This window comes from Cynocephalus volans, chromosome 9 (genome assembly GCF_027409185.1).
Source record: "Cynocephalus volans isolate mCynVol1 chromosome 9, mCynVol1.pri, whole genome shotgun sequence".
In the NCBI taxonomy this organism is placed as follows: domain Eukaryota; kingdom Metazoa; phylum Chordata; class Mammalia; order Dermoptera; family Cynocephalidae; genus Cynocephalus; species Cynocephalus volans.
Genome location: NC_084468.1, coordinates 118,411,052 through 118,483,140, shown reverse-complemented (window position 1 = coordinate 118,483,140; position 72,089 = coordinate 118,411,052). Strand labels below are relative to the sequence as shown.

The 72,089-nt window shown below is 36.5% G+C and overlaps 1 pseudogene; it reads left to right on the top strand.

Annotated features, from left to right (window-relative positions):
- The first annotated feature begins 18,568 nt into the window (after positions 1-18,568).
- On the top strand, positions 18,569-60,723 carry LOC134385787 (multifunctional protein CAD-like; annotated as a pseudogene).
- Positions 60,724-72,089: the final 11,366 nt, after the last annotated feature.

Sequence of the window (72,089 nt, the reverse complement as noted above, 5' to 3'; positions counted from 1 at the left end):
GCTCAAAAATTTTGTAAAAGAGGTAGATCGTGTAGCGCCGTGGTTTGCTTGTTCCGGCTCCTTGACTTTGAGCTCTTGGAACAAACTAGGCAGAGACCTTGACCGCAAGTACGCGGAGGGAGACCTCCGTCAGGGCACCAAGACCATTTGGAAGTTTATTAAAAATTGCTTAGAAGATGAGGGCTGTAAACCGGTAGTGATAGTAGGGCAAAATACATTAGAGGAGGTCCAAGACAGCATGTCAGAAACTGAACGGAGTGAGAGGATGGGTACCCGCAGGAGGAGAGACGTCTCCCATAAGAAAAAGGGCCCTCCCGGTAAGTCTACGGACGAGGGAGAGATTCTAAAACAACAAAGTGACACTCCTGGCACATCTGCCGGTAAAGGAGGGATTTCAAAACCCAGACAAAAGTTGGAAGGGAAAGAAGGAGGCCTCTACCCTATGCAAGAGCTGGGGGCCTTAAAACAAGAATTAGAAGATTTAAATCTGGATGAGTCCGACTCCGATCCCCTCAGCCCTAGTGAGGAATCCGATTTGGAGGAGGAAGCTGCCAGGTACGAGGAGGAGAGATATCATCCCGACAGGCGGCGGAGACCACTCGGGGAGTGGAAATGCCGGCCGCCCCCAGTGGCCCCCACACGGCCTGCGCCTTCGGCGCCTCCTCCTTACGTGCAGTCTTCTAATCCCTTCTCATTCCTCTCTGATAAAGTGAGGAAAAAGGTTCAAGCTGCCTTCCCAGTTTTTGAGGTTGAGGGCGGAGGGAGAGTTCATGCCCCCGTCGAGTACACCCAAATTAAGGATCTAGCAGAGGCGGTTAGAAAATATGGTGTAAATGCCAATTTTACTCTAGTAATGCTAGAAAGGTTTGCTGGTGTGGCTATGACACCCGCTGACTGGCAAATGTTGGCTAAGGCAGCGCTCCCTACCATGGGTCAATACATGGAATGGAAGGCGCTATGGCATGAGGCTGCACAAGCTCAAGCCAGGGCAAACGCTGCTGCACTGACCCCCGAGCAGCGAGATTGGACCTTTGATATGTTAACAGGCCAGGGCCCATTTGCCGCTGATCAGACGGCTATCCGTTCCAACCCATTTGATGTTTGGCTGTTGTGTGGGGTAAATGGCAGCTGCACGGACCTTTCACCGTTTGCCTTTTTAAAGGGCGGTGGTTGGGGAAATGCCTCTTTTGAGTGGAATGTGACTGAGTCCTTTGAATCCACTGTGTCCATAAAACAGCTTGGAACAAATTACTCTGTCCCGCCAACACCAGTTTGCCTTTATCCTCCTTTCATGTTTATTTTAACTAATATTAGTGATGAGAGGAGTCAGATTGCTTGTGATAACTATACTTGCTTTTATGCACAGTGCTGGAATGCTACGCTGTTCAATTTGGCCATAGTTGCTCGAATGCCTAGATGGATTCCTGTCCCAGTAGAAGCTCCCAATACTATGGTCTTGTTCAGGCAGAGGAGGGATTTTGGTCTCACTGCGGCAATAGTCGCCGCCGTATCCCTGGCGGCGGGTGCAGCCACAGCTGCTGCCGTCTCCTTGACTACCACGGTACAGACTGCCACCACGTTGAATAATTTGTCCTCCGCGGTAACACAGGCCCTAGAAACACAGACTGCGCTAAACGCTCAGCTGAAGGGAGGATTAATGGTGGTTAACCAGCGGGTGGATCTTGTGCAGGAACAAATAGACGTTTTATGGCAAATTGCTCAATTGGGGTGTCAATGGAAATATTCAGGGTTATGTGTCACCAGTATCCAATATAAAAAGTATACCAAAGCTGCAAATTTGTCTAAACAATTATCCCAGCATCTTTCAACAGGTTGGACGAGAGAATTTGACAACCTGATAAACCAGCTGCGCATGGCCATTGTGTCCGTGAATTCAACAAGAGTGGATGTCTCCTTCGCAGCCGGACTGTCCTCATGGATTAAAACGGCCGTGTCCCACTTCAAGGAGTGGGCAGGAGTGATTGGGGTTGGCATGTTCTTATGTGGGGGAACTGTGCTCCTACTATGGTTGGTCTGCAGATTAAAAGCCCAGACCCAGAGAGACAGGGTAGTCATCACCCAGGCATTTCTAGCCCTGGAACAGGGGGCCAACCCTGACGTTTGGCTGTCCATGCTTAAGGATTAGCCTGCTCTGACTCCCCTTCCCCCTTCCTGTTGGCTGGCCTCCCTGAAGCTTGTTCAGAGGAGTTCGCCCTTGCTCAAACAGGTCTATGTGTAACAACAGGCTCCAGTGTGTCCAGAGACGGGCAACTTCCCCCAGACTTGAACCAACCTAAGACATGGTGCCCGGTGGTGATAGGGTCAACCTATGACGGGTAAGGTCAAAGTCTGTGGAGGGACGACCTAGGACAGGAACGCTGGCTAATTTGTCCGCGACCGCCGAGCTTGTACCAGCCGCTTTAAATGATAAAAAAGGGGGAGATGTGAGGAGCTGCCCGAAATCGCCATTACAAGATGGCGCTGATTTCCGGTGGAGGGCAGGGCTGCTCGGTAACACGCCTGGGCCGATTAGGCAGCCACCAATAAGGTAGGAGCACGTCCTAGGCGAGGAGCAGTCTCTATATAAAGGGCGCGGGTTCCCTCGCTCGGGGTCTCCATTTTTGGCAAGCTTATGCTCTCCCTCTCAAGATGCATTAAAGCTGATCTGCAGAAGGATCCTTTGTGTGCCGCGTCGTTCTTGCTGGCGAGACGGTAGCGCGGGACACACCACCACCTTGGCTGAGGACTGCCTCAGGTGGCTGCTGGCACAGGAGCACCCATGCTTTCCAACCTATGGCTCCAAAGACCTTTTGTCCGGTTACCTAGCTCATAGACCTGTGTGTGAGGGGTCTGGGGACCCAGCCTGGTGTTTGAGGGGTCTGGGGACCCAGCCTGGCATATGAAGGGTTTGTGACCCAGTCTGCAATGGGCTTGAGGGGTCTGTGAGCTCCAGACCCAGCCCTAGCTCAACAATTGGCCCAGTCTGTGCAGGATTACCAGCAGGTAAAAGAGCCCGACAACTGGCGTGGTTGTGTAGCTCTGCAATTGGTGTCACAAACAGTATTAGTAGCTCTACAATTGGCTATGTTGGCAGGATTCCAACATTAGCATAGCGTGACAGGGACGCTGACCCAGTAGGTGAAAGATCTTACAATGAGAACTACAAAAAAACTACTGAAAGATATTAAAGACACAAAAAGATGGGGAATATGAAGCCTTCAAAGTAATTGAATCAGAAAATGAAATGATAAGATTTGGATGGTTAAGATAACACTTTTTGCAGAATGGAAAATCACTTTTACCAAGACAAACCCAAAAATCATGCAGTTGAGATAATAGTCACAAAGAAAGAAAGTGGTATTGGGGAATAAAAGGCAAATATTGTCCAAAGATAATTAAAGACGTAGAATTGACAGTTCTCACTGATTGAATGGTAAAGTAAATGAATCATGATTTGTGGCATCATGAAGGGAAACATGGAGGTAGGAGCAGAGGTTGTAAAAGAGAATGAAGTATTAGTGTAACATAATTTTAGATGCCCTTGGTGAATTCATATGGAGGGTGTGATCACAAACTTCAAGCAAGAGGTCTGAGTTTGAAATGTAAATTCAGAAGATATTGGCATCCAGTGACAATTGAAGTTGTAGGAGTGGATGAGATACCCAGGGAGAGAGTGAGAAGTGAAATGTGTCAGATTCTAAGACAGATTTATGAATGACTCCAATACTAACAGCCTCGTACAAGAAGCTTCTCCTACGCAGGAGGGGAATGAGGTACAAGAAAACTCAAGAGAGCGTATGTATTGGAAGTCATGGGAAGAAGTGTTCCAAGTAAGCATGATGAGGTTCAATGAAGCAGTGGTGATAAAGGTTTAAGTGGAATGAATAAAATTCAATCAACCATTATTGCTATTTCTCTAAAGAATTTTGATTTCAAAGTACAGGAGAAAGCTAATGCTGATGATAAAGTTAGCTAATGGTTGAGGGAGGGCCTTCTTACGAAAAGATCATGGGCACTTGAACTGTAAGTGGTGATGATGATGAGCACAGGGGAGAAATAAAAAATAGAGGATAAAACAGGTATAAGACTCACCACAAGGTTTAATGCAATCTCAGCAGCAGGTATGAGAGATGGAATTGTGAGCAAAGGTGGAGGGATTGATCTTGTCACTTCATTTATTATATCATTAAATGTCTAGGTGTGCTTATGTGTCAGACTCTGTTTTAGGCATTTCAGATCTAAAAGTTAAAAAAGACAAAGAGTTTATTGATGGAAAAGGTAAATAAAAAAGTACAATTAGTAGTGAGAAAATAAAGAAGTAAAATAACAGTGAATTATAAGGGCTTAATTCTATGGAAGATAGAGCACATTAAAAAGATCAGGAACTTTGGAAATGGGTTTGCAATTTCAGATTAGCAGGGTGGTAGAAGCAGCGTAGATGAGAAGTGGTTATATTCTGGTTACATTTAGAAAGGAGGTTCGAGAAAAGAGGAAAAGGGAACATTTCTTATCTAGGAGCAAATAATTATCAAGCATGGGTGAGTAAATGGGCTAAGTAAATTTAGTATTGCAGCAATAAAGGTTCATTTGTGGTTCATGCCAGAAATTTAAATTGAGAGCAGACAGTATAATTTTATATTTTTTCTCCCAGCCACCTTCAGCTGCAGGGAGCATATTCATAGTAAACTGAAAGTTGTATTTAACCAAGTTTGTGGTTTCACTAATTAACTACTCTGTAGCAAGAGAGTAAAGTAGTCAATGTATATGTGAGGATGTGATTTCAGTGGTTGGCCATGAGTTTAAGCTGCACAAAGTGGGACGTGAGCACTTCAGATCTTCAGAGTCAGCAAAGCATTGATAGGATCAATGTGGTGGAGGCCCTAGTATCATCAAAGGCTCATTAGAGTGGGATAGTAGAAAGAGTTGTGAAAAAATAGGACAGTGTGAATAGAATGGATAAATGGCATGATGAGGTTTGCTAAGGAGGATTTCAGGCAGAGAATGGGACCTTAGATGTGAAGAGGAAGACTGCACTCACAAGAGAAAGGAAAGAGCAAAGATGAAGCGTGTTAGCATGCTTAATGTTTTGGTTGTTATCAAGCTGAGAATGAGGTAAATGATTCTGAAAATAGAGACCCACCTGTCTATGCAACATTTGTTATTGATGTGAAGGAACAGAATATAAAAGGTTTGCTAGCCATTGCCAGGAGTGTACTTGAGATCAGTGACCACAACTTGAATATAGCATCGATTTGCCTGAATATGCAACTTCCTTTCTTCAGCATTGTCTGAATGTTGACATGGCAAACTCAGATATTTACATTTTGGGTTTGCTAAGTGTGGGTGATGAAATAAGAGCTCATGCAGAAGTGCTGGATGTCCTGAGTATCCAAGTAGCCAGGGGTGTTTCCAGAGGGTGGAGACATGATGGTCTAGACATGGGTGTGGTGTGGCAGAGGGATAATAGTAAGAAACCCTGGATAAATGTGGAGTGTGAAAGAATGAGCTCTCACCCCAGAGAGAGCTTCTTAAGAGAGGCTGGAATCCAGTTAAGGCAAAGGAGTGGATGAAGGAAAAGTCACCCTAAGAAAAACCTGATGATTTAATGCAGTTTACTGATTGTGGGAGCAGGATTCCTGACAGGATGGATGTTCTGGACTGAATGTTTCCCCTCAAAATTCATATGTTAAAATCCTAACTTCCAATGTGATGATATATGAAGGCAGGGCCTTTGGGAGGTAATTAGGTCATGAGGGTGGGGCCCTCATAAATGGGATTAGTGCCCTTAAGAGGAACTAATAAGAAGAGGTCAGAGAGCTAGCACCCTCCCTTCCCATGATATGAGAAGAAGAAGTCAGCAGACTGCACCCTGAAAGGGGGCCCTCACCAGAATCCAACCATGCTGGCTGCCTGATCTCAGGCTGCAGAAGTGTGAGAAATAAGTGTAAGTTGTTTAAGCCACCCAGTCTATATTATAGAAGCCTGAACTAAGACAGTGGAGAATTTAACGGGGTGTTGAGTCAGAAAGGGCCACTTTTAGTCTCATAACTCCAACCAGGAAGAAGATCCAGATGTTAATAAGTAGAGCAATGTGTGTATCTGTTTTTCCCCTGATCACATGTGTAATTGGACAAGATGCAAGGTTCATGGCCCAATGTGGAGGGGTGGAGTGTCTGCTAGAAATAATCTATACAAAATGTCTGTGAGACTTTCTGGTGTGTGTGTGTCTGTGTCTGTGTCTGTGTATCCACACAAGTGGTGCCAGGAGAAGGAACGAACTCTTCTTTGATATATTTCCTGGCAAACAGCAAAAGTTCTATTTTTTTCAGTGAATAACAATAGGGAAACACGAAGGTGAAAACACACATTCAGGTAGTTTTGATAATTCTTAGAATGTAATATGAAGTGCCATTTATGTTTCCATTCACCCAATAAACATTTATTGAACACTTGCTATGCTCCTTAAATAGAGCTAAGCATTAAGGAGATGGGTATATTAAGTTGAATCATATGATATTGTCATTTGTAAGTAAAAAAATTGTTAAAAATTGGCAAAGCAATACAAATCAACATGATAAAATGAACAATTCCATTCACCAGGATCTCAAAGTCTAGTGTAAATTCAGAAAAGAAAACAGAAAAATAAAATATGGTATGATAAGTGTTATATTTATTAAAGGATTTTGGGATGATTTCATCCTCATATAAAATATGTTTTAATATATACAATGCATTGACACAATGGAACTAAGGTAACAGATATAAAGCATGGGCATATTAAATGAACATCTCAAATAATGCTTGGGTTATCATTGTGATGTGCTAATAGAAAACAACAACAAAAACATGGAGGATCTCTGTACAAACTATAGTGATAAATGGAGTATCCATCACCTGAGACATTTATCATTTTTTTATAATGAGAACATTTAAAATCTTCTGGCTTGTTATTTTGAAATATGCAATATATTATTAACTATAGTCACCCTATTGTGCAATGGAGTACTAGAACTTGTTCCTTTTAACCTAATTTGACTATTATGCAGTGTTTACATGTATTGAAATATCACACTGTACTCCATAAATATGTATGTACACTTATTATGTGTCAATTAAAAGTAAATAGACTTAAAAAAAACTATATGTAACCCCTACTTATTAGAAGTTCGACATCACTTGATGACCATGCTTTAATAGTTATTGATACAGGTAGAAAAAACATCCCCCCTTTTTTATTTTTTGATAAGTCTTCTATAAACTATCTCCACTCTCTAGAAGAGATGTCTCCTGGATTCTGTTTGCAACCCTTCTCTTTTTGATATGGAACAATTTTACAGATGAGTAAGAAATTTTTCATCTTATAAAATTCTGATTTTAAATGTATTTTCTCTTCAAATTAATTGCTTCATTCCACTGGTGAGGAAGCTCTATAAACAGTACAAGGTGTGGTATGGAGGAATAACTGATGTAGGAAAACTCAAAACAAAATTGTACTTAAATGAAAGCTTTAGTAAAAATGAATCCCTTCTTTCCTTGAAAACAAAACAATCTCCAGCTATTGAAAGTGAAATAACAATGGATTTTTTTTTCAAAACATTAGTCCAAAATAGAATTCCTATAAAAAATTTATTAATGATGTTTGCAGTGAGAAATAGTGAATATTATAGTTTATGAATATTGATTTCTAACCTCATCTCCCAATTAACTATGCATACACTAACTCAATTTCAAGGTAGATATTCAGATATTATAATTGAATATGATCAATATTCCATGATGGATAAATCCTAATTGCAAAACTAAATTCTATCAATAATGTGATTTCAGTGAGTATCTTGCTATACTTGATTTCACAGCACCCTGACATTTGAGAACATCATAAAATACAATTCAATGAACATGTACTGAGATTCACACAATTCAAATTAAAATCAATTATCAATTCACAGGTTTTTTGTGGTTGTTTTTGCATTTTGTTTACTTGAAACAAAATGAATTATCACAGGTAGGAAGTGCCATGAGATCAAAGCCCCTTGCAATTTTTATACATACAGATGTTATTAATTACAACAAGCGCAACAAGTCTTAAGATTCTTTCATGCGTAAAGAAAATATTCATCAATAATACCACTAATGCTGCAGCAATTATAGCTTGGTAGAGTATAAAAAAATAGGCCCCAATAATTCAAGGACAGGCTAGAGAGAGAGGAAAGTGTTATCAAAGTTATTCAGAGCAAGGTAAATCATGAAAAATCTTGTACAGGAGATTTTTTTTTTTTTAAGTAGGTGCAGAAGAAATAACATATAGCATGCTATTCACATGAGAAAGGCAATCTAGCAAGAGGAAAATAATCAGCAAAGATACAAGAAAGTGTCAGAAATGTATAATAGATTGAAAGATATTTTATTTTTGTTGCACATATAAGAAAGAAAATTCTGGAGAAAAGTCTGGTTACTAGGTTTTCAGGAGACTAGATTTTAGTTTAAAGCTAAGCTAAAGTTGGGGGAGTATATATTTTAATTAAATATAGAGAAAATTATATTTTTAAAGAAAAGATATTATATTTGTATGTTAGATCTAGTAATTTTACTTCTATTTCATCCTAATAAACAATCAGAGATCTTCACAATGCTATTAAAAATAAAAATATTTTCATCAAAATATTATTCTAATAGAAAAATTGGAAAGGAACTTAACTGTTTCCTGTATTATTAATGACTTAATGTCACCCATCCATATGAAATAGCATGCTCTCTTCAAAAATGCCATTTTTTAAAGAATATTAATCAATATGAACAGCTGCTCATAATATAAAAAAAGTAAGAATGCAGGATATAAAGATTTTTGTAGGTTACATTTATATCCATAGATTTTTCTATATATTACACCCATATATTTCTTTATATATTTTACCTACATATCAAGAAACTCAATGTCATTATACAAAAATGTTTGTGGGTAACTTTAGACAGTGAGTTAATTAATTCATAACAATTCATAAAATGTTTCAATGAATATGTATTACTTTTTGAATCAAAAGAGAAAAATACCTTTTAATTCATTTTATTTAATTACTTATTTATTTATATTTTTTTAAAGATGAGCGATAAGGGGATCTTAACCCTTCACTTGGTGTTGTCAGCACCACACTCTCCCAAGTGAGCCACGGGCCGGCCCTTAATTCATTTTTAATTCAATATTTTCCTAATACATAATCACTTTTTTAAAATGTTAGACTTTATTCAGAAATAACTAAAAACCGGAACTAAAATAATGAATTTCATAGTTATAATTCAGGGATGCATATAAAAAGTAGCTGGGAATTAACAGTCCAAAAATGAAATTGAGAGAACAAACGATTCCATTCACAATAATCTCAAAAAGAACAAAATAGGAATAAATTTAACAAAAGAAGGGTAAAACTTGTATTCTAAAAGTTATAAAATATTTTTGCAAAAGATTAAAGATCTCAACAAATAGGAAAACATTTTCACAGACTGAAAGACTTAACATTGTTAAGATGGCAATAATCCCCAAACTGACTTGCAAATTCAACGCAGTCACTCTAAGAATCCCAGTTGACTTCCTTGTAGAAATGGACATAATGATTTTAAAATTCACATGGAATTGCAAGGGACCCAGCATAGCCAAAAAAATACTGAAAAAGGAGAATAAAGTAGAAGGACTCATACTTCCCAATTTCAGAACTTATTACAAATCCTCCATAATCACGTTAGCCAATTCCCATATTAAATCCCCTCTCATCTATCTGTCTATCTATATATGGAGTTCACTCTCTGTATTTGTGGGTTCCACAGCCTCCATGGATTCAACCAAACATGGATGGAAAATATTCAGAAAAAGAATAACAAAAAAAAACACTACAATAATAAAATATAATACAAATAAAAATACTATGTACATAGCATTTACAGTTCATTGGGTATTATAAATAATCTAGAGATAATATAAAATATATGGGAGTGTGCATAATATACATGTAAATATTATGCCAGTTTATGTTAAAAACTTGACTATCTATGGGTTTTGGTATCCTCAAGGTCTTGGAACTAATCCTCCTAATAGATATTGAGGGACAGCTGTCCTATTAGGTCTGTCTCTTTGGAAAACCCTGACTAACATATATATGTTTGATCGTCTTTACATTCCAGTGATAAATCCCACTTGGTCATGGTCAATGTAATGTTGAATTAGAGTTGCTAGTATTTTAATGAGAATTTTTGCATCTATGTTAATCAGCAATATTGGGCTATAGTTTCCTTTAGTAATATTCATAGTGTCTTAGTATGGTTTTGGTATCCAGGTGATACTGACTTTATAAAATGAGTTTGGAAGTGTTTACTCTTCTACTTTTTGAAAGAATTTAAGAAGAGTTGGTATAAATTCTTTGAATGTTTGGTAGATTTCACTCATGAAGCAATCTGGTCCTGGGTTTTTCTTTTGGGGGAGAACTTTATTACTGATTCAATCTCCTTATTTTTTATTGGTCTGTTCAGGCTTTCTATTTCTTCATAATTCAGATTTGGTAGATTATATGTTTCTAGGAATTTATCCATTTCTTTTGGGTTATCCAGATTTTTGGATTGTAATTTTTCACAATAGTCCATTGTAATCCTTTTTATTTCTGAGGCATTTGTTGTTAATGTGTCCTCTTTCACTTCTGATATTATTATTATTATTATTATTATTATTATTATTATTTGAGTCTTCTCTCTCTTTTTTTTTTCCCTTAACCTATCTAAGGGTTTGTTGATTTTGTTTGTCTTTTTAAAAAATCAGCTATTAGTTTTGGTAATTTTATCGCTCGCTTTTTAAAAAAATTCTCTATTTGATTTATTTTGCTCTAATCCCTTATATTTCCTTCCTTCTGCTTACTTTGGGCTTGATTTGTTGTTTTTTCTACTTCCTTGAGGTCTAAAGTTAGATTGCTTATTTGAAATCTTTCCTCTTTTGTAATGTAGGTGTTTATCACTATAAGCTTCCTTTTTAATAATACTTCGGATGAATCCCATAGGTTTCACATATGCTGTGTTTCCATTTTCATCTGTGTTAAAATGCTTTTGATTTCTTTTCTGGCTCTATGGTTGTTCAAGAGTATATCACTTGGTTTCTACATATTGTGAATTTTCTACTTTTATTACAATTATCAATTTCAAGTTTCTCTGCATTTTGGTTGGAGAAGGTACTTTACTCGGTATTATTTTAATCCTCTTGAAGTTGTTAAGACTTGTTTTGTGACCTAACATGTGATTTATACTGGAGAATTTTGTATGTGCAAACAAGAAAAATGTGTATTCTTCTGCTGTTGGGTGGAAATTTCTATATATGTCTGTTAGGTCCATTTGGTCTACAGTGTTGAAGTCAGCTGTTTGTTTATTGACTTTTTGTCAAGATATTTTATCCATTATTATAGGTGAGGTATCAAAGTCCTGTACTGTTATTGTATTGCTGTCAATTGTCTTCAGCTCTATCAATGTTTTCTATATATATTGAGGTGCTCTAATTTTAGGTGCATATATACTTCTAATTGTAAAATTTTCCTTTTGAATTGACCCTTTCATCATTATGAACTGACTTTTTTGTCTCTAGAGACAATGGTTAGACTTAAAATCTATTTTGTCTGGTATAACAATAAGCATTCCTGCTTTCTGGTGGTTGCTATTTGCATACAATATCTTTTTTCGTACCTACACTTTCAGCCTATGTGTGTCTTTAAAACTAAATTGAGTCTCTTGTAAGCAGAATATCTATAAAACCTGTTTTTTAATTCATTCAGCCACACTCTGAGACTTTCATAATCAGATTAATCTGTTTACATTCAAGGTAAATATTAATACCTTAGCAATTATTGTTGCCATTTTGTTAATTGCTTCTTGTCTATTTTGCAGTGTTTTTATCCATCATTTTTCTCTTCTGCTGTTTTACTTTTCCTTTGTTATTAGATGATTTTTTTTAGGTAATTTGTTTTGAATCTTTTCTCCTTACCTTTCATGTAATTATTTTAGGCTTTTTCTTTGTGGTTAGTTTGAAGCTTGCATGAAATATCTTTCAGTTATTCCCTTCCACTTGAAGTTGATAACAACTTAACATAAATCACATACAAAACCAGTACAGTTTTACTCCCCACTCACACACATGTTTTGTGTTATTTCTTATTTATTTATTTATTTGTTTGTTTGTTTGTTTGTTTGTTTTTTATTAAAACAATTGATTATACATATCTGTGGGGTAGAGTACTGACTATCAATAACTGTGTGCCATATGTGATGCTCAAGTTAGGGTAATTACTATATTTATCATTACCCTTTGTATTCATTTTTTGAGGCCCTTTAACAATTTTTTGCTTACTTCCTCTCTCCCTCCATGTTTCCCTCCTCTGGTGGCCTCACTTGCATTCTTTTATGTGTACTCCCAGCAGTGGGATTGATGGATGGCATGGCAGTTCTATCTGTAGTTGTTTGAAAACCTTTATACTATTTTCCATATTGGCTGCACTAACTTACAGCTCCACCAACAGTGGAGGCAGATTCCCCTTTCCCCACATCCTCACTGGCATTTGTTAGCCTCTGTCTTTTTGATAACAGCCAGTCTAGCTGCTGTAAGATAATATCTCAGTGTGGTTTTGATTTTCATTTCCCTAATGATTAGTGATGTTGAGCATTTTTTCATATACCTATTGGCCATTTGCATGTCATCCTTTGAAAAATGTCTATTCAGCTCCTTTGCCCAGCTTTTAATTGGATTTCTTGTTTATTTCCTGTGAAGTTATTTGAATTCCTTGTATATTCTGGATATTAATCCCTTATCAGATGTGTAGTATGCAAATATTTACTCCCCTTGTGTAGGTGGTCTTTTCACTCTGTTGATTGTTTCCTTTTCTTTGCAGAATCATTTTAACTTGATATGATCCCATTTGTTTCTTTTTTCTTTTGTTGCTTCACTTTGGGGTTGTTCTTCATAAATTCTTTGCCCAGTCCTACTTCCTGAAGTGTTTTCCTTATGTTTTCTTCTAGGAGTTTTATAGTTCCAAGTTTATACTTAAGTCTTTAATTCATTTTGAGTTGATTTTGGTATATGGTGAGAGGTATGTCTTAAGTTTCATTCTTCTACACATAGATATCCAGTTTTTCCAGCACTGTTTACTGAAGAGACTATCTTTTTCCCCAGTGTACGTTCTTGTTGCCTTTGTCAAAGATCTTTTGGCTGTAAGTACCTGGGTTGGTTTCTGGATTTTCTATTCTGCTCCATTGGTCTGTGTGTCTGATTTTATGCTAGTGTGATGCTGTGTTGGTTTCTACAGCATTGGAGTACTGTCTAAAGTCTAGTGTTATGCCTCCTGTTTTATTTATTTTTTTGCACAGGATCACAGTGGCTATTCAGGGTCTTTTGTTGTTCCACATGAATTTTAGAATTGTTTTTCCTATTTCTATGAAGAATGCCATTGGTATTTTGATGGGGATTGCATTGAATCTGTAGATGGCTTTGGTAGTATAGACATTTTCACAGTGTTATTTCTTCCAATCCATGAACATGGAATATCTTTCCATCTTTTTGTGTCCTCTTTGACTTCTCTCAGCAGTGGTTTGTAGTTTTCATTGTAGAGATCTTTCATCTCTTTGGTTAAATTTATTTGTAGGTATTTTATTCTTTTGGTAGCTATGTAAATGGGCTTATTTTCTTGATTTCTTTTTTTTTTATTTGTTGTTGGTGTATAAGAATGCTACTGATTGTTGAGTATTGATTTTGTATCCTGCAACTTTATAGAATTCGTTTTTCAGCTCTAGGAGTTTTTGATAGATTTTATGGGTTTTTCTATATATAGGATCATGTCATTTGTGAACAGTGACAACTTGAATTCATCTTTTCCGATCTGGATGCTCTTTATTTCTTTCACTTGCCTGATTCCTCTGGCTAATACTTCCAATACTATGTGGAAGAGCAATGGGCATCCTTGTCTTTTTCCTGTTCTGAAAGGAAAAGATTTCAGTTTTTCACCATTCAGGATGATGTTGGTGGTGGGTTTGTCATATATGGCTTTTACTGTGTTGAGATACTTTCCTTCTATACCTAATCTATTGATGGCCTTTATCATGATGTGATGCTGAATTTTGTCAAATGCTTTTTCTATGTCTATTGAGATAATCACATGTTTTTTCTCTTTGCTTTTATTGATGAGGTATATGACATTTATTGATTTGCATATGTTGAAACATCCTTCCATCCCTGGGAATGAATCCCTCTTGATTATGGTGTATAATCTTTTTGATGTGCTGTTGTATTCTGTTTGCTAATATCTTGTTGAGGATTTTTGCTCCTAGGTTCATCAATGATATTGGCCTGTAGCTTTCTTTATTGTTGTGTATTTGTCTGTTTTTCTTTTTTTCTTTTTTCTTTTTTTTATCAGGGTGATGCTGGCCTCACAGAATGAATTTGTGAGAATGACCTCTGTGTCAATTTTCTGGAATAGTTTGAGAAGGATTGGTGTTAAAAGTGTTTGGTAGAATTCAGCATTGAAGCAGTCTGGTTCTGGGCTTTTCATCATTGGGACACTGCTGATTACTGAATCAATTTCATTGTCTGTTATTAGTCTGTCCAGGTTTTGTATTTCTTCTTGGTTCAGTCTTGGTAGTTTGTATGTGTCCAGAAATTTATCTATTTCCTCCAAGTTTTTTTTAATTTGTTGGGTTGTGGTTGTTCATAGTAGTCTCTAATAATTTTTTGAGGCTTCTTTTTCATTCTCATTTCTGCTATTGGGTCTTCTCTCTTCTTTTATTAGTTATTCTGGCCAATGGTTTGTGTATTTTGCTTATCCTCTCAAAGAAAACAACTTCATGTTTCATTGTTTTTTTGTATTGTTGTTTTGGTCTCTATTGCAATTAGTTCTGGTCTGATCTTAACTATTTCTTTCCATCTACTTGTTTTGGGATTAGATTGTTCTTGATTTTCTAGTTCTTTGAAATTTAATGTTAGGTTGTTTATTTGAAGTCTTTCTATTCTTTTGATGTAAGCATTTATTGCAATAAATTTTCATCTTAGTACTGCTTTTGCAATATCCCATAGGTTTTGCTAAGTTATATTTGTATTTCATATATTTCAAGGAATTTTGGTTTCCTGCTTTATTTTTTCTTTGGCTCACTGGTCATTCGGGACATGTTGCTTTATTTACATGATTTTGCATAGTTTCCATACTTCTGTTTATTGTCAATTTCTTATTTTATTCCATCATGGTCTGAAAATATATTTGATATGATTTCAGTCTGTTTAAATTTGTTGAGGCTTAATTTTTGACTTAACACAGGTTCTATCCTGTGGAATGAGTCGTGTGCTGAAAATAATGTATATTCTGCTGTTAGATGAAATGCTCTGCATATGTCTATCAAGTCCATTTGATCTAATGTTTTGTTTAAATACAGTATTTCGTGGCTGTTTCTTTGTAAGATGATCTGTCCAATACTGAGAGATGCATGTTAAAGTCCCCAACTTTTACTGTGTTTGGGTTTAATTCTCCCCTTAGATCCAATAACAGTTGCTTTACATATCTGGGTGCTCCAATTTTGGGTGCATAGATATTTATGATTGTTGTATCTTCTTGTTGCATTGATCCTTTTATCATTATATAATGTCCATCTTTGTCTTTTTTATACTTCTCGGTTTGAAGTCTATTTCATCTGATATAGTTATGGCAACTCTGGCACATTTTTGTTTCCATTTGCGTGAAATGTCTTTTCCATCCTTTCATTATTAATCTATGTGTGTCTTTGCAACTGAAGTGAATTTCTTGCAGGTAGCATATAGTTGGGTCTAGTTTTTTATCCATTCAGCCAGACTATATTTTTTAAGTGGGGAATTTAGTTCATTTACATTAAAGGTTGTTATTGAAAGTAATTGCCTTATTCCTGCCATTTTATTAATTTCTCTATGTTTGTTTTATATTTCTTATGTTCCTTCCTCTCCCTCTTATTGTTTATCTTCTCTGTTGAGTATTTTTTTGCAGTGATAAAATACATTTTTGTTTTTGTATGCTTTTACATTGCTGTTTAGTATGGTTTTGTTTCCATTAGAAAAACTCTGTTAAGCATTTCTTGTAAGGCAGCCCTAATGGTAAACTCTCTCAGTTTTTGTTTGTCTGAGAAAGACTTTATCTCTGCTTTATTTGTAAAGGATAATTTTGCTGAGCATAGCACAAGGGTACTTCAAAACGTTTATGGAGAAATGGAATTGAAAGATAGTACAAATCTTTCCATAAACTTTTTGAAGACCTCTCCTACTCTTGGATGGCAGTTAATCTTTTCCTTCCAGAATTTTGAATATGTCATCCCCCTGTCTCCTGGCTCATAAGGTTTATGTTTAAAAATTCATTGATAGTCTGATGAGGATTACCACATAAGTGGTGATTTTCTTTTCTCTTGTTGCTCTTCAAATTTTCTCTTTGTCAAGCAAGAAACATACATTGGGGAAAAGACTGCCTCTTCAATAAATGGTGCTGGGAAAAGTGGATATCCATATGTAAAAAAATGAAACTAGATCCATAAATCTTGCCATAAATCAAAATCAACTCAATAGGGATTAAAGAATTAAATATAAGACTTGAACTATAAAACTTTTTTTTTTATTTAAGAAACAAAATGAAGTTTATTGCTTACAGTTGGAAACTCTTAAAAGAAAACATAGGAAAAACACTTCAGGAAGCAGAACTGGGCAAAGATTTTAGGAATAAGACCAGAAATGATCAGACAACAAAAGAAAAAATAAACAAATGGGATTATATCAAATTAAAAAGATTCTGCACAGCAAAAGAAACAACTAACAGAGAGAAAAGACAACCTACAGAATGGAAGAAAATATCTGCAGACTATGCATCCAACAAGGGATTAATATTCAGAATATACAAAGACCTTAACAGTAAAAAAAAACAAATAACCCATTTGAAAAATGGGAAAAAGAGTTGAATAGACATTTCTCAAAGGAAAATATACACATAGCCAACAGTCACATGAAGAAATGCTCAACATCACTAACCATCAGGAAAATGAAAATTAAAAGTACATTGAGATATCATCACACACCGGTTAGACTGGCCATTATCAAAAAGACAGAGAATAACAAATGCTCATGAGGATGTGGAGAAAGGAGAACCCTCCTCCACTGTTGGTGGGGCTGTAGATTACAGTATAAATATTTCTCAAACAACTACAGATGGAACTGCCATACGGTCTATCAGTCCCACTGCTGGAGGTATACACAAAAGAATGGAAATCACCTGGACTCCCATGTTTATTGCAGTTCTATCTACAGTAGCCAAGAGTTGGAACCAACCTAAATGTCCATCAGTTAAAGACTGGATAAGGAAAATGTGGTATAGATGCACAACAGAATACTGCTCTGCCATAAAAAAATAATTCTGCCATTTTCAGCAACATGTTTAAACTTAGAGAAATTTATGTTAAGTAAAATAAGCCAGGTTTAGAAATAAAAATACAGCATGTCCTCCCTCATAAGTGGGAGATTAAAAAATAAATAAACAAATAAAAAAAGAAAGAAAGAAAGATACAACAATCATAATAATTCCTTGAAAGTTTCTAAAGTAGAGAATGGAACTGAGGCTACCATAGGAAGGAAAGGGGAGGGAGAGAGGGGTAAGTGAGAAATTGGTAAAGGTCTACTAAATATGATTACATTGTGTCATGCTGAATATACTGATTACCTAATCTGAGCATCATATATTGCACACAGGTATTGATGTTCAACTCTGTACCCCACAGATATGTACAATCTATTATTTCAATAAAAAAATAAAAATAAAACAAAATTCTTTCTTTGTCCTTGACTTTAGACAATTTGGTTGTAATGTGTCTCTTCAGGTTTGCTGATTCTTTTTCATGCTTGATTGAGTCTGCTATTTGAGTCCTCTTAAATTTTTTAGTGTAGTTATTGTATTTTTTAGCTGTAGAATTTCTGTTTGATTCTTTTATTTTTATTTTTTTCTCTTTGTTGAGCTACTTATTTTGTTCATGTATTGTATTTCTAATTGTTTAGTTTTCTATACACATTCTCCTACAGCTGACTGAATTTCAGGATGATGATTTTGAATTCTTTGCCAGGCAATTTGCAGATCTCAGTTTCTTTGGGGTTGGTTACTAGAAAATTATTGTGTTTATTTAGTGGCATAATATTTCTAGGTTATTTTTCTACTCTTTTCTGCACATTTGAGGGAAGAGTCATTGGAAAGGATGGAGGATTGGGTTTTCTCAGCCTTTAAGAACTGGTTTCAGTGGGAAAAAACCTTCATCTAGGGGTGGGTACAATGGTGCCAGCTGGGTGGCGTGCAGCATTTTCAGCTCCAGGGAGGGAGCAGTGAGTAGTTTCCATGAAGCAACATCCATTGAGGTTAGCGTTGGTGAAGATTATGGGAGTCCTTGGCAGTCAAGGCTATAATCATTCATGAATGGTGGCAAGCGTTATTGTGGCGTTGGGTGGTGAAGGCTGCTGAAGTTCTTCTGTTCTCCTTTTCCCTTCAGGGAGATGTTGCCTTCCAGAGGATCCAACATGAAGATGCACTTGCAGTGGCAGCAGTACGAGTATCTTATGTGTCGACACACAGAGGAGCTGTGGAGTCAGGGTTGGAAACATGGGCAAGTGTTGAGTGACCGTGTCTCTGGGGTTCAGGGCTCAGGCTCATCTGACATGGCAGTGGCACCAGTCCTTGAGATGCAGATGTGCCTGCTGTGGTGGTGGTGCCAGTATCCAGGGTGTGGGTGCATGCAGAGTGGCTACAGAGTCAGGGTCCAGGACGTGAGTATGCATGGAGTGACTGCGGCTTCATTGACTGCACTTGCACACAGTTGAGGGTAGGGAGAGGAATGGGGAAGTGTGGGACAGCCACAATAGTTATTGAGGTCCTCCACAGTGCAAGTTGCTGGTGTCTTCTGTGAAACACGCCACTGAAGACTATGGTGGCATCCATCACATGACTGATACTGGTATTCCCTGCCCTTCTCAGTTTCTAGTCATCTCCGTATGTCTTAGCTATTCCCATCTACCCAGCTATCTGTGTGGGGTGAAATTAAAAAAGGTCCTGTAGCCAGTGACCCCAAATTTGGGAAAGTGAGTTGCTCCCCCTGCTCTTCTTTTCACTGTCAGGGGAACTCTCAACCTGAGGAGTTCCCTGTCACTGATCAGCTGTAATGGTTTGGGGGATGGGATGGTGCAGGCAAAATAAAACCGTTCTTTCTATGCTTTCTGTGTAGTTTTACTTGTCTGCTATGTTGCTGTAGATTCTTAACTGGACTCCTGAGCTCTCCCAGAGCTATTTTCACTGGTAGCTGTCTAATGGTTGTTTTTGTTGTGGGAGAACGAAGGCTGGAATCCCCTACTCTGCCATCTCACTGACATCATGCCCCTACATCAGTTATTTATGCAGCTTACTTTCACGCTACAAACACATTTTACCAAACCAAAAAAACCCCAAGAGATTAAATCAGCTAATTTTCAAAGTGCCTAGCATATTATATGGATACTTAACCAAACTAAAATCACATTTAATTCAAACCACATGTGTCTAACTACCACATTGACCTGTGAAATACTTGAGGGAACATGGTATGTTTTATATATTTTTGTATTCTCAATATCTAGTTTACTACCTATCTCGTAAGAATCGGTAGATGTGTATTTGATAAACACATGTAAGAGGGACAGAAGGAAAAGTAGGAGGAAGATGAGAAAAATGTAGGGACACATATTATAAACATTATAATTTGTTCCTTTTTAAGTGACAATTGATGCACTTTTTTTTCTATGCCACTAACTTTGGCATCATTTAGGTGTAGTGGGGATAATATATTCTAGGAGATAAAACCAATACACTTTGTTTTTGATAATCCTTAGTTTGAAGTTGTTCAAATGCTTCCATATTGAGTCAGCTTCCATGAAAACACATATAGAATTAATTCTTGGTATATAAACAATACTGCTTCTACCAATTATGGCTAGCGATAGTGTTAACTCACATTAACAGAAAGAAGACGTAATCTAAGAGGCATTTTAGCTAAACAAATGGAATAAAAATAAAATTACAACTTTTTTTCTGGTAGGTCTGGGAAGGAGAGAGACAAAGAGAAGCACTGGAGTGCCAATGTCTGATGCCTGTAGTAGCTGAATTTTCAGAGGAACGGAGCAAAATTGAACATATTGAGGAAAAACCAAGAAGTGCTTGTGCCTTTCCCCTTCTCTGGAACTCTGGCTGGATTATATTATGCACAGTGGTCTCATGCAAGCACAGGGAAGCCACAGTATACTAAAAAGTGGCAGTGAACAATGGTGGGCTACAGAGGGCCTGGCCTAAATTTTCTCTTTTGAACCTTGCTTGCCCCCTTTTGGCACAAAACCAGCCAGAAATTTCTACATGATCCACAACAGAGGAAAAATTTAGCTTAATTGAGAGCCTGATGACCTAACCAGGGTTTCCATAGTGACAGATGATCTAAAATCCGTATAGGCCATGAAGAGGCAAACTAGCTGCAGACTGGATAGAAAATGCGACTAGCTTCAGAGTGGTGTACAGCACCATCAAGGGCAAAGATAGAGATCAGTCACAGGGAAGACCACTTTCCTGAATTCAATTAAAAGAAAAGACCACAGTTTCACCAGGTGCAATCTTTATCATTTGACATAGTTGCAGGCCAGACCAACCAGGCTACAGCAGGTATCAGAAATTATCCAGATAGCAGACTGATCTGAGGATGTTCTCTTTCCCATTTTCTGCCACAGATACTGGAACCCTGTTTTATATCTCTCAGATCATAAAAGGACTACAGGGAAGGGAAGGAGACCTGATACAGAGTGAATGCTTTTGAAAGACTGAATTACCCAAATGAGGCTGCCTTAAATAAGAGATGTTGCTAATTTATATTTTTATAAATTCTCAGTTGACCTCTACTCCACCACCTGACTACAGTCTGGATTGGAAGATCAGGAGGCAAAACTAACACAATTACAGAAAATACAGGAGGTTCCTTGCATAAATTTGTGACTCTGCTATGTATGTCATACTTTGACAATATTTTTGTATTTTGAAACTCTACCTAAACCAAAGTTATCTCTTTTCTTATTAATCTGTTTTCAATCCTCCAAAAAGTCTTTATCATCTTTTGTACCCTGTCACATGCCTTGTACAACTCAATTTACAATTATTGAGTTGGGCACTGTTATGAAATGAATTGCATACCCCTGAAAGATTTTAAAGTTCTAATCCATCAGTACTGGTGAATTTTACCTCATTTGGAAATAGAGTCTTTTGTAGATGATCAAGTTAAGATAAGATCATTAGTATGGGTCCTAATCCACCATGGCAGTGTCCTTTTTAAAAAAGCAATATATGAACCCAGTGAGACTGCTGTGTGAAGAGTTATGTTGCCACAAACCAGAGAACTAGCAGAAGCAAGGTGAGAGCCTGGATAGATCCTCCCCTAGCACCTTCAGAGGGAGCACAGCCCTGAGGATACCTTAGTCTCAGACTTCTAGCCTCCAGAACTCTGAGAAAATAAATTTCTGTTGTTTAAGCCACTCAATGTGTGGCACATTTTTATGTCAGCCCCCAGAAAAATAATATAGATGCTGTGCTAAGCAGTATCAGTGTATTCAAAGAAACTGGGGTTATAAAATAAATGCATGAGGGAAGTTTTACCTTTGTTTATTTTCAGTAATAGTGTTAGTTTTATATTATTTACTATTAATATTATTTGATTATAATGATAGCTATTATTATGTTTTCTTTTTATGATAAATATAGTTGACAATACACATAGGCATGAATTAAACCAACAAATATAGTGATGAGTGTTGAAGGCACCCTGTACTTTCCTTATCTTAACACTGGTCAAATCATATTTAGTGATTACTTTAATGCCTACTTTCTCTTGTGTATCATAAGGCTATTGCATATATTCTCTACTACAATTTTTCAATGCTGTAGTAGTTTCCTGTGGTTCCTATAACAAATTACCAGAAACGTGATGGCTTAGAAAAACAGAAGTTTATTTTCTCAGTTCTGGAAGCTAGATGTCTGAAATCAAGGTGTCAGAGGCCTGTGCTCCTCCCAAAGGCTCCTGAGAACAATCCATCCTTGCTGCTTCTGGCTTCTGGCAGCTCCGGACATTCTTCAGCCTATATTAGCATAACTCCAATCTCTGCTGCCTCCTACTTCATTTGGTCTTTTCTGCCCTCTTTTTCTCTTCTCTCTGTGTCTTCTCTTCTTCTTATAAGGACGATTGTTATTGAATCTAGAGCTTGCCGGGTTTATCTAGGGTAGTTCCATGGGTACAAATTTTAGGGTATCCTGCAGTTCATTTTTTTTTTTCCTGAGATGAAGTGATACCTGTAATGTCAGGTAATAATATGTACAAGTTTATAGGACTGTGGAATATGCTGTAATCTGAGGTGAGAAGAAGAAACACAAATTAAACTAGAATAGAATTGGTTAGAATTAGATATTTTAGCCAAATCATTTAGAATATGTTGTCTTGATCTATGACATATTACATTTTATGCTATGAGAAAAATTTTCCAGCTACTATTTAAACCTAGCCTTTCATTCCTCACTCCATAACACCCCCGCCTCCTGTCACTTGAATTGTGTCTGGCTTGGCTTGCCGTCAGGAGAGAAAATCAGGCAGCAGCATGAGGCTCTGCTGGGACTGCCAGAGAGAGAAATAGTGATGAGAGTGTCAGAAACTTTCATTTTCTTCTTTAGAGTAATGTGATCGAGGGCTTTTCACCTAGAAAATATATAATACAAGCATAAGAAACAACACAACACGAAATAGTCTCAAAATTTGTTTAGTAAGAAGTGATACAGCAGTAAACTTCAGAGTTGTTGAAAAATACCTTTTTGAAAAAACCAAACATAAAGTTGATAAAAAATGATTTTGGAGATCAATAATTCATAACTACTGCATTGACTGTCTTGTGTCTTATAGTAATGACAAGAAATGTAAATACAGTTACCTCGATATAAGAGTAAATGTGTGACTTCTAAAATTTTAATCCTCTTTATCAGTGTCTTGATTTGTCTCCTCTAAAATTTTCTTTTTAATTCTCTATATTGCTCTTGTAAACACATATTTTTGATCATTGAAATGTGTACTAGTTTATTTTGTTATGTAAGTTGACTTAAACCATAGTAGTAGAAGAAGCTTTCAAAATTATCTTATATGGTAGTTGTGTTCATCTTGAAAATGAAGATTCTTTTGTTACTCTGCTATTAAAGGTAATAAATGGAAACAATATGTATCAATTTTCAATAGAAATGCTTAAAGTGGCAATCTGAAAAATATAGTAAAAAACTGGAGAAGTAATTAATAATTAAGTATATAGAAAGATAATATATTTAAATATATAGAATAAGATCTTAATTAATGTTATTTCCAGAGGCATGTCATTTAGATGACTATATGGAGTTGTCACAGCTCAAATAAAAATATGCCCAAAGCAACCATTTTCTGAAAGTCATGTTTCAGTGTCAACTAGAGCTGAATGTCTGATGTTGTGACATCACTTCAGGCAATCTCTCACGAAGGACTGTAATAACATGGCAGCTTTGTGCAGTCCTGAATCCCTGTAGGAAAGTCAGGTGTCAGGATGATATGCATGCTCGTACAACCAGGAAGTCAGATTACTCTCATGTCCAAGCTTACCCATACTAGAAAATATTACGCTAAAAATTCAGTGCAAAACTGTAAAATGAGTAAGGCATATTTTAGGAAAAGTAATTTGATAGCTACTTTTCTTACAGACTTCTCCCAAATCATTTCATGTTTAACTGTATTACATTGTGAGAGCCAAACAACATGCAGAGAACAATCTAATTCTCCCAGGTAGCTATTAAATAATACAAACAAAAAAGAAAACGCTCATCATCTTTGCCAATATCCTCTAGGAAAAAAGGTCATGTGTGCCCCACTAGAAATATGAATGTAATCTCTGTCAAATGCACCTAAAATAATTCACTCATTTAAATAAAACTAAAAACAAGCAAACAAAAAATGTGCTCAATAGTAGAATATAAATAACAAGTACTGACCAAAATCCCAAGGAAAGAAAACAAACACGGAGCAAACCTAAATCTTTTTTCTTCTTTTTTTCCCTTTAAGAACACAGCAAGGCATTTAAATTTGCTTAGCCAAGACATTGAGACTTAATTCTTTCTGTCATTTCATTTCTCTCATTTATTCTGCCTGCCCCGGGGCTTTTTTTCCCTTCTATGTTCTACAAAAAAGTAAAATTAAATATAAGATTTGTTTCCTCATACATAAAGAAAAATATACATGGACACATTTACTCATTTCCAACTATTTTCTAATTTTTTGCCCTTCCCCCAGTTATGCCCATAATGCATATGCATTGTTTGATAGTTTGCATATTTTTAGTCTTATCTTTCCTCTAGCACCTCCACCACAATCTCTGTGGTGACCACCAGTTCATGGTATGTACAAAATGCAGCAATGTTATCCTTACCATGGAGGATACTGCTATTATATTTCATCCCCAAAATTCACAGCACATGCCCACAGAGAGCTTTCTTGCTCTCAGGTTCCAGCTTTTGATGTCTGCAACTGTCATTCAGGAAATTGATCTGTAATACCACCAACCCGGATGTTGCCAATAATTGCCTACATGCATCTGAGAATGTCGTGCTGAACCTCATCTTCCTTTGCCCTCTAGTCTGCTTCTCCTTTGTGTTACAGCAGTATTTGCCTTAGAACCTGCTTCCTTTTACAGAACATCTCCGTGATGATAGTTAGTATTTACTTTGTCAGTGTTAGTAATTAGTTAGTTGATTTTGAAAGCATTTCAAACAGCCTTTTTTGTGTATATTCAAGTAATATCTCATCCTGCTTAAAGTTATTTTAGAATACTACTCAATGAGAGAGCTTCCTGAACATGGTGGTGAAAAGCTCAGGTGCATAAGTTGTATTTTGTATTATAGTATATACTCGTATAGTGTTTTTAATGCCCACAGGCAAAAACTTCCCCAAACTCCCCTGGGGTGAAAGCACCTGAAAAAGTTTAAATTATTCAAGGAGCACTTTCTGCATGCTGGAAAGGAACTGGGAAATTTCTAAATCTAAAAAAAGTCTAAAATCCTTTCTGAGAATTTTGTATCTTCTCTCTTAAATAAATTATTCTCTAAGCTCTCATGGATTTTTATTCTATAGTTCCCTTTCCACTTCCTTTGAAGACAAAGTTAAAGTATTATATGCATCTGTATTAATTAACTCCCAGACCAAATATTTGTAAACTGATGCATTATATAGAGAGTAGCCAATTGACCATATGCAATGAGTAGTTGTCCATATGCATTGTCATGTAACAATTTTCCCAATATAACAGGAAATTAATGTTTACTTTATTGATTTTTAATATGTATAACAGGCTATAGGTAAATAGCAGAAAAAAAATAAAGCAAAAAAGAAAAAGCTTAAATGATCAATTTTTGCACTGTAACCAGGATGCCTTGATTTATTTTGATTTATATCTATACATCTTTATCTATGTCTATCTATCTATCTAATATGCCTGTTATGCTGCATAATTACCCTGAAATGTCCATGTCCTAATACCCATCACCTGTGAATATATTAGTTCACATGGCAAAAGAACTTTGCAGATGTAAATGAATTAAGGACTTTGATTATCCTACATTAAGTGGATTATGGTCCTACCTCATTTTTTTGTGCTTTATGTTATTGTGCTTCACAAATATTGCACTTTTACAGAAGGTTTGTGGCAACTCTGCATTGACTGAGTTTACTGGTGCCATATTTTGAATAGCATATGCTCACTTTGTGTCTCTGTGTCATTTTTTGTTAATTCTCTCAATATTTCAAACATTTTTATTATGATGATATCTGTTATGGTGATCTGTTATCATTGATCTCTGATGTTACTATTGTAAAGATTTTGAGGCATCATGAACCATGCCAACATAAGGCAGCAGACTTATTAAATGTGGAGTATGTTCTGACCACTCCACTGACCAGCCGTTCCCTCACCTTTCTCCCTTTGCTTGGACCTTCCTATTCTCTTAGACAATAACAATAAATGAAACAATACTGAAAGTAGGCCAATTAATAACCCTACAATGGCCTCTAATTGTTCAAGTAAAAGGAAGAGTTGCAGATCAAACCAGCCACAACATTCCCATAAGCCATTGCCTAATCCAGAGCAAGGTATTAACTTTCTTCAATTCTACGATGGATGAGAGAAGTGAAAAAGTGCAGAAGAAAAATTTGAAGCTAGCATAGGTTGTTTCACAAAGTTTAAGGAATGAAGCCATCTCATATACAAGTGCAATAGGAAGCAGCAAGTTCTGATGTAGAAGCAGCTGCAAGTGTTCCAGAAGATCTAGCTAAGATAATTGATGAAGGTTGCTACATTGAACAACAGATTTTCAATGTAAATGCCATTTAGCACTTTCATAGCTAAAGAGAAGTCAACGCTTGTCTTCACAAGACAGGCTTGCTCTCTTGCTAGGGGCTAACATAGCTGGTTACTTTAAGTTGAATGCTCATTTACCATTCAAAAAGTCTATGGACCTTAAGAATTATGCTAAATCTACTCTGCTTGTACTCTGTAAATGAAATAACAAAGCCCAAATGACAACACATCTGTTTACAGCAAAGTTTACTGAATATTAAGCCCAATGTTGAGACCTGCTGCTCATAAAAGGAGATTGCTTTCAGAATATTAGTGCTCATTGAAGATGCACCTGGTGACACAGGAACTCTGATGGAGATGTACAAGGAGAATAAGGTTGTTTTCATGCCCGCTTCCTTTATGAAGCCTTTGGATAAAGGAGTATTTGGTCTTTCAAGTCTTACGATTTAAGAAATGTATTTTGTAAGGCTATAGCTAAAACAGGTAGCAATTTCTCTGGTGGACCTTGACAAAGTAAATTGAAAATCTTCTAGAAAAGACTCAGTATTCTAGATGCCACTAGGAACATTTGTGATTCGTGGGAAGAGATCAAAATATTAACAGGAGTTGGAAGGAGTTGATTCTAACCCTCCTGGATGATTTTGAGGGATTCAAGACTTCAGTGGAGGAAATAACTGAAGATGTGATGGATACAGCAAGAGAACTAGAATTAGAAGTGGACCCTGTTGATGTGACAAAAATTGGTGCAATATCACGATAAAATTTACACAGATGAGTAGTGCTTCTTATGGATGAGCAAAGAAATCAGATTCTAGATATGGAAACTGCTTCTGGTGAAGATTCTGTGAATATTGTTGAAACAACAGAAAAGATTTTAGAATATTGCATAAACTTAGTTGATAAAGCAGTGGCAGATTTGAAAAGACTGTCTCTAATTTTGAAAAAAAAAGTTCTACTGTGGGTAAAATGCTATCAAGCAGAATCACATGCTACAGAAAAATCTTTTATGAAAGGTAGAGTCAGTTGATGCAGCAAACTTCTCTGTCGTCTCATTTTAAGATATTGTTACAGCCATCCCAACCTTCAACAACCACTAACCTGGATCAGTCAGCAACCATCATCATTGAGGAAAGACTCTCCACCAGCAGAAAGATTACAGATTACTAAAGGTCAGATGATCATTAGCATTTTTTAGCAATAAAGTATTTTTATATTAAGGTATGTACATTTTCTTTTAGACATAATGCTACTTCACCATTAATGGATAAAAATATAGTGTAAATATAACTTTGTTTACACTGGAATACCAAAAAAATTGTGTGACTAGCTTTATTGTGATATTTGCTTTATGGTGGTGGTCTGGAACTGAACCTGAAATATCTCTGAGCTATCTGTGCCTGGAGGGGCCCTTTGTAACACAATCGTCCTTATATGAGGGAGGAATGAGAGTAAATCATGGAAGGATGTCATAATGGAAGCAGAGTCAGAATGAATTTTGAAGATGTTATGCTGCTGTCTTTGAAGATGGAAGACAGGCCACATGCCAAGGAGTGCAGGCAGCCTCTAGCAGCTAAAAACTGCAAAGAAATGAATTCTCTCCACAGCCTCAAGGGGAAACGCATCCCTGAAGACTCATTGTAGATTTCTGACCAGAAGAAATTTAAGATAACACATTTGTGTTGTGTTGAGCCATTATGTTTATACTACTTCTTTACAGCAGCAATAGGTAACTACATATGTGAACATATAAATATCTGTGTGTATAGATAGATATATGCATGTATGTGTGTATCTTCACAGAGTATGCAAAGACAAAAATGGTAAAGTAATCCTTGCAAAGATTTGCAGGCTTTCTCCCTGCCATTTGGACTTTAGATGATCTGGGTGGCCCAAGAATTCTCAAGCATTAAAATTGGTTTAAGGGGGCAAAGACTGGCAAATTCTATTGTACCAAATAGAATTTAATAAAATTACTATCTGAAGGAAGATATATTAAAACAATCATTTAATTATCCCAAAAAATGTTTTTCTAAGTACAAAGTCTAACAAAGACAGTGATAATCAGAAACATAAGGAAACACCCTTGAATAATGTCAATAGAGAAACAAGTTACAAGAACAATAAACCCTTCTTACCTTTAAACTTATTCTGATGTTGACATTGTTATGTAACTATATTCACAATAATCAATTATTACAAAAACACATTGTTACAATGTTTTATTCCCCAAGAGTTTTTTTTCTTTTTTCCCCAAATTATGTTTTCCATTCTTTAGATCTCTCATTAGATTCAACTTTCAATATATTTTATTCAATATATATGGTATTTTTAAAGATATTTAAATAAGTTATTTTCAGAACTTAAGCAGGAGCAAAAATGACTTTCAGATATTCTCAAATATGAATAATACTCCTAGTTCAGTTAAAATTTTGTACACAGACTTTTCCTCCTCTAGACTTTGTAAATACAAGTGCTCTTCAAAAAGTTAATGGAAAATGCATATTTTGAAAAATATATGCACAGATTTTACTTTTTTTGCACAAAATAAACTCATACTAACTTGTTATAACATGTCTGAACAGGGTCTTGTTACATATATGAAGAATAATAAAACAACAGTTTGAAAAGAGTCCCTATCAGAGCAACAAGAATTTTGCAAAAATTGAACAAAGTACAAACATCAAATTTATGGTGAAGCTTGGATGGAAGAATGGTGAAATCATTGATGCTTTACAAAAAGATGATGAGGATAATGCCCCAAAGAAATCAGCAGTTTATAAATGGATAGCTCATTTTAAGACATTATGAGGCAATGTTGAAGATGAAGCCCATAGCAGCAGACATCCACATCAATTTGTTAGGAAAAAAATTAATCTTGTTTATTCCCTAATTGAAAACGACCAACAATTAATAGCAGAAACAATAGCCAACAATAGACATCTCCACTGGTTCTGCTTACACAATTCTGATTTAAAAATTACAGTTGAACCAACTTGCTGCTCATTAGATGCCAAAACTGTTCTAACTATATCAGCTGCATGTAAGACCAGAGCTTTCAAAGAAAATTTTAACCAAGTGAGATCAAGATAGTGAAGCATTTTTTCAAAGATTTGTAACAGATGAAATGTAACATTACCAGTACAGTCCTGAAGACAAAGTGCAATCAAACCCATGGCTACCAAGAGGTGGAAGTGGTCCAGTCAAAGCCAAAGCAGACTGGTCAAGAGCAAAACTCATGGCAACAGCTTTTTGAAATACTGAAGATATTTCATCTATTGACTTTCTGCAGGGCCAAGAATGATAACTGCTTATTATGAGAGTGTTTTGAGAAAGTTAGGCGAAACTTTAGCAGAAAAATGCCCGGGAAAGCTTCACCAAAGAGTTCTTCTCCACCCTGTCAATGTTCCTACTCATTCTTCTCTTCAAACAAGGGCAATTTTGCAAGAGTTTTGATGGGAAATCATTAGGCATCCACCTACTAGTTCTGATTTGGATCATTTGGATCCTTCTGACTTCTTTTTGTTTCCTAATTTTAAAAAGGCTTTAAAGAGCACCCATTTTTCTTCAGTTAAAAGTGTAAAAAAGACTGCATTGACATGGTTAAATACCCAGTACCCTCAGTTTTCTAGGGATGGAGTAAACGGCTGGTATCATCACTAATAAAAGTATCTCAAACCTGATGGAGCTTATGTTGAGAGATAAAGTATGTATATTTATATTTTTTAATTCCATTTTTTCCATAGATTTTTTGAAGTCACCTCATATTGTTCTATAGTATGCTTTTATTTGAATTTGAGAAGAGAAAGTTTGATATTTTGCATTGCCCTTTGTTAGATACTCTGCTTCTGTGCCTGGATTTATCTGTGTTTTTTGTCTCTTTTTTTTTAACTTTAAAAACCTTTACTAAGATATGACTACACATTTTTTAATGGAATACAGGTTGTGTTCATATATTTATGTATAAAATACTTTTTCTTAGAAATGGCAGAGCCCTTCCATCACATGGTTCAGACTTAGACTCAATATTGCATTCTTAAGGAGAGCTTCCCCAAGTATATTATCTAAAAGTGCAAACCAACCTTCTCCGCTTCCAGCATTTTCTTTATTTGTTTTATTTTTCTGGTTAGCATTTATTACCTTTTAATACATGATTTACTAATTTATTATGTTTACTTTTACTAGAATTTAAGCTCCACAGGGGTAAGGAACTTAATCTATTTTACTCATTGGCATATTTTAGCATCTAAGATATTTGCTGAATAAGTGAATACATGAATGGATGGTTTTGTGAATTTCCTTATTATTTTTATATGTACATTAAAATACTCCCAAGTGGCCTTTTCATCGGAAATATTACACTTTATCTTGGAGATTTTCTGTCCATCTATAAATAGTTCTGTTTGAGGATTTGGAATACATGCAGAGATTTGGGGGCCCTTGTTCTAATATTTCATTTCAATCAAAGAGGCCAAAATAATGTTTACATTGACTAAGTTGTACTTTGTTAATTCAGGTATCCATTAACCTGTAGATGATTAGGAAGTGAGTCAGAACTGAAATTAGTCTGCCAGATTTTTAATGTCTTTGTTATTTTTATGTTATCTACCAATTAATTTACACTGTTAGTTATTTGCCTGTCTCAGGTGTCCTTGTCCAAAATTAGCTAAGTTCTGCTTCAGTTCCTTCTTGTGTAGCTGCCCAAGTGAACTAAGTGCTTGGAGCAAATTTCCCCTGAATTCACCATTGTGTAGCCTTTAGGTTCTGATGAGTTCTTAAAGATCATACTGGAATTCATCTATAATCTATAATTACTTTGTGACCTGCCTAATTGGTTTCTCAAGAGGGCTTTTGTTACTATACTTTAAGTTTTGTTACAAACACAGGTTTTTGCATTGAGATTAAAATATAATTTTTTTCAAATAATAAATATCTCAACATTCATAGCATGTGGTTTCTCAGCATTTGCTAGTTAGTATGGAAATTTTTCTTGTTTGTTATTTAAGCCCTAATCGTAATTACAATAGACATCCTAGAGCTGCATGTGCTCATGTCAGAGGTAATGAGAAGCAAATGGGACTTTCCTTTCACTGAGTACACAAGTGTATGAAATTGTCTATTTCAGCTTAAATACTTTAAATACACAACCCTAGCCTGAAACATTATATCAGACCACGTCTACATAGGATGGCAGTCAGTTTTTGTTTAGTTAATTCGTAATATATCTTCAGAGTTGTTTTTATTACTTTTCAAACCATATTGGGTTTTCATCTTTTTTAAATCTGGTAACACTCAACCACATTCCCCATTTTATCAAATAATTCAGCTTTACTTGCTAATTCTTGAGAATGAGAATCTGGTGTTAAAACATATTTACTTTTATCTTTTGCAGACATATAATCTTGTTATTTGTATGTGTTTTCTCATGTCTGAGAACACAGTTTTCTAAATTCTGACTATGGCTAATATTTTCTTCTATTCCTATTAGAGATTCAATCATAACATTATTTTGCTCAGAAATATTAAATGTTGAATCAAAATAGCTGATCATAAGTCCACATGCTTCCTATGTGATTTTATACAAGCCACTTACTGTCTTTGAACTTCAGCCCTCTTATGTGTAAAATCTACTGTTTCAACCTGATATCAAAGCTACATTCAGACACTTCATGTGGCTGCCCTGTCACTTATCCACTTATCTTCTTCTTTTTTTTTTTTTTTCCTTGTTGAATGGAATTAAGCTAAAAATGAAAGTCTCTTTACTCTGTGACGAAAGGATTATGGAAGGTTTTTAAATTAATCTTGACATTAATGTAAATGAGTAAAAAGTAAAAGAGGGGTTTTCAGATAAGAATGTTTAAAAAAATTACAAAAGGGAAGATTCATAAACATGGAAAAACAAAAAGATATATACAAAGATTTATGTGAACTCTGGAGAGTAATGGGAGGAAGGAAGTAGCATAGAATGGACAGGGAATTGTTAAAAAAATACCAACACAAATAGTTATTTTGTGTGTATTTATTGTTATTGGATGATTAAGCAAGAACATGCTCCTTCTAGGTGTTTTTTTGTTAATAGATGACTGAGAAAGCACATTTTTTAGGTGTTTCTTTCTCATGAATATAATATCTTCAAGCTTGAGACTTAAATCTTAAGGGAAACTGACCATAAAAATATATGGCTACACACAAATCTGCATGCACACACACATGCATACACATCTAAAACTAAAACAATTATAGGAAAAGTTGGGTACCATAATGACTTGCCTGGCTCTGTGCCCCAATAATCTTCCACTCTTGCAGCTGAGATAAAAACAAAACAAAATAAGACAAAACAAAAAACTCTCACCTACAACCTTGACCTCTAGGCCAAACTCTGCCATCAGTCCACTTTCTAGGATTTTATTTGCCTTGGGCTACCAGTTTGGTGGTTCAATAAAAAGGCAGCCTTGTGATTGGTTTTATTCTCTCTCATCTTGAATCTTAACTCATAAAATCGTATGTTGTGAATAGGCTGCTGTGCTAGGACTATATGTCAAGTTAGCAAACACCTACTTGATGTGAAAAAAAGCTATAAAATTAAAAAATCACATATGCTCACCTTAAAAAAAATAAACTAGTTGTCTCATATGTAGAATCTTCTGCTTTCTCCCTATTATCAATTTATATGAAAAGAGTAAATAAAAAAGAATATCAAAATAGCATTTATGGTGCCGTAATTTTCATTCTTGAAGTATCTTTTGTGAACAGGGAATTATGGATGTATAGTCCCACTTAAAAAAAAAAAAAAAAAGTGTTTTGCCCAGCTCAAAACCTGGATTCACAATAAAAGTCACATGTCCCACTTCTAATTATTTTTAATTAGATTCTGTCTTCTGTGATATATTTAAATAAACATTGGAATTACACAGTTAGGTTTTCTCTTTGTTCTGAATCATTAATAGTAAAACACAGACTGATTTCTTTCTAGTCATACTCAGTTAATATTATTAGCACCCATCCACCTGTGGAAACTTAGAAAAATGCAGATCTGCCTTTTTTTTATTGGGGGGGAGCAGGGGGAGTATGGTTGTCACTACCAGCATTTAGTGGCATTTATTGGATGGGGTTCAGGGAAGCTAAACAACCTACAAACTGTGTAGAACATCATTCATCAACAAGAACTGCTTCCCCAACTTCCTTAATTTTCAAATTTCCCTTAATTTTCTTAATTAAGATGAAGACCCCTATGGCCAAAATCAATCTACGGTATATTAAATGTTGCATTACATGCTGAATAATTAAAATTGAAGAATATGGCACCCTGGGTAACATCTTCAAAGGACTCAGACAAATTTTTGAAATTCAGAAACTTAGGGAATAACTAAGGGAACATAGATCATAGGCATAACATGTATTTTGAAATAGAAAATGTGAAGTGTGATTATGTTCTTTTAATACTAGGTTACATAGCTCTTCAATCTAAATTGGTTGAACACATTTTTTGTTCTTAAGTACTTATTGTTTAAAGAGTTTAAAATCAGAAAAAAAGGTTCTGTTTTGTCCTATAAATTGAGGGGGTTGGACCCACCAGATCTAATGTCTACCAACTCTAAGATCCTAAGCTGTTAACTTTACTTAGCAGTGGCCAATAGTGAAACTTAAAAAATAGAGAAGGGTATGATAAATATTGTTCTAAAGTGAGAAAAGCAAGCATTAGGGAAATTTAGAGGCGTAAATTGAATATTTTATCCTTTGTATTCTTTTTACTGCCTCCATAACTATTTATATTGCAATTAAACTATAAGTTCATTGTGAGCAATTTCTATAAATGTTAATGTTTCCTTTCTTGAATACAATCAGTAAATGTATTTAATAAATATTGTCAAAATAACAACATTATTTATGAAACAGTCACTTCAGTAAGTTTTTACTTTGAGAGAAAGATCTTTAGAAACATTTCATACAATACCCTTAACCACTTGGTGTTCTTTCTTTACAAAGAAGTCTTTTCCTAGTACGGTAACAAGTTTGGTTCTCACATAGAATGGCATTTTTTTTTCTTAGAAATACATTTTTAAAAGTTGTACCCATAGCAGAAATATTATACTTGCATGTATCCCTTGAAAACAGCAACTTTCACTCTCATGTACTCTGCGGTATCACAGCTGTTTTGTACATAAGCTCCAATCCTTGTTTAAAAAATAAATCTCTTTTAGCAATATATGAGTTAAAGGAAATAAAAGAATAATTACCTGGTATGATAGGCAGAATGGTCCCTCAAAAATGTCCATGCCTTAATCCATGGAACATGTGAATACATTACATAGCAAAAGAGAGTTTCTATATGTAATTTTGTTTATAGACCTTAAAGTAGGGAGATTATTCTGGATTATCTAGGTGGCTCCAATCTAATCACATGAGCCTTTAAAATCAAAGAACTTTTTCTAACTGGAGATAGAAAAGATGGAACAGAGGAAGTCAGAGGTACCAAGAATGAGAAAGATTTGATCAGACTTTCTTGGTTCTCAGATGTGGGGTCATGTTTACAAGGACCAGAGAGATGCCTCTAAGTGTTAATTGTGGCCCAACTTGCAGCCAGAAAGAAAACAATGACCCTTATCCTATGCTACATTAGATTTGGCCAACAACCTGAGTAAACTGGGAAGAAACTTATCTTTTATTTATCTTTTCATACCTCCTGAAAAGAACACAGACCAGCTCACACCTTAAGTTCAGCCTTGTGAGACTCTAAGCATAGGACTCAGTTGAACGACACTGTACCCACACATCTTACCTGGAGAAACTGTCAGATAATAAATTCATATCATTTTAAGCTGCTCAACTCATGTAGTTTCTTGTGGCAGAATAGGAAATTAATACACCTAGTGAAGCAATATCCAAGACATTCTTTTATTCTTTTTAGATCAAAGTATAATCTACTGAAAAAAATTGTGGCTTAATATCATTTATATGCCCAATATTGTATTACTTAGAAATTAAAAGGAAGAACTATAATTTACCTTCTTTCTTCATAAGGAGCTTACCATATGACCAGAGAACATAACTATATTAGTTTCCTACATAACTATAATGTTTTTCTTTTACTAAAATTTTAAACATTGTGGTGCTGATATAAAGACTTTTGTTATAAGACAGTTGTGAATTTTAAATGAGCTCATAAATGTAAAGTGCATAGCACAATGTTTGATCCATGATAAACATTATGGAAGTGTTAGCTATTATTGTAATTATGAGGCCAACATTTGATGATAAAAGAATGATCATTGTAAACTATATTGTTTGGAATAAAGTTTAAGTGAACTAGGACTTGAAATGAGTCCTGGAGAAATGATGAGAGGTCTGCTAAGCCAACGGGAGGAAAAGAGAGTGCTCCAGGTTTTGAAAATGTATGAGATAATGTGTGGGGAAATAAGTACCACCATCACAGTTCATTGAAAGCATGTCAACCTGAATAAGGTGACTCCCATTGGAGCTGGGCATGGGCAGTCTCTTAAGTGATGAAAACCATGACGACCTTCATTTTAGATTAGTTTCACTTTCTATGAAAATCTCAACAGAGGAAAAGTATATAGCCATCATTCTTATCCCACGTTTTTTGAGGTTTGAAATTCAGCTGTCCCCAGACCTAGGATGTAATAGCTTAGAAAAGCTGCAGTCTTTCTCGGCTGCCTTTGTCTCCTTGGTATTAACCACAAGCAGTAATGTTGACAGCAAGTACTAGATCATTCTGTGAGTCTCAAATGACCTCACTTCTTATGCCTATCCCACTTCCACCCATCTCGTTTTTATGAGTTGTTTTCCTTTGCAAGGGATGGAAACCCAGTTAAAAGTAACTAATGCAACACCACCACAACAAAATTGTTGGCTTATCTTAATTGAAAAGTTCAGGGGTTCAGGCACAGCAGCATCCAGTTTTTAAATCAATGAACTTAAGAATCTGTCTTTTTTTTTTCATTTGCCCATTCTGCTCTCCTCTGCATTGGAACAATTCTGTCAGATTTCTATCTTAAGGTTAGAGAGATAACCTCTAGCATTAGAAAGCTTAAATAATGTTTAAGCTTGTGATCTCAAAAAGGTGGAAAATCTCTTGATTCAATTAATATTAATCAGTGTAAAAAGATTTTGATTGGCTCATTTAGGGTTGCATGTCTAGCGTCAGTTCATGACGCTAGACATGAGACCCTAATGAGCCACTCCTTTGCTTCCCCTGCCCCCCATCAGTAGCCCCTTACATGTGCTTGGGTCATCCTAAATTACTAGTTGAACAGAGAACAGGGTTTATTATCTTTGGAATTATTTTATCTTCATTTTTCATATATTAATACTATTTTATAATTATCACAATTAGGAGTCCTTAGAAGGGCCCTGAGTGGGGAAAAACAAAACAAAACAAAACACATAGTGTTTTTATTGTGCTCTCACTCAGCAACAACAGGGAAGACTTCTGTGACCAAATGTGTAGTGGTTTCTGCTATGGACACCAACTGGGCATCCTCCAGTTTAATTTGGATGTTGTCTACCTTGATCCATAATTTCAGGTCCCACAGGTTGAGGGCTTAGTCCTATAAGACTGCCCCCACTGCAGATGCCAGTAAGCCCCAAGCTGTTTTACTTGTCCTTCTGACCAACTGGCTATAAATCAGGGTTTTCACAGACTCTTTCTTGGGTTTATTAATTGGCTAGAGCATCTGAAAGAACTTAGGGAAACACTTACTCATGTTTACTGGTTTGTTATAAAGAGCATTCCTAAGGACACATATGAAAACATGCATAGGGTGAGGTATAAAGAAAGGGACGTGGAGCATCTATGCCCTCCTTGGGCCCATCACCCTCCAGGAACTTCCACGTGTTCAGCTCTTCAGAAGCTCTTCAAACCCTGTTTTCTTGGGTTTGAATGGAAGCTTCATTACATAGGCATGACTGAAGCATGGACAATCATGTATAAATGTGATTGGACAAAATAGGCATGATGTAACACTGACTGGATAGAGATACCTTTTAAGGCCTATTTGTTCAGGTTATTCTTGATCTCTCTGAGCAGCATTTCTTCTATCCAGATATGGTGCAGGGCCCCTCCCAAAATGAGGGTCTGATTTCCTTATACATGTGTATATATATATATATAAGGGCCTGTGAATATATAATGTCACAGGACTTTATATTAAGCAGGCAGGATTCTAAAAAGGTGTGTATGGTAGGAAGAAATTGCCATGGTTTTGGATGCAAAATAATAATGAAAGTGAAGAGAAAATATAAAATACCAAAATATTATAAAGAAAAACACAAAGAAAAAATTAATTTAACAAATGGATTCAAGTACTTCCTCTGTACTCTCGGTGCAAAGGTTATGACCTTAAATGCCTCTGCCCCCTATTCCATTAAGAAGAGAGAAACACTGTGAAAGCAAGCCAGTGAATATATAGGAAAGATATCGAAACCTGGAAAAGAGGATAGTGACTGTGCTCAGCTACAAAAGTACATTTGCATCAAAATGTTCTTAATCCTACAGGCATATAATTGGTATTCTATTTTCCAAAAGTGTTTACCTAGGCTGAAATTATGATAGCAAAAATTCAATTTTAAGTCTGGGTTAACTTTTTCTCAATTATTTGCCTTTTAATTTTAAGTTGAAAAGGTGAATATCAAGAAAGAAAACTTTCTTTCACTATAATGAAGAGGGTTGGAGGGGGCACATTCTGAAGTCAGACCATACCCACTTTCATCTTCAATTAGACTTACAGGCTTTTTCTAATTTCCTCCAAAGTGCCTGCATATAGTAGGTGCTAAACCACATCTGCTGAATGGAAGCAAATGATTATATGTTCCATTGGTGTAACTCAAATAATAGCTGACATTTGGTATATCCTAAAAATGTTGTATGTGAATCCTACTTCCGTGTAAATATCCCAAGTGCAATTAATGCCACTCACTGGTATACTGGTGCCATTTTATATAAATGTAGTTCCAGAAACTCATTGCTCAGTTTGCCCTTTAATGTCAGGTAAATCACAGTATTACTGAGAAAATACCTTAGATGAAAGAAAGCCAAAACATTCAAGTCAATTAATTCATGAACATCAGTAGCCAGTGGTTGGCAAGTCTCTAATGTATTTTAAAATGTGACAGATGAAGTAAAAAGACTCTGGTTTGGAAAGTTGTATGTGTGAAGCATTAGCTCAAAGAAGCACAGATTTTGACTGAAGTACCAATTTTGTAATACTTTTAAAAACTCCATTCTGCAGTATTAGGAAGATAAATGAACAAAGAAATACAAATGAAGGGGAAATATAAATTAAGAAAAAAAATCTGATAAGTAAAGAATTAAACTTCACTGTTGTAATATTTTTAGATTCTGTTTTATGTGCATTAAAGTAGACATGTAGTTGTATTATTCATCAAAAAGTGAAAGGGACTAAATTCAAATTAAGTCATAATGCTCCTTGTTGGGTTCATGTTTTAAAAGTTCAATTCAACAACAAAATTGAATGGATATTTGCTATAAATAAAGGGACAGTGTTTTTATTCAAACCCATGTGTTAAGGTCCATTTCAATACCACAAATTCTCTGTTTTGAATAAAGAAAATTTAAGACAAAGCTTATGTTACTTTACTGATTTCTCATTTAATAATAATATTGTCTATGCATTTCAAATACAAATGCAAATATTGCATAGTTGTATTTAGAAGTTACATCTTTAAAATAAGAATATATAATATAATTTGAATGTTTTCATGTAAAATTAACTCTGTGTAATATCAAAATACCTTTAGTATTTATAGTGATAGTTATCCTCTGTGTTATATTGCAGGTAGATTATCAAAACTAGAAACATTGAATCCCCAGGGTGAGATGGGAGAAGGAAAGGGTTGATGTGACTTACAGTACTGGTTCATGTGAGCAGAACAGACTTTCAGAATATGATGTTTACATATCACTGATAATGAGAGGGAAAAAAGCCAGGAAACATGGCCAATGGCTCCCATAAGATCATCATAAAGTGATCTTAGTGAAGTATCATATTGAAAATTCTGTGATCAGTGATGGTCAAAACTAGTTACAAAAGTGTGTTAGGACTGGTTAATAAAGAGAAGCATGAAAGCACGATGGGTGGTCTCATGAGCTCTTGAATCAGACTATATAATTTCAGATCCTAGATTCGCCAATTAGCACTGTGACTATAAATAAAATAATCAACTTCCCTGATTCCCAGTTTCCTTTTTCCTACAATGATGATAGTAGAATTATCTTCTGTGAGACTTCTGAGAAGATCAAGTGACATAGGATAGGTAAAGACCTGGCTCATACTGAGCACTCAATAAATAATGGCTTCATTTTTACTATTATGATCATTACCTTCATCATCATCATCAAAAATTCTTGCAAGAGATTTGGATTTGACAAGGATTTTATCCACAATGAAGATATTTATTCTGGTATTGTTTCAAATGGAATAGAAGAAATCTGCAAAGTGGGAGCACACCATAGCATCAACATTTAAGGTATCAAATAAGATGGACAGTTTCATATTCAACCTAACTATTCATGTTTTTCACATCCTTCCTAACTTTCTCTACAAATTTTTTGGAAGGAATTTTGGCTATGGGTGCGTGGACACGTCAAGAAAGAAAAGAAAATATAAAAATATTTAACAGGGTACTTGTGAAGATGGAGCACAATAGAATTTGATTCATATATTTCCTTTCTATAGCCCTATCAGGTCCCTTCTTCTCCTCTAAAAAGTAGAATGGAGTGATTTTCATGTCAGTGGAGTTCATGACTGAACGGCATTGAATATATGCAGCTAGCAAAAGCAAAGCCATTTGACTGGTTAATCAAATTCTGGTATTTTTCTAGGTTCAAGGCTTAAAATTTTTAATTTTCCATATTGTTAAATGTCTCTTTGGTTTCACAAACCTAGCAGGTCCGTACAAGGGTCCTGGCTAGAGACAATGGTGGTGTTTCAAGAAAGCTTAACATTTAACATGATTTTAAAATTTTTGAAAGCTTTTAGAACACTGTTTAAACAGCCTATATACAATTTACTGATGGAAGGCATTTAGTTGTATTTATACCAACCTTAATTTAAAACTTGAACACCAACACTCAGTTCTATATTTTTTTGTTTTGCATAAAAGAAAAAAAAAAGACTTTTGGAACAAACTGGAACAGAGATTAATCCCATGTGTATGTGTTTTAGGAGTAAATCTCCCCTTTGATGGACCTTTCAATAGGCAATACTCCGTTATAAATCTAATTGTTTGAACATAATATAAAAGGCCTTTTACCTCTCTTCAAGCAGCTTATATTAATATAACTTACAGTTATTTAATAATAGCTTCAAGTCTCTTAGAATTTTATTTGCTTTATTTTTATTACCCAAATCAATAAGGTGCCTTTTTTTTTTTTTTGTCCTTTTTCGTGACTGGTAGGGGGATTGCAACCCCTGGCTTGGTGTCGTCCGCACCGCACTCAGCCAGTGAGCGCACTGGCCATCTCTATATAGGATCCGAACCCACAGGGGGGGCGCTGCTGTGCTCCCAGTGCCGCACTCTCCTGAGTGAGCCATGGGGTCGGCCCTAAGGTGCCTTTTTAAAAAGACATTATCCACTTTTTTTTTTTTCTAGAATACAAAGAGGCTTTGAATTAGCTATACAAGGGATTCTTCACATTTTCTTCCTCTCCTCATCAAGTTTATTTCTGTGTATTTTCTATTCTTTGTCTTCTACATAATTTCAATAAATGTTAAGATATTGAATTAAATCCTCCTTCCCTAAAATGTGATAACACACACACATACACACTCTTATACACACACACACAAACAGTAAATGTCAAAAGCAAAATAAAATTAAAAACTGCCAGAAAGCCAATAATTGCAGAATAAGATAACCAATCTTATAACTTCTCAGTTATAAACTGAAGAGTTAGCAGTGAAAGATACAGGGACCCCTTCTACATATGCACATACTCACATACCTACACACTTGCCTGACACAGAGGAACAGACCAAATCTTGAGTATTTTGCTACATGATAGCAAGATGAATGCTGGGAATTCAAGCATACATCTTCACAGTGCCAATTCCATTGGGAGAAGAAAACATTCTTCCTTATCATTCCTGATGAAAGTTCCAGCGTAGCTTAATTGTATCGATTTGCTTCACTCAACAACCCTAACCTAAGTCTTATGATCACTCTTGGAGTCAAGTGATGGGGAAAGGCCACTCACAGTACATGGACCCAGAGCGTAGATGAAGAAGTTCTTGGGGATACTGCATATGTCATAGAGTTTTGTGCCCTGAATACCCAGAGTGATTTCTATTTACTTTAACTCTGATGTAAATGGTATACCCTGAAATTGAACAATGCAGTGGGCTTTGTGATTCACCAAGGGTGCTCTCACCAGACCACAAACAAACAAATAAATAAAAGAATACTGGACTGGACAGCATTATTCTTTTCACTACAGTGTCTTATACTAACAACCTTAGTGATTTTTTTGTTGTTGTTGTTAACATCTGATGATATTGACAACTTCTTTATCATGATGAGGAAACAGGAAAAAAAAACCCTATATTTATATAATTAGACATAATATAATAGTTGTAAGTATTTCTTGAAAAAAATCACCATCAGCTTAGCGGCTGAAGAAATTTTATACAAGGTAGTAGTGACCAGTATCTCAGAGCTCATCTGCTCTACCTTTCATATTTTTTAGATGGAGAAATAGAATCCCAAAAGAATAAATCTGGACCCAACTTCCAGATAATTTTATTTTCATTCACAATTTTAGTTAAAAAGAGAAGAGTAGGGGGAAAAGGATATTAAAGGTTGATTTCTTGGACAAGCAACTTTCTCAAGTTTATTAATAATATTGCAATAAGCTTAGGTAAAATGGGTTTGGGACTAATTAAATCTGTTGTATTATCAAAATCAAGCACAGAACACCAATACTAGTTACTCAATCAAGCACAGAACACCAATACTAGTTACTAGTTACTAAAGTCTCAGTGGGATGGCAGCTCTTTTGGACAGATACTAAGCAGCAAATTGAGCTAACAATAATTTTCTTGCATCTTGTTGGGGGAATGATGATTTAACAAATAAAAGTGCCTAGCAGAATGCTTAGTACAGATTGATCCTAGATAATTGTTATTTTCAATTTGTGGTATAGAATGTTTACGTTTTATCTCAACTTTTGATGTGGTATTTTAGAGATAGAAAAGCTAAATGAATGTCATGTGTCAGAAAAGAAATATATATTACTTGGACCTAATATAATATTCAATATAAAATGTTTAGCTGAAATAATGTTTTATATTTACTCTCAGTGAATACATTTTTGCTTTAAATTGTGGTACATTAAATAGATTTGGGTTTTTTGTTATTCAATCTTATATATATATACATATATGATGCACGCAGTTTATAAATTTAACACTTTCAGTGCGGTAAGTAATTACAGTGGAGTAAAACTAAGATTCATATATATCCTAGTTTGGTAAGTTATTCCAGTAAGCAGTCCTAGATATTTATTTACATCTAGTGCTTGGGAAGAAGTGACCTTTTAGAAAATGTTTACATTTGGGCATCAGGGAAAATCCTGGGAACTAGACGGTTTGCGATGTTGCTTCCCAAATCATATTTCAAATAATTACCTAAGCTTATCCCTTAAAGAAAGGTTCTTCCAGTTGAAGCTGACAGGACTAATTCCACTAATTTTCCATGGAGAGGATAGAAATCTGTAGCTATATAGAGACTCTTCTCTCAGATGAACTCATGGACAATAGAAGTCAATAAGATGGACTAAAGCAAAGGAATGTACAGGGAACATTTATGCATAGTAACAACTCAGTGCCCTCAGAAAGGAAGTAACTTGGGAGCAAAAATAATCTTTGTATATAGGTGTGTACAAAGATCTAGAAAATTTGATTTATTTTGCAGATCTTCCCTTATTTAACTTAATATATTTTAATGTGATTTCATTTTTATTCAAAAGTTAGTAAGACTTGGATATTTTTTAGTAATAACACCATTTAAAACAACAACAAAATATGCAAATGACCCTATAGACCTTTCTGTTGAGAAGATAAATGATACTAAGTATTAAGAAATCTTGACTTTCTTCCATTTATGAGTGCTGTGGGTCAACAGTGTCTCCCAAAAAGTTCATGTGTTGGAGAATTGATCCCTACCGTAACAGTGTTAAGTGATTATGATACTTGAAAGGTGGGCTCTTTGAGATGTAATTAGATCTCAAGAACTATGCCCTCATGAATGGATTACTCTACTCATGGAACAGTGAGTTACCATCTGTGTGGACTGGTGGCTTTGTAATGAGAACATGAGAAAGCTTTTGGGATTCTGGCCATGTGATACCCTGGTTGCCACGAGAACCTGTAGGGAATTACCACACAGAAGAAAGCCTTCACCAGATGCACCCACTGGATTGTGGACTTCTCTGCCTCCAAACTGTAAGAAATGAATTTCATTTATTTACAAATTAGCCAGTTTTAGGTATTCTGTTATAAGCAATGGAAATGGACTAAAACAATGAGGTTGCTTTAATGCATGTTCCCTGGGTGACTACTGATTAATGAGTCTTTGATGGCTATGTTTGTGTTTGTTTTTGTTTTTTTCTGTCTTGACTTGCACTGCTAGTGATGTTTGATAGCCCAAGGTAAATAGTGCTGCTCAACTATCCACAGTTAAAAAATTTGTAAAGTAGAAAATTGTCAGCACCACGCTCACCCAGTGAGCAAACCGGCCATCCCTATATGGGATCCGAACCCGCGGCCTCGGCGCTCCCAGCGCCACACTCTCCCGAGTGAGCCACGGGCTTGGCCCGTAAAGTAGAAAATTGATTAAAAGCTTGCTGACTATCAGACACATGTTAGACAGTGATTTAATAGTAAAGAAGGCTGGCATTTTATTTATTTATTTTTTCTTCACAGTTTGGTTGAGAAGAAAGACACCGTGGTAGTAATTTTAAATATGAAGAATATTACAAAAAGGAATTTGCTGGATACTGTAGGAGAATGTAAAAGAACAGTTTGGAGTTTCAGTGAAGTAATTTCTGTGTAAGTGAAAATACAGGAAAACCTAGAAAATAAAAAAGAGTGGGTTGGATGGAAAATGGTAGTTCAGGCAAACAGAACAGTATACTTGAAGATTTGAGACAAGAGCATGGCTTATTCAAGATGCTGTTAGAAATCAGCAGAGTTAAAACACACAGAGCAAGTGGATACAAGAAGATGAAATTTATGAAAAAGGCAAGATATAAATTATAGTGATGTTTGCAAGGTAAAAGTTGCTTCGTTCTATCACAGCTTAAATAGAAGCCATTGAAGACAATGGAGCAAGAGAATAAATTTATAGATTTGCTTTTTCAAAAAAGATCTAATAGATTTGATTTAAACAATGTCAATTTAACGATGCACCAAAAATGCCACAGTACTTAAACCAGTAACTGAGATTAACTTTAATATTTGAAACCTCATTGTTTGTGTAGTAGGTACAAGGGAACCTAAATGTGTCAACTAATAAGACTTTAGTACTTACCAAAAATATCTATATTTTTCCAGGTATTTTTCAGATTTTAAGACACTCAGTTTAAGCATTCAGTAAACTATCATATTAAACACTCCAAGAGCCAGATTATTACCAGCTTCAATTGCAGGACAGAAGTGGAAGCATGGTGACCTAGTTTCTTTCTTGCTTCTCATCCCCATTTGATCTTTGTATGGATGCCCTGTCTGCTGCAGAAATAGGGAATAGGGGAGGGAGAAGAAAATAATGGCAAAGAGAAAATCTGCCTAGATAGTACAAACACACACCAGTCACAAGTTTTCAGGTCTTTCCTTTGTTGGCTGTCCATATTTTGTTCATCTAAGTCTGCCTTGCCATTGGCTTCCCGAGTGCTTTTGGCATCCAAATGCTGTCTCATTCATGAGATGTTTATTGGTTTTCAGGCTTCCCCACAACACCACCCCCTGTCCAGCTCTCTAATTTGAAAGGACCTACCAAGGTGAAAATGCCATTTGTACCATGCTTTTATGACTTTCTGTCTATCTTATGACCTTTTACTGCAGATAGTTTAGAGTTGCTCACCTCCTGTGACCCTCTGAGAAACATATACACCCTTGCTACACCAAAGGGTGGAACTCACAGTTGCTGCACTCTGGACTTCATCATTTCTTTTCTTCATCATATATGCCCATATTGCAACAGACCCATCAGCAGTGTGAAGACTCATCAATGGTCTGTGAATTTTTTTGAAGTTAGGGGTAAAAGTAAATGGAAAAGTGATGGGTGCCTTTGATCCCACCAACCCTTTACAGGAAGGAAGGAGGAAAATTACTAATGCCTGATGTAATGTTCTTGAGATAGCAATTCCCTGCTCTTCCTTCCTGAAGAAGCCAACAAATAAATATGGTTTAGTAGAAAAGTTGATGTGGATTATATGGATCTGGCACCAGAAATAGGACCATATGGAGCATGGTGCCTTTCTTTGCAGTTTTGAATTATTTTTACAATATAGCTATACTTTCTGCAGTTCTTCTGACAAGAATAGTGGGAAGGGTGTCTCTGTCACATTCCCACACATATCCCTCTGGTTAGAGTGAGAATGGGTGACAAGGTGAAAAGAAAAAATGCTGTGAGACCCATAGAGAGGCAATGGCAATAATCCGGGGTAGAAAAAAGGATAGCTTCAAATATAGTCATAACACTGAAAACAGAGAAAAGTGCATAGATTCAGGAAAAGAGAGAGAAAGAAAGAATTGAGAGTGCATGGTGATTTATTTTATGTGAAAAGTAAAGGAGAGGAAAGATGTAAACTCTTATGAATATTGTTTGATAAACTGGGTGAGTGAATGAGAATGTGATGTTTAGATTATAAACCATTGGAAAATGTGAAGTCATTAGGACTTGAGGTTTGATTAGAAATGGAAATTAAGGGAAAGAAATATGAAAGTGGTGCTTATGAACTCCCCTTTAAGTAATGTACACAAAGAAGGAAGACAGCAATGGGTTGGAACTTTATGATGAATGAATTCTGGCTTTAGGTTTGGAGAGAACTAGAAAGAAGAGAGCAGAGCCAATAGGTAGGAGCTGGTTGATGGTACAGAAGAAAAAGACAGTAATGCATAGGCAAAGGTCAGCTTGTGGGAATAGGTGAAGGGGTTGGTCTTAAATAGGTTTTGGTCTTAGTACCTAAGAGTTTATGACTGGAGTGTTTTTAGATAAATCTGAAAACCTGGAAATGAGAAAGGGAAAAGCAAGAATGAGAAAGAATGATCTGTATCTCCATGCAATAGGATGCAAGATCTAATTGGGCAGCAGTTGCTTATTTCTCAGTCCAGTAGTAAACACATATTTGTTCAATTACTAATTCATTGATTGCGCAGTATCAGTGTTAAAAATTATGTTAGGAAGAAGGGATAAAACTTTGAACAGGATACAATAGATCTCTGATCTCAAGCAACCTACAATGTATTGCAATATTACAAAGTTATCCTTTCTAAGTGTCTGTAGTTTAGCACTTAGGAACACAGGGTTTGGAGTGAAAAACCTGGTTTTGAACCCTAGCTCTATTGCTTATGAAATTTGTGACTTGGGAATTTACATACTTCCTTTCTCTGCTTCAGAGTGTTTTTTATTTTTTTAATAAAATGGTGTCTTTTTCAGTATATGAAACTGAGTTTCAGTGACTCAGATCACTTATTAAGACTCTTCTTTATTATTATTATTATTAGAATACAAACTGTATGAGAACAGGAATCATGTTTTTTACAAATTTCTATGTTTCTCCTTTCTGGAATACAATTTGTAACACATAGTAATTGCTTAAAATTTTGGTTAAATAAATATTGTTGATAAATTAATAAAGCCGTCTATCTCTAAATAAGGTTATAAAACTTTGAGCTAAGCAAGATCATTGATATAAGCATCATATTTCACAGAGTCTCTAAAATGCCCATGTACATTATACAATCTGTGCCTTGGGTATTTCTTGACAGTAATATGCTGATAAAAGATAATTTTGGGAATCATTGATAAAATGTGTGATAAATAAAATAGTTAGTGAAAAAATAGATACCATTTTCTGTTTGGGACTAGAAAAAGAAATCTAGGGAAAAACATATAAAATATATTTAAAATAATCATTATACTGAAAATGTATGCATATATTTATTAACCTGTCTCCTATAAAATTTAGTAAAAAATATGTTTGCTATTAATTTTATATAACAATTAATTATAGGAGTATACTTTTATTTATTTATTTATTTATTTATTTTTATTTATTTATTTTTTTAAATTTTATTTTGTCGATATACATTGTGGCTGATTATTGCTCCCCATCACCAAAACCTCCCTCCCTTCTCCCTCCCCCCTCCCCCCCAACAATGTCCTTTCTGTTTGCTTGTCCTATCAACTTCAAGTAATTGTGGTTGTTATATCTTCTTCCCCCCTCCCCCGGTTTTGTGTGTGTGTGTGTGTGTGTGTGTGTGTGTGTGTGTGTGAATTTATATATTAATTTTTAGCTCCCACCAATAAGTGAGAACATGTGGTATTTCTCTTTCTGTGCCTGACTTGATTCACTTAATATAATTCTCTCAAGGTCCATCCATGTTGTTGCAAATGGCAGTATTTCATTCGTTTTTATAGCTGAGTAGTATTCCATTGTGTAGATGTACCACATTTTCCGTATCCACTCATCCGATGATGGGCATTTGGGCTGGTTCCAACTCTTGGCTATTGTAAAGAGGGCTGCGATGAACATTGGGAAACAGGTATACCTTCGACTTGATGATTTCCATTCCTCTGGGTATATTCCCAACAGTGGGATAGCTGGGTCGTATGGTAGATCTATCTGCAATTGTTTGAGGAACCTCCATACCATTTTCCATAGAGGCTGCACCATTTTGCAGTCCCACCAACAATGTATGAGAGTTCCTTTTTCTCCGCAGCCTCGCCAGCATTTATCGTTCATAGTCTTTTGGATTTTAGCCATCCTAACTGGGGTTAGATGGTATCTCAATGTGGTTTTGATTTGCATTTCCCGGGGGAGTATACTTTTATTGAGGACAACTTATTTAAGAAGGTAAAAAAAGAGACATTCATTCAACCAGTAGGATGGAAGTCAGAATACTATAAAAAATGTATATTAATATGAGACAGAGAAACATCCTTATTATTCTACTTTAATTCAAAGAAATCTAAATACATTATTCAGTGATTTACTTTAAAAGGCAAAGCAAATGTGAGTTAAATGAATTTAATATTTTGAAGAGCTAAATTCTTGGGCTCTGGGATACTGAAAAGAATAGAAGTCTGAGAAATGTCCTAAGAGATAAATACATTTTAAACTAAGAATGGAGAGGGAGGTTAGGTTGCGGTAGGAGGCAGATAGAGAAAGAAAGAGACAATTTTAATGTTGACAGGCTTTATATAACCTGAATGTAGGAACTATATTAGGCTCTCAGAGCTATTAGAAAAATTGGATGGGGCACAGGCTTTGGAAAATTATCTTAGCATGTGTAAGTGCAGCAGTTTTCCCCTTATAATTCTACAAAAAGAGAAATGGTCAGGAGGTAGCAGGGATTATACTTTAATTTAGAAAGCATTTGTGGGAGGAATTTTTAGGAGACTTAAAACTAGTTATCTTATTTTCTGAGATAGAAACTTGGATATTAGACATTAAGAATTCCAACTTCATGAGGAAAGCTTTAGTGTTGCAGTAATTAGATTTCTCTTCTAAAACAGTGTTGTATTCCCTAACCTGGTAATTTTCTTCATAATGAATGACTATTGAAGGTTGTCAGACTCATTCTTTTCAGAAGACAAATATTTTTCTATGTAAAAATAAATAATTTTCTGAATTTAAAACATCTTGTGCATCACAGAATGGCATTTTATCAAGCACCCAATTTGTATATTGAATAAAGAATGAGGTCACTTCAACCCCATACTTACTACAAATCGAGGAATGAACATGCCCGCTCTTCTGTTTTCCCTACAAGCACTCATAATATCTCACAGATCCACAGTAACTTTCCTCTTCTGGCCAATTCTTTCTCTTCTGTTGCAGGAAGAAAACCACACACACACACACACACACACACACACACACACACACACACACACACACACACACACACACACACAAAGAAGCAAAATATCTTTTTTTTCCATTTGTTTAAAAGAGATAAGTAATAAAACATTCTGGAAAAATCAGAAATGATTGCCTTTGCTCATTTTTTACCAAATTTGGGACAAATTAACTGAGTATAGCTAGAAATCATATGTTAACTGTTTTATGTAATAAATTAGTAAACCTAATAACTATGCAAATAAAAATAACTACCATTATTAATAATGATAGTAATAAAGCAATAATTAAGAATTGTCTACATAACAGGAATTAATAATTGGATTATTTACTTCTCTTAAATTACTTTAATTTTAACAACAATGATATGAGGGATATTTTATTAATACTCATAGTACAAATGAGAAAACTGAGATTCAGAGAAGGGAAGTAAAATATTTAAGGTCACATATTTGGTAAGAGGCACAGCTGGGAAGAAGTCAGACTGACCTCAAAGCTTGTATTCTTAAACTTGATACTGGAAAAAGCATTTTAATTCCATTTTTGCAATTAAAAAAATGCAATGTAGATCATATATTTAAGTAGTTGTTTAATTTTGGAAGTTACAATTTACTTACTTTAAATGCAAGTACTTATATAAATGTAAACTTTTCTCATGAACAACCTACTCCTCTGTGGGGGAATGGTATTTTCTATAATTGTTTTATTATTATTTTATTACATGTAACCAAAAATGTCTCCAAAGAATATTTCATAAAACAAAAGAAGAATACAAATTTCTCCTTCAAATTTAGTGCACCTGGAAGAGAATTACTTTAGTTTTAGAATAATGGTTTTGTTTCTGCTTTCTCTGCATACAGGTTTCACAAATTCAGAATTTATTTGATCTTGACTAAAGAAATCAATACATTTTAACTATTAAATGAATAAAATGAATGTTTCATTAGTCTTTGTTCTGAAATTTTTAATTTTTATTAGGTTGAAAGTTAAAGCAAATATCCAATTCAACACCAAATTCTTGGCAGCCACAGACCAACCCAGGTCCAAAGCGCACCCATAAACATCTTTACCAAAAAACAAGCAAGCAAGAAAAACAAAACCTTTCATGTTTGCACGTGAAGGAGAGATTTTCAAAATGTTAAAAGGACCACAGGATCCCCTAGAGAGAAAAAGGGAGAGTTAGAAAGAAACAACAGATTAAGGAAAATACGGCCTCTGGTCACACCAAAAGCATGCACCCTGCTGAGGAAAGGGTGGTAGCCAGCGCTTATTCCTTGTGGGATCAGTTTTACATACATATTCAGCAGTCTTGGAGGAATGCTATGAATATTTTTGAGGGAAGTCATGAACATGCACAATGAACAAACATGTACATATAACACACATCGCATATTTTAAATTGGAGTGAAGATTTAGTACTAAAATGAGGTGAAATTTGGCCCATGACATCAGAGAGCAACTATGTAGCACAAAAGTGAGTTACTGCGCAGTCTCCAAAGACTGGCTGAAGCTGGTTTTGATGTGGTCCTTCTTATCAGAAGAAGAAAGTGTATGGAGCGGGCCCCAAGGAATGGCAAGGGGCGCCGTGTTAGGCACCAGGTGTCCTGCAAAGACTGGTGCGTAGGGATTTTCCAGCCATAGCTGATTAGGTCTTATCTTCTGAAGCTGTCTTCTACTTAGTTACAAGAAAGAAAAGCCCCATAACAGTAACATATATTTGCAAGCACGGAATACATGTCTGCACCCTCCATCCCACCATGGCCATTTGGTTCTGCTTAGCAATTTGAATATTTCTTTAAACCACAGAGAGTCCACCTTTGTCTGTCTTTTCGAGTATATTTTAGAACAGTTCTCTAATCCTCACTATGAAATGTCTCATCCTCTGTACTATGAGAACAATGTCAGAACAAGGTGCCACTTGGGACATCTCTGCACTATGGAGAGGACACTATTCTTTTCTCAAATCTACTAATTTCTGTGATAGAAAATGCTGGTATCATTTTAAACCTCAATATTTTCCACACATGAAGAGTCAGTAACTGGGCAGGTTGAAGACAATACCTCATATAAAATTAATAATACGTAACAGAACTGGGGAAATTGTGGCATACTTTAGCTTAGTAAAATAATCTATGCCAAGAGATAAGCAATGTTTTGTTTAATTTCTCAACAGATAATGTTCTCATTCATAATAACGTTTGCTTATGAATCATACTCTGAACTATAAATTGGCTGGGGCAAAAAGTAAAGAAAATTAATTTCATTCAGAACTTTGTTGTTATGCCATTGTGATTGTCATTTCATATCCATGACCTATTTATCTTCACCACTCAGCCTTAGGAAATCTCAAATTCAATGCTTAGAAACTTTAGGTAAATTTCCCAATTAACCAAAAAAAAAAAAAAAAAAAAAGAGTAGACAAACCAACTGTAGAACTATTCCACATTCTTTCCACCCCATCAGCTGCCTTGATAATGGTCATTGCTTTTTGATCACTTAGTATCAATTAGGAACAGACTCTGAGTGCTTTACATAAGACTCCTTACATTAATGATGCAAGGCAGGTATTACCCTCTTTGTTATTGGAGAGGAAATTAAGGCTCAACATGTTTAAATAATATATATCTTACTAGAAAGTAAGCCCCTCAAAGAGTTCATCTGTGTATTTGTTCTGCCAACGTGGCATTTCCAGTGCCTAGAACCATGTATGGCATATAAGTGGTATTCAATAAGCAACTGAATGAATGAATGAACAAATAAACTGGCCTAACCTTTGAAAATTTGTCTTCGATTCCAAATCAATTGTTTTTATCATGTAAGATAAACACTTTTTCTTTTATGTGTATTTAAAAAAATATATTTTTATTTATGTAAGATTGCTAAATATCCTAGACAAAAGTTTAAGTTGTTCTGAATGCTTCAGAAACCTCTGTTCCAGTTAAGGGAAATAGCTCCAGGCAGTTAGTTCCTAATGCCCAGGTCCTCAGCATATGCATCTTATGGCTCCATTTCCTTGACCAGATCTGAAGAGATCTGAAACAAAGGTACAATTTATATCTTGGTCCAAGGTATTTGAGATACATGGGCAATACAGTTCTGTCTAACAGACCACATTAAAATGATTGTTGGCCGAGAAACACAAGCAATAGCGAGGATCAGAAATTCCCTCTGGGAATTGCTCACAGCAGAAGGAGCTGTTTCTCCTTAAACCGTGTGCCTTCTTGGGACAGCCAGAAATTTTGGTCATTGGGAGATATAGGGTCCACTGCTGGCCTAACCGAACATCCCTAGCCTTGTTCCTTTTGGTGGGCGAGCAAATGGCCCGGGATTCCTCTTTCCCTCTGGTCCCTGTTGGAAGGAGATGGGGGAAGAGAGCCATGAAGAGAGGTGAGCACAGCCGCTGGCCCCCAACCAGCCCGTTAAAGGACACTCAGACGTGGCGGGGGTTCTGTCGAGCAGTTCCGTTTATTATCACACAAGCACTTGCTTTTATAGGCAGATGGGGAGGGGAGGTTTTAACATAATCCTATCAGCTTAAAGGTCAAGAGCATGCATCCTGTCTCAATGCCTAGCTATTGCAACCATGCAGTGTTCACGAGCACGGTGGCCAATAAGGGCTAAGGCAAGGTTCCCGCAGACACCCCCACCCTACTTCCTCAGGGCGCCGTCTTAGGAATCCACTTGTAATGTCACGTAAGGTGGCGTTAGTTTTTAAGGCCCGACAATTCCCCCTTTTTGTTTTAATAAGGCAGCTGGAGGCGACTAACCTTCCCAGCCTCGCCTCCATTCCCTCTGGTGGCTGTGCCTGTCTTAGGTTGTTTCCCTCTGGAAATCTTACCCGTCATTGACTATCCAGCCAATCCTTACAGATTGGTGTTGATTTTTTAAAGGGCCATATTGACCCAAGGGCTGTCAGGGCTTTCATTATAGGCCACCTCCTCTACCACCTGGGTGAGCATTACGAAAGAAGTGGTGTTGCGCCTCATAAGGGACACAACCTGGCGAATGGCGTAAGGCCCCAAGATAAAAATGGCTAGGGAGCCCGGCAGGGAGGACAGCAGGGTGGTGAGCCATGGGGAACTTAAAAGCCAGCTTTGGAACCAATTACTATTAGCTTCGCGCTCTTTTTTTTTCGCTTTTCTAGCCCTTCTCTAAGCTTAGCTAGGGAATCTTTGACCACTCCAGAGTGGTTGGCCTAGAAGCAGCACTCTTCTTTGAGGGCAGTGCATAATCCTCCTTGCTGTAAGAACAACAGGTCTAGTCCACATTGATTCTGTAAAACAACTTCAAAAAGTGATGTTAGCGATTTTTTTTTTTTAAAATGTGATACAGACACCTCCAAGTGTCCAAGATCTATGTCCACTGCCTCCCTAAGGGAAGCTACCTGTTGATGTGCCAAGGCTATTCCGGCGGTCCCGGTACCCGCTCCAATAACTCGCAAGAGGGAGCTGATGGCCACCGCAGCTGCCCTTGTGGCCTGCCTGTTTCAGGTCCGCTTATTTCGGGTTTTGGGGGAGGTGAGATTTGCCACAGTGCTGCAAAAGGGTTTGTTGGCACCTACGCAGGAACCATTGCCAAGGACCCACGGGAAGGTGAGTCAGGGGTTGGTGGCATTGGGCAATGCTATTGCTTGATTTTTCTCTGCCTGCACATGGCACTCTTCTTTAAGGAAGGCGCAGATCTTGATAAACAAGTTTGGGGGGAGGACAGCCTTACAGAGCATTTCCCACGGGCTGCAGATGGCTGGGGGTTCCCAGAGAGCCGTAAGAGGAAAAACCTGTGGCTCTGCTAGGGATGTTTTTCTAGCCTCCTCCACTTCTTCAGGTGCTGCTTTCTCTCCTTCAGCTAAACTTTGGTGGTGTGAGTATGCCGGGAGAGGAGGGTACATGGTAGGGGCATAGGTATCACTCAATGGCTCAGGGCCTTACATTGGCAGCTTCGTTTCCTTCTTTCTCTCCTCATCAAACTGCGCCTAATCCCTTTCTGCCCCTTCCTGATGCTCGGGATGAAAGCAAAGCTTTAGGGCAGAGATGGTTAGGTAGAACCCTAAGGGCGGGTCTAGCCCATGACTAATCTCGTTCTTTTTGGCCAGAATCTGAACCTGGTCCCAAGTCTCATACGAGAACAAGTTAGACGAAGGTGCCCAAGGGGCCACCTTCACCACATGACGCCAGGCATTGGTGGCCGTGGAGTCAGATATTTCTAGGCCTCTGCTTTTTAACATGTACTTTAGAGCCTTGCAGGCTATCTCGTCACTCTTTCCACACACACCTCCCATGTTGCCCCACGAGGAAGGGACAAAGGGAGCAACAGGGCAGAGAAGTGCAAGGACTTTCCCCTGTTATGGTACTCACCTGACATGCAGGTGGATTACTTCACGGCGACTACCGTGGGTGCGGGGGCCACTCCGCTGGTTGATCACGCTTCGTGGACCTTCTTTCAGGACCGAGCAGCTGGGGGCCTCACTCCCTCACCTTTCACCCACGAGTTTTAAAAACGCCTCACACGGGGCACCACTCTGTTGGGTCTGCCGCCAGCCAACCTGAACAGCCCTAGCCTCGTTCTTTGGTGGGTGAGCAAATGGCCAGGATTACTCTTTCCCTCCTGTCCCCTTTGGAAGGAGACGGGGAAGAGAGCCATGAAGAGAGGTGAGCACACCACCAGCCCCAAACAGCCTGGTTAAAGGACACTCAGACGTGGCGGGGGTTCTGTCGAGCAGTTCCGTTTATTATCACACAAGCACTTGCTTTTAAAGGCAAATGGGGAAGGGAGGTTTTTTACATAATCCTATCAGCTTAAAGGTTACAAGAGCATGCATCTTGTCTCAATGCCTAGCTATTGCAATCACGCAGTGTTCACGAGCACGGTGGCCAATAAGGGCTAAGGCAAGGTTCCCACAGACACTCCCACCCTACTTCCTCCTGGCGCGTCTTAGGAATCCACTTGTAATGTCACTTAAGGTGGCGTTAGTTTTTAAGGCCCGACAGGGAGATACAAAGACCAAACCCGTAGCCTTAGTTGGGGATAACTTTTGGGTTTTTTTTTTTAATATATCCATATACAATATAGTTGATTTTCATGTCCCTTTACCAATTTCTCTTTCCTACCTCCCTCTCCTGCTCCCTCCCATCAACATCATATCTGTTCACTTGTCTTAACAAGTTCAAGGACTTGTTGCGATTGTTGCGTCTTCTTCCCCACCCCCCACCATTTATTTGTTTGTATAGTTATTTATTTATTTATTTATTTATTTTTGGCTCCCACAAATCAGTGAGAACATGTGGTAGTTGGGGATAACTTTGAAGGGCTGTTCCAAATACAGTGCGCCCTTTCAGCTGCTCCCTATGCCCATTCTGTTCCCATCCTTCCTTACAGCTGTTGCTGCCAAGAGCACTCCCACCTCTCTTGCATACAATTTCCATCTCAATGTCTGTTTCCTGTGGAATCCAACCTGCTAAATCAGAATCTTTTGAGGGAGGTGAGAATGCATATTTTCATAAAGTTCTTCTACTGATTATAATGTAAGCAGTCTGAAGTAGCCATTTCCCTAAGCAATCTTGCATTTGAAATGAAGATTACAAGCTAGAAAAAGCAAGTGATAAATGAAGTGGTATGAAAGATGGATACATACAAAAAGGCAGGGATGAAATTTGATACTGAACTATGCTAAAAATAAAACTATGCTACAAGGGGTAGGAGAAAATCAGAAATTGCTACGAACTTTATTTTCCAAGTTTGCATAAAGCCAGCTTCGATCAAGAAGCTATACTTGTGACTGGTTATTGCCATCATGTAGAAAATGACGGAAGATAAGTTTTTTAATCATCTCCCAAATCTGACCAGTTGATGGAGGCTGGGTCAAAAAGTATCCTGGGGCTAATTCTGCAGATATTTGGAAAAAGTGCATGGCTGATTAGTGTCTTCTTTCATGGATGGAAGAAAAGAGTAGGTATTAAAAAAGAGATGCATAATTTCTCATCTAGAAAGTAATAATAAAAGTATTAGTAAATCTCAATCATCTTTTTGATTTTCTTTAATAAATCCATACTTTATAGCATACTAGAAACATTTAACTTCAGCAGAGTATATTCATTGTATAGATTACTGGACATTTATCATTGCAGAACAGACAATCTTTTACTCATTGATGTCTTTAGTTTGTAACAAATGACAATGTCTCTGTGACATCTAGACATGCATGTTTAGACCAGCGTATCAATAAGGCTATCATTAAAGAGGAGGATAGATAAATTTCACACCATAAAGCAGTAAGATAAACTAGAGAAGACTAAATTCATTTAACATTACCAGATTCAATGAGGTTGTCATTCAGAAATCACCTTGTTTACTAATTATAACTTCTAAAAGTAGGTTTTTAGGCCCAGAAGTTTTATATTCATGAAGAAATCTAAAAGTTCAAACAGCATAACCAAATTACATTGCAAGCCAAATAAAGATACATATCTTATTTATTTTTCACTGTTGGAATTTTCAATGAGTCTATATCTGAAACCTGGTGCAAATAGGTAGGCAAGGGAAGTTTAAATTACAAAGCAGAAAAATAAAAAGGTTTCTTTTTATTGGATTTTCATTTTGAATGTATAATCTGTGTATTCACCTGCAGGTATTCATTCCCTTAGCTGGCATTCTGGAAACCAGATGTATTAAAGAAAATTCAGATAATATACACAGAAGATAACTGTTTAAGGTTTTTGATCTCAGTAGTTGTATTTGGTTTATGTATTTTTCCTTTTTGATCATATTATACGTGCTTTAATAGATGAGATAGGTTATAGTTGCAGTCTCTGGAAACTTTTGTAAACTGCTGAGCATATATAGAATTAGGATTCACCAGTATAATAAATTAGCCATTTCTATCTCATGCTCAAGCATGCGTAAAGTTTTTATCTTGTTTTAAAAGTTCAGATAAGCAGAGAAAAAATGGTGACAGGAATATTTTAAAAAAGAGAGATCAAAAGGTGACATTTTATAAATGTATCCTCTTCTTTGCTTTGACGATATTAAAGCCTTTCTAGAGCTTTTTACGTGACTGCAGAATGGCAGATGGCATGTTCTGCAGAAAGGCCAGTGGTGATATAAATATAGCCCAAACTTGGACAGAAAAGTATTTTAGCTTATATCTTTTTTTCTGGAAAACTGCCTATAACATCATACCAACAAATGCTATAGCCTATAATCCCATATAACATATTCTTTGGATTAATGGCTTTTATTCTCTAGTTTTACTTCACATTTAAAATAAGATGTCAACTAGGTTATTTAATTTCAAAGTCCTACCTCTAGATTATGTGATGAAGGCATTTATAAGGATCAGATTGCCAGAAAATTAATATATTAATTATTTTTATAAAGAACCCAATCTTTCTGTCTACTTAAACATCTCTAAAATGCTAGGCTCTGGCTGGCTTTGGGAAGAGCTGTTGGGAGGCCTACCTCAAGGCTTAGCACTGACTTTAAGATCCTCAAGAAGAACATCCTGCTGACGATTGGCAGCCATAAGAGCAAAAGTGAGCTGCTCCCAACCATGCGACTGCTGGAGAGCCAGGGTATAGCCTCTATGCCAGTCTGGGCATAGCTGACTTCTACACTAAGCACAGCATCAAGTTAACTTTGAGGAGGCTGTGTGTGGTGAGTGCCCACCACAGTGAAGCATCTTGGAGCAGCTGGCTGAGAGTCACTTTGAGCTAGTGATTAAACTGTCAGTGAGAGAAGTTGAGGGCTGGCGTCTCTTTTCCTTCCTCACTGAGTTTCTACTGCACCTGATGCTTAGCCTCTGACTTCTCTGTGTTCCTCATCATCGATATCAAGTACATCAAACTCTTTGTGGAGGCCCTGGGCCAGACTGGACCAGCCCTGCCTCTGAAGGTACACATTGACTGTATGACCTCCCAGAAGCTTGTGGACTACCTGGACCGATTGACATCCATGTGTACTTATAGTAACCAGGGGGACATACCAGGAGGACTTTCCTTCAGGCATTGCTGCTGCTTTGGCTGGAGGTGTCACCATGGTGTGTGCCATCTGGCTCCCCATCATCAGTGCCCCTGCTTTGTCCCTAGCCTAGAAGCTTGCAATGGCTGGCACCCAACTGTGACTTTGCCTTCTCCCTTGTGGTCTCATCAGAAAATGCAGGAACCCTGGGCACTATGGCTGGGTCTGCAGCAGGGCTGAAGCTCTACTTCAATGAGAACTTTTCTGAACTGCACCTGTACAGTGTGGCCCAGTGGATGGAGAACTTCGAGATGTGGCCAGCCCACCTCCCCATTATAGCCCACAAAGAGCAACAGAGTGTCAGCCCCGTCCTCAGTGGCTCAGCTGACCCAGCGCTCAGTGTACCTATGTCATACTGTGCAGAAGGAAGAGATCCTGCTGATTAATACTGCAAAGGCATGGGGCATCCTGGTGACCTGTGAGGTGGCCTCTCACTACCTGTTCCTGAGCCATGATGACTTGGAGCACCTGGGACCTGGGAAGGGGGAGATCTGGCCTGAGCCTGGCTCCTGCCAGGATGTGGAGGCCCTATGGGAGAACATGGCTGTCATCAACTAATTTGCCTCAGACCATGCCCCCCATACCCTAGAGAAGTGTGGGCCCAGGCCTCCACCTGGTTTCTCAGGGCTGGAGACCATGCTGCCACTGCTGCTGATGGCTGTGAGGGCAGGTTCAGTCTGAATGACCTGCTGCAGTGACTGTACCACAATCCTCAGTGAATCTTTCACCTGCCTCAAAGGAGGACTTCTATGTGGAGGTGGATCCCGAGCATGAGTGGACAATCTCCAGCCACATGCCCTTCTCCAAGGCCCACTGAACACCCTTTGAAGGGCAGAAACACCATCCATTGTGTGGTCCTTTGAGGGGAGGTTGCTTATATTGACGAGCAGGTTCTGGTGCCCCCAGGCTATGGTCAAGATGTTCGGAAAGGCCTCAGTGAGCTGTTCCCCAGCTCCTTCCCTCAGCACCTGCCATCAGTGAGATAACCTCAACACCTGAAAGGCCTCACTGGGGCATCCGAAGGCTTCCTGACAGCGTTTCCACCTGCCATCCCAAGTCTACTGCACCTCTGACTCTGGTCTGACAGCTGAGAAGCCAAAGGAAAATTCCTTTAGGAAGGCAGCTGAGCCAGAGCTTACTGGATCCTCTGATGGCAGCTACTATCCTCTGCCACCAGAACCTACACAGGCATCACCCCAGTACGTGGAGACCTCTGACCTGTACTCCCAGACCTCAGCCCTGGTACATTCATTAGTGGGCCAACATATCCTGTCCAAGGATCAGATGTCTCACCTGCTCAATGTGGCACACACATGGTGAATGATGGTACAGAAGGAACAGAGCTTTGACATCCTCAAGGGGAAGGTCATGGCCTCCATGTTCTAAGAGGTGAATACGTGAACCAGCAGCTACTTTGCAGCAATCACGTCCCAGCTAGAGAGTTCTGTGCTCAGCTTCTCGGAAGCCACATCCTCCTTCCAGAAGGCCATGGCCGACTCGGTGCAAACCATGAACTGCTAAGCTGACATCATCACGCTGTAGCACCCCCAGCCCAGAACAGTGAATCTGGCAGCCAAACATTGCCAGAGGCCAGTGATCAATGCAGGGGATGGGGCTGGAGAGCATCCCAGCCAGTCCCTGCTGGACAGCTTCCCCATCCGAGAGGACGTGGGGACTGATCACAGTGGTGGGTGACCAGTAGCACAGATGCACAGTGCATTCCCTGGCCTGCCTGCATATCCAGTACCATGCCAGCCTGCACTATGTGGCCCCTCCCATCCTGTCTGCGAATGCCACCCAATGTGTGGGGCTTTGTAGCCTCCTGTGGCACCAAGCAAGAGTAATTTGAGAGCATCAAGGAGGCGCTGCCTGACACTGGCGTGTTCTACATGACTCAAGTCCAGAAGGAACTATTTGGCTCTACCCAGGAGAACAAAGCTTGCTTTTAGTTCATCCTCACTCCCCACATCATGACCTGGGCCAAAAAATAAATGGTGGCTTTGCAACCAATGTCCCATGTCAATGAGGTAAATGTGAAGGTGGACTTGGACCCCGGGCAGCCTACTTCCACCAGGCTGACAACAGCACACACATATACATGGCTCTGTTAACCACCATGCTGGGCCATTGCTAGGGCCTGGACTTGCAATGGGGATGGTCCATTTTTTTCCCCTAATATCACAATAGATGGACAAAAATAATCTAAAATGTTTATGTTGTGATTGGTTACAATTTTAAGGGTTTTTATGGAAATGAACCCCATTCTCTATTCCTATTTCCAGATTTTTAAATCACAGTTCTGATAACATTATTCTACTCCCTAACATCCTTCAAGAATGGCTTCTAACTTCCTGTGGTAGTCTTTCATAGCATGCTCCTCTGTTCATTCATCCTATGTGCTCTCAGGAACAAAAAACGTATGGTCAAGTGTCTTTTGGGGACACTGCAGTCATCATTTTTCTCTTGGTGATTATTTTGGTAGGTCCCCTTACTTATGTCTTCTTTCCATTCTATGTCCTCAAAATCGCAAGGAACTTCTTTCTCTAACAAAATGCTTGTTCTTTCTCCTGCTTACTCTTGCCCATCTTTCATAGATCACATCTTCATTATGTACAAAAATGATAGGCTTAATAGACTTTTCCATGTGCAAGTAATCAAGTGACACAAAAAAGACCCACAGGAGGTAGAAGAGAATGTGTGTGTGTGTATGTGTATGTATGTGCATGCACGTGTGCATGTGTGTGTGTTTGTGTGTGTGTGCATGTTAGAAGATTGTTTGGGGGTTGTAGGTAATAATATTATAGGGTTCCATTCCCTCATGTGTATTAAATCCCCAAATCTCTTTTATTTCCAGTCAAAGCTATTATGATCCTATAGAAATATTGTTTAGACAACAACTTTTGTGGGTGAGGAGGCTAGGAGGTGGATGAGTGAGCTAAAGTAAAAACACCTGAGAGTATCATTCAAAGGCAATCATGATCTAGCTTCTATTATTTAAGCCTGATTTTTAAAATTTTTTTTTAATTGAAACGTAATTGATTATATGTATTATACATATATAAGTGTACATATTATATATATATGCATGGGGTACAGAGTTGACTATCAGTATTTGTGTACAGTATGTGATAATCAAATCAATATTATTAGCATGTTCATCATTACAAATCATAGGTATTTTTTGTGTCCTTTACCTAGTTACTCCCTAATTGCCCTCTCCCTCTCACTTTCCCACCTCTGGAAACTGCAGGGCTGTTCTCTCCTTCTGAAAGTTCAAAGTTTGGTTGTCGTTCTTCCTTCCTTTCCTTCCTTGCCCTTCCTTTCCCCCTCCCTCTCTCACTCCCTCCCTCCTTCCTTCCCTTCTCTCTCTCTTTCTTCTCTCCCCCTTCCCTTTCTTTTCTCCCACTTATGAGAACATACAGTATTTTTCTGTGCATAGCTACTTTACTTAATTTTCTTCAAGCTCACCCAACTTGCTGTGAATGCCAGAATTTCATTCTTTTTTATGGCTGAGTAGTATTCCATTTTATATATGTACCACATTTTCCTTTTATGTCATCCATCAATGGACATTTAGGTTGGTTCTATATCTCAACTATTGCAAATAGAGCTGTGATGCACATAGGAGAGCAGGTATCCCTTCAACATGATGATTTCCATTCCTTTGGGTATATACCCAGCAGTGGGATTGCTGGATCATATGGTAGTTCTATCTGTACTACCTTTGAGCCATCTATATCCTGCTTCTCATTTCTGGGATTTTGCACAAGATTTTTCCTTATCAACACTATCTTTGCCAGTTTGGTGTGCTTCTGTTCATTCTTCAACTCCCAGAACAGAGGTCATTTCCTCAAGGAAGTGTACTTGTGCCTGCAGGTAAACAGGCGTTCCTCCCCTCTCTTCCCATAGCATGTTTTGTACGTTTACCTCAACACTGCTTACATTTAGTTTTATGTTTTTGTTTTTTGGCATATCTCTCTTAACACTCAGTTTCTTCATATAAATAGTTTGGTTTGAGTCATCCCTGCATCTCTTTGGCCTAGACATGCCTAAGATAAAAATATTACTTAATACAATGTTTGCTGGCAGGCCAAAAGGTCATAAGACTCCTTTAAGAGTGCTGAACTTTAAGTCAACTAGCAATAGAAGCTGATAATTTTGCTAATACTGTATAAAACACAGGTTGTCCTCAAGTAATTTATTGCTGCAAATGAAGAATAAGAAAGTATAACAAAACTTCACACAAAAACAAATAACCTACCAAATAAGTCAAGGAAAAAGAATATTACTGAATAGAATTATATATTCTCATCAGCCTAATGCTCAGGGTTGAACTTTCCAGGTGGTGAAACTCATACTGCTCAGTAGAGTCTGGATACATGCAAGAGTTGAAATTGCAAGAGCAGAGTGCCTAATAATTGTAGGAATCATGGAAACACAGAAAAAAATTAGCCTGGATATTTGATGAGAATATATCTGGTGAAGTATGGCCCCCCACTAAGTAAAATAATTGTCTTAGCCTCGGATATTTGCTTTTATTAGTGTTATAAAAATTTTAAGGATAGAAATAACTGATTTATGATAACTATTTGTATTATTTGTGCTTGTTATTAAATGAATTTAAATTTGGGTTTCTGCAGATGATGCTTCTAGTAAACATTAAGCACCCGAAATTCAATTTTGTTAATACTATCATCATTATAAAAATTCCCTGCACTCAAATATAAGAGATCAGTCTCTATACATGTGAAGACCAAATCTGAGCTACAACAAGGGAATTCAAGATTAGGCTTTATGTGTGAGTAAGGAATTATATATTTCTATGTTGTAAATGTATGTTAAAAACATGCTGATATTAAAACATACTCCACATAAAAATGTGATGTAGGTTCAAATATTATTCTTTGTTTTCCTCTCTAATTCACTGACTCTATAAATTTAAAAGTTCTACACAGATGATTATTAACATTTAGTTTTTTCTATCATTATTATTTCTATACAAGGCATTTTTTTTTTACATCAATGGGCTGAAACACAATTTTAATGATTATATAAAGATCATATATTAGCCTTTGGCTTATGATGCATGAGCTTTATTTTTCTTCCTATTAGTTTAAATCAAAAAAGTAGATACTTTGAAGTCAATTTTACTACAATTGCTGAAGTTGTAGATGATCATACACTGTAACAAAGTGTAATGAAACAAAAAGCCACATATAATTTTTATTTATTTTCTGAAGTTCTGAAGATGTATTTTAGGTAAAGCAGGCAATAAAAAAAGAAAATCATACTGGCAGAATATTCTGGATAGGTCCCAAGCTCAATAAGGGGTCTATCTCTTGTGTCAGTCTGATATAGCATATATTATTTGGATATTCTTGAACACAAAATTTTCTTTACAAAACAATTGATGAAACTCTGAGTATTCAACTTCCTGAAAGAAAAGAGAAAAAAGAAATAGAGAAGTTAAAAAGGAAAGAAGGAAAGAAAGATGGCGTAATTATTAACATTTCCCTAGAAAATGTGGACTTAAAAGGCCTGTTATTACTTTGACATTCCATCACAGTGAAGTATAACAACATATTTCTTTTACCTTTTTAACATAAGGTATTCAGTTTCACTTTAAAGCATGTGTCTTCAATTTATAATGCCTTAGTTCACCGAGGTTTATCTTTTCATCAAGAGACAAGCTTATAACTTGAATCTGTGTGTCCAAGCATCCAGTATTATTTGCCCCAAGACATCTAAGCCACACTTCATTTTGATGTTATACACAATAAACATCTTAGAAAGAAAAGAAACATGTAAAGCTCAAATGCTCATCCATTCAAGAATGTCCCTGCAGATGTCAGTTATAGATCAGTTAGGGAGTTTCAGGGTGAGAACGTATTGAGGACATTGAAAAGAGAAGAAAACAGTGATAGAGCACACACATTCAGTTCAGCTGGAAATGGAATCTAAAAAGAGCTAAGGGATTCTGAGCCAACCTGATATCAATTTGGTGATGTCGCCCTCAGGGCCCTTGTCTGCCTTCTTAAACTGCTCTCTGCTCTGATTTTTTGAAGATTGAGTCAATCTTATAAAATAAGCCAGTGTCGGAATTTTATGTTGTTTTTTTTTTCGCTTTCAGCCCCTGCTGTTAATCAGCCTTTAATTACAATTTAGAAACATATGAGAGATGATATAACATCTTCAGTGTAACATATCAGGAAGGGAAAATATGTCCAGAATTCTCTTTTCCTTTTGTTCACTTGCTACACAGTATTTTAGTTTTTCTTACTATTTACAAATGTATTTGCCTTCACATATTCATATTTACCTAATTTTCCCCTGCCTCAATTAGACAAATACACCTTATACTGTGCAGGACTTTTCTAACTTCTAATTATGTTACCATTAAGAAAACCTTGCTTTATTATTTATTCCGTCTTTTCTTCAACTTCTCCCACTCCAATAGTTCCCTTTATTTTATTTATATAAACATGACCCCTTGGTCATTTATTTATAAATCCATGACCCCTTGTGAACTCTCATGACTGTCTTAGCTATTCTCTTCCCTTGAAAACAAAGCTTTTCAACAAGGAGTATGCATTGTTTCTCCCTTATAATATTACATACTGTCTGATTTACATACTCTCTATATCCCGTGCAACCTGGTTTCTGTCCCCATCATTCCACTTAAATTGCTTTCACTAAAATTGCCAAAGCCTTGGGTTATTGCCAATGCCTTTGGGTACTTTTTTTACTTTATTTTGTTGAGCTCTCTGTTGCATTTGACACTGTTCATTTTACCATTCTTTCTTAATATTTCTCTTTTCATGGCTTATATATAAATTACAAAATTCTAGTCAACCTCCTCCAGCTCTGATTGTTCTATTTGTGTTTCTTTTACAGTAGGATCTTTCTCTGTGCACCATTTAAATGGATTTCTGTGAATAGTCCTTCATAAATTTTACTCTTATCCAAGGAAATTCCAAGTTCACCTGGCTTTAAATATTTCTGCATCTTGATGGCTAAAATATATGTATTTAGAAAAGATTAATTTTTGTGGTCAGACGTAAACCTCTGTGTATTTTTGCATATTTTCAATGTATGCATGTGTGTGTATATATTCATATGATCTTCCTCTCATATCTAAAATTTACTGTTATTCTTTATTCTGTTACCAATCCTACCATCTCCTAAGTTAGAAACATAGGAACCATCCTCATTTCTACACTTTCTTTCAGTTTAGTTGGTCACTAACTTTGCAGTGTAATTATTTTGTCTTCTCTCTGTATTCTATAAAAAAGAAGACCTAGGTAGTCTCTGTCTGTATTCTAAGCCTTAAAGTGCCAGGTAAATGGTCTCTTCTTCATTCTTACTGCTTTTATCTGAGTTCAGGTCCCCATAATCTGCCACATCAGACTATTACAATAGCCTTCCACGTTGTCTCCAAATTTCATTATTTCCACTCCCTTGTCTTAAATTGAACATTCATTTTCTTTGCTATTAAAGTCATAAGCCTAAAACAGGAGTCTGAATCGTACTGACCCTCTAGTAAATTTTCATCAACAACTCCTCTTACGTCAAAGAATAGAGTCCAGCTTTCTTAGCGTGGCAAGTAGGAGCCATCATCCTTCTACCCTTTGCCAACTTTAGCCCTATTTACTACAACTTTCCACCTGGCAAATTACACATAGATCAAACTGAAGTAATTACCACTTACTCTACAGTTTACATTACTTCTAACTTGATATTTTCACAAACGATTTTTCTTTGCCTACCAGGCTTTTCCTTCCCCTGTCTGCAAGTGTCAAGATGCAGCTCATGTGTTTGCTTCATAAAGGATTCATAAGTCCCTTCAGTCAGGAGAGATTTCTTCAGGTATGTGACTCCCCTGTGCTTTATACTTTCCTATTTTGAGAATTTTTCTACATAATATTAGAAGACTATCAAGAAAAACAAAAGATTGGGTTCAGATTGTGGAAATATGTGTTTTTTTCTATTTATTTCTATAGTTTCCAATTTTTTTATAATGATTATATATACCTTTATAATATAATAAAATGTTATGCAAGATACTCATTTACAAATATTTGTTTCTACTTTAATGGAAATATACAAACCCTGCTCATTAGAGAGTCAATTTCTTCCCCCCCCCCCCCCCCCCCGGTAAATATTCTGATCTTTGTTTATTTATTTTTTTAAATTGGTTATAAATATTCATGAGATACAAAGCTGATTGTCACCCCTTGTGCTCAAGTTGTGAAGGCCAGATCCATACTGGCAGCATGCCCATTACTACAAATTGTGATTGTACCCCATGTCCTCTGCTCAATTATCCCCAACCTCCCTCCCCTTACTCCGTCCCCAACACTCCACTTTGTATCCCAAAGTATGTTCTCTCCCTTTGCAAGTCCAATGCACTGTGGTCTTTCTTTCCTTCCTACCTTCTCTCTTAGCTCAATACCCATCAAAATACCAATGATGGTCTTCACAGAAATGGAAAAAACAGTCTTAACTTTCATATGGAACAGCAAAAGATCCCAAATAGTCAAAGCAATCTTAAGCAAAAAAGAAAAATAAAGCTGGACACATAACACTACCTGACGTCAAATTATATTATACTACAAAGCTATAGTAACCAAAACAGCATGGTACTGGCATAAAAATAGACATTCGGACCAGTGGAGCAGAATAGAGAACGAGAAATCATCCCTCAGGTTTACAGCCATCTGATATTTGACAAAGGCAACAAAAACATACATTGGAGAAAAGACTCCCTCTTCAATAAATGGTGCTGGGAAAATTGGATATCCATATGCAGAACAATGAAACTAAACATGCACCTCTCACCATATACTAAAATCAACTCAAAATGGATTAAAGGCTTAAGTATAAGACCTGAAACTGTAAAATTACTAAGGGAAAATATAGGTGAAACACTTCAGAAATTAGGTCTGGGCACAGACTTTATGAACATGAGCCTGAAAGCACAAGCAACAAAAACAAAAAAATAAACAAATGGGACTATATCAAACTCAAAAACTTCTGCATAGCAAAGGAAACAATCAACAGAGTGAAATGACAACCTACAGAGTAGAAGAAAATTTTTTCTAACTATGCATTTGACAAGGGAATAATATCCAGAATATAAAAGGAACCCAAGCAATTACACAGTGAAAAATCAAATAACCCATTTAAAAAGTGGGCAAAAAAACTGAATAGACATTGTTCAAAGGAAGACATACAAATGGCCACAAGTACATGAAAAAATGCTCAACGTCACTCATCATCAGGGAAATGCAAATTAAAACTACATTGAGATACCACCTCACTGCAGTTAGACTGGCTGTAATCAAAAAGATGGTGAATAACAAGTGCTGGTGAGGGTGTGGAGAGAAGGGAACACTCCTACACTATTGGTGTGACTGTAAATTAGTACAACCACTATGGAAAACAGTATGGAGGTTTCTCAAACAACTACAGACAGATCTTCCATATGATCCAGCAATACCACTTCTGGGTATATACCCAGAGGAATGGAAATCAACATGTCCAAGGGATACTTGCACTCGCATGTTCATCACAGCTCTGTTTACAATAGTCAAGCTATGGAACCAGACCTAAATGTCCATAGATATATAACTGGATAAGGAAACTGTGGTATATATACACCATGGAATACTACTCTGCCACAAAAAAGAATGAAATTCTCCCATTTGCAACAACATGGATGAGCTTGGAGAAACAGGTTGAGTGAAATAAGCAAAGCACAGAGGGATAAATACTGCATGCACTCACTCATAAGAGAGTAAATTTCTTATAGACAGACTTTCCTTCACTTCTTATTTGCTTCCTTTTCAAAAAATTCATTTTAAAATTTATCTCTATTTCAACTGGGATACTGGTCATTAAACAAAAAAGTACAGATTAATAGCATAGCATGAAAAATAATCAAAGAGTAAATATAACTCAGCAAATGAAATTTTTAAAAGCAAAGGAAAACATAAGCATGGCTCTCTTAAAATGAAGAGCTAAAGGGCAAACAAAATGTTAAGATTTTCCTCTTTACGTTTTAGAGATGCATCTGGACTTTTTTTGTAGCATACGTTATTTTTTTGGTATTAAACATGCTACATATTTAATCCAATTTCTGAATTTGGACTTTATTTTAATACAAAGCTTGTTTACTTCTTATGTGTTTTAAAGTTCATCTGTCTTAGACTGTTACTTTATTTTTTATGTGGCCCAGCCCTCTTTGTTTTGTCAGAGTTTGCTTTTCTAAGCTCCCTTTCTAGGTGCTTCTCACATCCATGCCGTGGCTTAGGTCCCACATTGCCTTACGCAAAGGATTTATTTAACTTGATCTTACTCCTACACCTTCTGTAGTGGTTCTGATATTAGAATTTTGGACTTCAAAATTTCTTCATGGTACTTAAATGCTCACTGTTTTATCAAAATTGTGTAACCTAGCACTATTTTCATTGTTAGCCTTATAGCTTTTAGAAAATAATTTTGATATAGTCCATATTATCATGTATATTTTAAAAGTGAATTTATGAAAAATTTCAACATATTATTTAGTACCATAACATTACTGCATATAACAGCAAATATCATTCTAAATGAGGAGAAAAAATTGTTGTAAATTCAATTAGTGTTGAATAGATCACAAGTAGACCTTTTTCCAAATGTCCTTCAAATTACACTCAATAAACATCAGATCATTCTTCTTCATTATTCTGCTAATACAAGGCCAAGAAGGGGTATATTAATGAAAGACAAGATAAAGGATAAGTATCATCATGGTACACTCTTTGCAAAAGAGATAAAATTGTTTGTTTCAGGGATGATGACACTATCTGCCCACTGCAAAAAAGAATTATTAGGAACCCAAGTATCATAGAATAACAACAACAAACTCTAATAAAATAATTTCCTGTCTAATGGCTCATTAGCAAGTGAAAAATGACTAGAACTGTTAGTAATACATTTGAATTTCAGCTCAGTTATGTTATTTTATCATGACTGCAAAAAGAATATATGATTCACTTTGCTTTCCAAATATTTCATTCACAGATTTGTCTTCTCTAAAAAAAAAAATATTTTATTTTTAACAAATAAAAATAAGAGAACAAAAGCAAAATAATTTATTTTAATTCATAGTATTTTTAATGCACATATTTTTAAAACCTTCTAAACATTAAGAAAAACAACATATCCATTATAAAAGTGTGAAACGGATAGAATGGTAATGAAAAACATTAAATAATATATTTCTAAAACATCTCTTAACCTCTTTCATAATTAAATAAATGAAATTTAAAACAGAATGCCATTTTCCACTTAAAAATTAACCAATATTAAAAATGTGATGTTTCTCATATAAATGGCACACTTTGAGGAGCATCATGTAGCAAAAATCCAAATTAGAAGTGCTATACCCATTGATGAACGTTTGTTGTTTGTAATATCAGCATCTCACAAATAATAAAAATACTCCTCAATATTTATTAGTAAGTCTTGTACAGTTTTTCGATTGGATCAGGCTCTATTCTATATGCTTTTGAAATATTAATTCATTTAACCTCCGTAACAATCTGTGAACTACTTACTCTTCTTAGCCTCATTTCATACCATGGTCACAGAGCTGTTGGGTGAAATAGTGACATGATGAGTGCAGAGCTAAGGTGCAAACCAGGGAGTCTGCTCTAGAATCTATGTGCTGCATCACTACGCTGTGCTGCTTCTCTGACTAGGTGGTGAGTTTTATTAATCATGGTTCCTTCATGTAATCACATTACGTAGCTGTTAAGAAGTTAGGCAGATCGGGCCGAGCCCGTGGCGCACTCGGTAGAGTGCGGAGCTGGGAGCGCGGCGACGCTCCCGCCGCGGGTTGGGATCCTATATAGGAACGACTGGTGCGCTCACTGGCTGAGTGCCGGTCACGAAAAACGACAAAAAAAAAAAAAAAAAAAAAGAAGTTAGGCAGATCTGAAATAGGTTGATAGAAAATAGTTCTAAAACTCAATATCACATGCAAAAACACGGTGCTGGTAAATGTGTATAATATGAACAAGTTGTTTAATATTAAATTAGAGAGAAAGAAAGGAAGGATGGGGGGAAGAGAAAGAAAGAAAAAGAGGGAGCATGCTTAAATCCTAGCCTAGAACTTTATTATTGTGTGATCTTGGATAAGTCACTTTTCTAACTTTGGCCTCGGTTTTCTTATACATAAATTAGAGGTAAGAATAAGACCAATTTCATGGGGTTATTGTAAGTATTAAATAACATAATGTACGTAAAACGCATTCCAGCTTTATGCTGGAATATTTATGTAGTATGATTCTATTTTAACTGATATTTCTGGGGAATTCTTGAAGTTAAATTCTGTTGTGTATAGGGCACATGACTTTCCCTCTTGAACTTTGGGGAGTTGTTATAGTTTACCCTAACATGGAATTTTTTTAAGTGTGGGATTAGTCCCAATACTGTATTTAAAAAACTGTGTCAAGATAAGTCTAACATAGCATCTTACTAATAAAAGAAGTACTGATCAGTTTATTTCACAGCAGATATCCTGGACTTCCATTCTCTCTGTCCAACAATTGGCTAGCACTGAACATAACGACCACCTTCAGATGGGTCAGGCATTATTCCATTTTTTTCCATGATTCCCATTGTTCCCTGTTTTGTCTCTGTCACTGATCTTAACAGTCAGCTCTCATTTGTCACCATAAACCAGGCCTCTTTACTCAGTGACTAATATCATATATGTTATGCAATATGGAGTTTGTGAAAATTGAGCAAGTGTCTGACTATTAGATAATCTCTACATCCATTTTTATAACCTTTTGTGGTTCCAAATAAAGGATAAGAATGTCAGATGATATACGTTCCAAGAATAAAGAATGAAATTTTCCATGTGATTTAAGGGGAAAAGTACTAAATGAGTTAAGTGAATTATTCTGGAAAAAAAAGTTCAAAAGAGATCACACAAGGCTTTTGTTTAGTAAGATCATGTAATATGACACTACTTCGTATTTTGGAGAAAGATTCTCTATGTCCTGACACTAATTGGGCACAATGTTTTGTTTGAAATATAGATCTTTTATTAGTAAGAATCTGTATACCATCAATTTCCATCTCTGAAATATCTCCAACTATGATTCTTACTATTACTTTCAAAATAAGTATCCAAACCATGTATTATTTGAAGTTTGGTAAAAGGCTAGAAGAAAATAACCTTTATGTAGATAATGTTTTGTGTTTTATTTTTTGTTAGCTTGTTGTTATATATAGACAAGTGTTGGTGGCATTTACTTGTTTCTGTTTCCCCAAGAACAACACAATATGCAAATGCTTTGGTAACCATTTTGAGGATTCTGTTACTATAACATAACCATGAAAACAGTCATAATTCAACTCTGTGTTTCACCAGGGTAATTTTATATATCAAGATGAAGTTTCAGCAAATATGTTTGAAGATATTCTGCAGAAGTTATCAGGAAATAT